This window comes from Carassius auratus, chromosome 3 (genome assembly GCF_003368295.1).
Source record: "Carassius auratus strain Wakin chromosome 3, ASM336829v1, whole genome shotgun sequence".
NCBI classification, from domain to species: domain Eukaryota; kingdom Metazoa; phylum Chordata; class Actinopteri; order Cypriniformes; family Cyprinidae; genus Carassius; species Carassius auratus.
The window spans coordinates 29,158,068-29,218,585 of record NC_039245.1 but is presented as its reverse complement, the minus strand read 5'-3'; the positions used below and the strand labels follow the sequence as shown (position 1 = coordinate 29,218,585).

The 60,518-nt window shown below is 38.7% G+C and overlaps 4 protein-coding genes and 1 long non-coding RNA gene across 7 annotated transcripts; 1 reads left to right on the top strand and 4 right to left on the bottom strand.

The window, feature by feature from the left end:
• Nucleotides 1-8,654: 8,654 nt before the first annotated feature.
• Nucleotides 8,655-12,692, bottom strand: LOC113042164 (protein FAM117A-like). Its single transcript, XM_026200776.1, has 2 exons — nt 12,197-12,692; nt 8,655-8,869 (listed from the first exon to the last, which is right to left on the bottom strand). Exons 1-2 carry the CDS (start codon nt 12,318-12,320, stop codon nt 8,691-8,693), a joined length of 303 nt encoding a protein of 100 aa, XP_026056561.1. The 5' UTR covers nt 12,321-12,692; the 3' UTR covers nt 8,655-8,690.
• A 1,505-nt stretch (nt 12,693-14,197) lies between these two features.
• On the bottom strand, nt 14,198-25,974 carry LOC113053512 (RUN domain-containing protein 3A-like). Its single transcript, XM_026218620.1, has 11 exons — nt 25,733-25,974; nt 17,278-17,393; nt 17,062-17,195; nt 16,800-16,885; nt 16,620-16,709; nt 16,348-16,428; nt 16,093-16,258; nt 15,723-15,880; nt 15,523-15,642; nt 15,278-15,372; nt 14,198-15,097 (listed from the first exon to the last, which is right to left on the bottom strand). Exons 1-11 carry the CDS (start codon nt 25,810-25,812, stop codon nt 14,955-14,957), a joined length of 1,269 nt encoding a protein of 422 aa, XP_026074405.1. The 5' UTR covers nt 25,813-25,974; the 3' UTR covers nt 14,198-14,954.
• Nucleotides 18,591-24,258, top strand: LOC113053516 (uncharacterized). 2 transcript variants are annotated; one of them, XR_003277236.1, is made up of 2 exons: nt 18,591-18,833; nt 22,872-24,258. It is a non-coding gene; the product is annotated as an uncharacterized LOC113053516 (long non-coding RNA). The 2 variants fall into 2 exon arrangements; XR_003277235.1 differs by lacking the exon at nt 18,591-18,833 and adding an exon at nt 20,882-21,146.
• Nucleotides 25,975-27,339: 1,365 nt separating the features above from the next.
• Nucleotides 27,340-43,971, bottom strand: LOC113053502 (protein FAM57B-like). Of its 2 annotated transcripts, none has more exons than XM_026218597.1 (8): nt 43,853-43,971; nt 43,005-43,174; nt 35,775-35,932; nt 35,087-35,170; nt 31,726-31,948; nt 30,632-30,727; nt 30,141-30,250; nt 27,340-29,489 (listed from the first exon to the last, which is right to left on the bottom strand). In XM_026218597.1, the coding sequence occupies exons 3-8, from the start codon at nt 35,897-35,899 to the stop codon at nt 29,249-29,251; spliced, it is 879 nt and encodes a 292-aa protein (XP_026074382.1). In that variant the 5' UTR covers nt 35,900-35,932; nt 43,005-43,174; nt 43,853-43,971; the 3' UTR covers nt 27,340-29,248. The 2 variants fall into 2 exon arrangements, with proteins under 2 accessions (XP_026074382.1, XP_026074391.1); XM_026218606.1 differs by having other exon boundaries at nt 43,005-43,171; nt 43,853-43,962.
• A 1,815-nt stretch (nt 43,972-45,786) lies between these two features.
• Nucleotides 45,787-51,331, bottom strand: LOC113053495 (serine/threonine-protein kinase NLK2-like). Its single transcript, XM_026218590.1, has 7 exons — nt 51,011-51,331; nt 49,960-50,169; nt 49,253-49,354; nt 49,054-49,140; nt 48,388-48,586; nt 48,204-48,297; nt 45,787-47,990 (listed from the first exon to the last, which is right to left on the bottom strand). Exons 1-7 carry the CDS (start codon nt 51,122-51,124, stop codon nt 47,942-47,944), a joined length of 855 nt encoding a protein of 284 aa, XP_026074375.1. The 5' UTR covers nt 51,125-51,331; the 3' UTR covers nt 45,787-47,941.
• Between the last annotated feature and the right edge of the window lie 9,187 nt (nt 51,332-60,518).

Here is a 60,518-nt window from a genome sequence, read left to right as displayed (position 1 = left end):
ATTCAGTGCTCAGTAACAATGATAGCAACTGTGGAAGAGTTCGATAGGGATAAGGCTTTGTGAATTATCAAAAATGTACTTTAACAGTAAAAATGTGTGCAATATTCCATGTTTTCAAAATGAAAAACTGTGAAGATGATGTAACTTTAAACGAATACATTTATTATTACTATTTTAAGTGTCATATGCATGCTTGTTGCATGTTTTCTTTTTGAAAAAAGTATTTTTCACTATTTAGTATTTTCAATAAGAAAAAAATAGCAAAGAAACTTTATTTCGAATCTTACAATATTCTAGCAGACAATTTATTAGCAAAATTAATGTACAGTACTTGTTGCATCTTATTTATGAAAAATGACAAATGGAAAAATGGAAACAAAAAATATTCGATAGAAATAAACTTTGTCGATATTTTTCAATATTCATACTTAATTCAGTAATATATTTCTAGTAATTATTTGAAAAATGTAATATGGGAAAAATATTTATTTTGTATATTTAAATGTTCATTTTTTGGTCAGTATTTTCCAAAATAAACATGGCAAAGAAATGTTTACCTTTGTAGAAAGTAATTAAATATAATTAAATAAAATGTGTATGTGATGCATGCTTGTTGCATATTTTGTTTTTAAAAATACAAATGAATTAAAAAAAACTTTATTTTTTTTTACTACAATTTATTAACATTTTTGTTTTAATTTGTCAATTTTTTTCTGTATTCAGCGTTTTTTTAAAGACAACTGCAGAGAAGTTCATAAATACATTTATATATCATATGCATGCTTGTTACATATTTTCATTTCATTTTTAAATCATAAGAAAGGTTTAGAACTTAAATCCTCTATAGTTGTCAATCTTAAGCTTGGGGAAACACTCTTGTCTCATTTATTGGCAGATACCACTTGATTTAACGGTTTATTTCCAATGCCAATTGAAACCATACATTTTAAAAATGTCTGAAAATGACCAAATACACCTTGGGGTCGCTTTATGTAGCAATCCAAGCATTTGACATCTGAGCTGCTTCAAACAGGGCCCTCTGATGCAAAGGAAGTTGTTCATATCAGCACAACAAATCATACGCCTCAAAAGAACCTCACTGGAAAGGAAATGGCTGCTTCCCATTGGTGCATGAATGGCTTACTATGAAGGTTTAAAGAAGTGGAGGTGAAAGAAGCCTTTCATGTCTCAGAGCAGCAGTCCGGCCGCGAGGTGGGTGTCCTCCTCAAGAGGATGAGCGTCCTATAGAGACCCATCATGCTCTGCTCTTCAGTACACCACTTCATTTTCTGAATAAGGGCAGAAAGCAAGGACGAGCAAGGATAGTTCAGCCAAGCGCCGAGTTATTTGACAGATGCAGTCCTCAGCAGGAAAGCCAAGGCAATCTGTTTCTCAGGGACCTCTGTCAGCCCAATATAGCACAGAGCCAGATTTTCACATCTCTATATGCTGGACGCGCAGTCTATTCTTGATTTTTATTTTGAGACTAATGCAGTATTTATAATGTAGTTTTCACTTAATGATATGGTCTGTTGCAATTCTGCCTGTGGGATCTAATCCATGTGCATTTATCTCCTGTGTTTCTATTTTTATGCCGAAATCTTGAGGCAGTACACCAATTTTAAAGTGTGCTGCTGTTTAGTGTGTGAAGGCCAGTGTTTTCCTTAATGTTTCATGTGCATGACTAAGTTGTACCAGATGTGTGCTGTTTTCTTATAAAAAATCTTTAATAAAGGTTTTATAGCAGAAATCTCTTACTTTGAAGAGTCCAGGGTTCTTGTAAACCAGAACGTTAGCACACAAGTGTCTGTTTTTGGTAAAAGTATAAAGTTCAGCCAAAATATTTATATTATATTATATTATATACTTAAGCCCCAAAATGAAATAATTTTATCATATACTCTTGTCATTTCAAAACCTTTCCAAAAGAGATGCAAAGCACCATATATGTAGTCCACATTTTATGTTATATTCCAAATTCTCTGAAAACTTTAAAAGCTGAAAGATTGAATTTAAAATCTTTAAAAAAAAAACATGATTTTCAAGTTTTCACATGTATTGAACATTTTCTTTAGGAACAAGATTCAAGTAAAAACAAAAACAAAAAAAGTTTCAGATGGTTTCTCTGCCAAAGCTATCATATGACTAAAGAAAATGTAGAATATAGCGTTATTATACTGCTTTTTTTGGCATCTTGAAATTCAAACTGCTTTTGAATTTTATTATATAGAAAAGGCTGGCCATTCCTCAGCATTTTATTTTGTGCTCCATAGAGAAAAACTACACAGGTTAAGAATGAATGAAGTAGAAGACACTTCTCACAAGTCTCTTTAATTCTGCATTTGCATGATTAAGTTGTGCCAGATGTGTGCTGTTGTCTTGCACAAAAACTCCATGAAGATTTTATAGCAGAAATCTCTTACTTTGAAGAGCCCAGTGTTCTCATATTAAGGCAGAATGTTAGCACAAAATTCTGTTTTTTGTCAAAGAAATAGGATTTCTTCCTTGAAAACAACCACATTTTAAGGCATAGGGAAGTTATCATTCTTTCACTCTCATGTCCTTTCACTAACTTTCAGGTGTCCTAATTCCAAGTCCTCTGAAAAACTGTCTGATGAGCATCAAAGTTGAATTCTAAATCTTGACAATTTTGCTATCCATCTTTCATATGCATGAACAATATAATGTGTTTAAGAAGACTAAAAGACTGTAGGTGAATGTGTTTCACACTGTTTCTATGACAAAGTTATCATACGACTTCAGAAAACCTTGACTATAGTGAACAAGTCAAATTATACCATTGCATATAGTGCACTTTTTTTCTTGGTGCTTGTTTTAGCACTTTGGAACTCAACAGATTTTGTTTCACAGAAGAAAGTTCCAATGCAGATTTGTAAAGACATGAAAGATGAGTAAATGATGACACGAATTTTATTTTCTGGTTACAAGTTTCTCTAAAAAATACGTCGTAGATTCATGGTTTCTCGAAGTGTTCTGGTGTCCATGATTGGATTTGTGGAAATGTGTCTGGTTCCTCTGCTGACTGTCTGAAAGCAGGTGCACTTTTATTCCTGTGTCAGCGAGTCGCTCAGTCCTGCTGAATCTCCGCAGACGTCCTTGCGTGTAATAAAGGATTAATAGTTTGAGTCATGGCCCCATCTGCCGCTCTGCAGCGCTCAAGACTGTTTATCCAGCACAGCGTGACCTCGTGCTCTTTCACTGCAAGTACACACATTCTGAGATGTCAGGGTCTACACGCTGTGTTCAAGTCGCTCAATAATGGACTTCACTGAGTATTTGGCCATCAAAAGTGTGATTCCAAGTCATAGTCATGCCCAGTCCAAAGGGCACTGCAAACGGCGTAGAGAACAGTATGACAACCTCACAGGAAATGGGAGAGGGAAAGCTACCTCTGTAGTACACAATTTGGCTAAAATAAATGCTGAACCTCAGATGTGATTTTTCATGCAGCTATTCACAGGTATAAATGGCAATATAATAACCATTAGTCACACAACAGTTAAATAATAAACCAAATGAATCAAAACCACATTTATTTTCATGTTAAACACTGCATCAGTTACTTATCACTAAACTGAAGTTTTTCTAAATTTGAGGATGTTGTAGTATTCTAATTTAATAATGATGATGATTAAATGAAATGTTATATTGTAGTTATGGTATTTAATAATATTTACAAAAAAAATTTTTTTGGCATGTATTATAGAAATTGAATATTTAAATTATTTATATTTTACCATATGTTATATTCATGTCATTATATATATATTATATATATATATATATATATAATAGACAAATGTATAATATATAATAAAGACAAATATTATAAAAATGTTCATATTAAACATTGCAGGAGTCACTCATCACTAAATTATAATGTATAATTAATTAATTTATATGTTAAATTATATTATTGTTGTATAATAATTAGAATACAATTTAATTAACCAAATCTAAACAAAAATCTAATTACTTACATTTTGTCAGAATTTCATCTTTAACGAAATGATCCACTGCTCAGTGTGCAGGGACCCTGTGATTCATCCAGTGAGTGTTTCTCGCTGTCATCTGGATCTGTGTCTCATGGGGAGGATTCGATATCGTCCTGAAGCCTGCGGTGCATGTGCTGGTCATGCTATACCTCATGTAGGTCAGTCATAAGCTGTGAGAGGTGAGCGATGACTGCTGGTGGACCACTTGCACCATACGGTGCTTTGTTCAGATGAGCTATTTAATATGATCTGTGATTATGTATAAGATCTGCTCGGGAACAGTTGGTGGATTAAGCTTTGAGCGTTTTGTTGCATAGGGTCTGAAACATGAAGATTCAGCACCAGAGAGCAGGACCACAGTGAACGTAACAAGTCCTGCATTTATCAGAAGACCTTGCATGATTAAATTCATTATCTCAGTTTCATCATGCATTAGCTTTTCTTTATTTAATTTTTTTTTAAATACATCCATATTTATTTTGATTTTTATGAAAAAAAAAGGTAAATTGACTTAAAATTGACTTTAAATCTGAGTCTATATCTCGCAATTTAGTTTATTCCGATTTATTTTTTCAGTGAGATATACACTTACAATTTTGAAAGATATAAAAATGCAGTTCTAAGGAGTGTCCACATTGTGAGAGATATGAAAAAAGTTGCAATTCTATTTTTATTTTATTTATGGCAGAAACGAACAAAAACATAACTGCGAGATGTAAACCGAATTAGGGGTGAAATCCCAAAATTGTGAGAAAAGCCATAATTACTTTTTTAATTCAGTGGTAGAAAATAAAAACAGAATTGGCAAAATGTAAGCTTGGAATTATTATTATTATTATTATTATTATTTTATTATTACAATGTAATTGCAAAATTAAACTAAAAGGTCAGGATTGTGAGATTTTTTTTTTTTTAATACTTTGTATTCCGAGGTGGAAACAAAGTTAGAATTGCAAGAAGTAATTTAAAGAAGCATTGCACATGCACAAAGAGATTCAGAATTGTAAGGTAAACAAGTGAGAATTACGAACGTAACCTTGCAATTACGAGTTTATAACTCGACATTGTGAGATAAACGCAGTTCTGAGGACAAAAGTCAGAATTATGAGAAACTCAGTTTTAAGGGAAACACATTTCAAAGATGTAGAGGAAAAACACAAGCGTGTCTGTCCTCAAGTGCACTGACACAGACAGACACATGCATACAGTCATGATACCCCCGTCCTACAGTCCCAGGCCTCACTGAGCCGACTCTGAAAAGAAGTGGGAGCCCAGCTAGTGCACACTATTTCGCCAAACACCAAACCATTATTTTCCAAGAGACCCAATCACGGAGCTCCATCTCAGAGCTTATCGTAACCCCAAAAGTGTCCTCTTGATGTGTCTTCCATCCCTGTCTCTGCCAGGGGTCACAAATATCTTGTGCAGTTGGGATGCTAATGCAACAACATGCAGTTGAAGAGAGCCATATTAAAAGATGTCATCACCTCCAGCCCCTGGAGAACAAGATCAGGACTAACAGTGTCTCTTTAGTGGCTACAGGTTTCACATGGCCCAGTGGGGGCAGGGTTGATTTAAATATAAATTCGGCCCTTATTCCTTTCTGCCTGGACACCCGTCTGCCCGCCCACCCACATCAGGCTGCCGTGGGATTAGGCCTATAAACGGACATCGAGTTTGAGGGTCTGTATGCGCAGCACACTAGATGCTGGCTAAAGTTTCAGAAGTCCCCCGTCTGCGCTCAAGTGGACCGGACGGGAGGTCAGATGGGGATGGGCAGACTGTTGAGAGTGTGTTGAGACTGTACAGATGTTAACTGTTGAATGTCCACTAGAAAATTGGGTTGCATTTGTTCATCAAGGAAGAAATGCATGATGTAACAAAGATAAAAAAGTAGGATGTGAGTGGGGGTTTGCTTGTGCATTGTGTGTGTGTGTGGTGTGTATGTGTTGCAGGGGTGGAGGGGGTCGGTCACTATGAAAGTCAAGTTAAACTAAACCTTTTTTGGGTGACCGGTTATCAGTGAAAGCATAGCAGATCACCTGCTGAGAGGCACAGTAGGCATGGATGTAGCATCTATAAGGAAGCGATTACCATCCAAACAAACTACTGCTCCCACAAATCAGCAAACCAACAAGGTGGTTTGATGCAGTTATAACTACATGTCTAGTCTAATAAATAAAACTACCATTTTCAAGAACAAATAACGGTAGTTTCCCAGTTGCATTGCTATGCACTTCCACAAAGACATGGCTCTTATGAAATAGCTCAATAGAACCGTTATTTTTTTTTCCAGTGGTGCAATTCACAGCATTACCAGAGAGAGAGAAATTCTTTTACGTGATCACAATGGATTGTAAATTAAATACACTAATGTTCAAGTCTTTTTATGCTCATTAAGGCTGCTTTTATTTGATCAAAATTCAATAGATTCAGTAGTAATGAGAAATATTTGTACAATTTAAAATATCTATTTGAATATAATTTAAATTTAAATTATTCCTGTGATGGCAAAGCTGAAGTTTCAGCAGTTTCAGCATCACACTGATCCTTCAGAAATCATTCTGTTGCAAACAGTTGTGCTGCTTAATATTTTTTGTGGAAACTGAAATAAAAAGAAAAATACTCATTTAATTGAATTCAAAATCTTTTGTGACATGATCCATGACTTTACTTCCACTTTTGATAAATGTAATACATCAGTGTAGAATAAAGATATTAATTTCTGGCAGAAAATCTTTTGAACCCCGAAAATTCTGAACAGTAGAACCAAATACCACAAAAAACAAAAAAACAACCAATCAAGAGCTTGCGTATCGGAATCAAATTGCGTTGGATGTCTAGGACTGGATGGGCTCAGAAACTCCTTCCTAAAAATCTTTGGGACTTTTTCATTATCCTTTCTGAGATATCCTCATGTCTGATTGCTTAGAAATAATAACTGCACAACTCTCATTAATAAGCAGCGCGGCACAAACAGTTGGGTGAAAAAAAAACAAAAGTACAACCATAGTATGACATTTTCTTACTAAATTAATTATTTTAACAGAGGAAAACCTTTAACAAATGAAGAAGCTAAATCAAAATGAACAGCCCCAGCAGAGAGACTTTCAACTTGTGTGTTTGACTGAATATAGCAAACCTCAGAAGGCATGTAGGAGCGGTGCTCCAGGAACTCATATGGAAACCATTTGGAAAAAACAATATGGCTGCCGTTCCAGGCTGACTTTTCCTAAACTCCTTCCATTACCTGCCAAACTCCTTCTCCCCAAAGCCAAGATCTTTCATTAGTAACTGCTTGATTTTAGATTTCCTAAACAAACACTATGTACTCTGACCATTTCAGAATTATGCTTTGCAAATAACACAAATGTTAAAACAGCTGTGTATAATTCTATGGTCAGAGTGATTTTGCCAAGTAAGAAAGACATGTTCCTGGATCAACATCTTTTGTTGATCCTGGATCAACATTACGGTCCAAAAATACAGACTTAATCCCTACCCCTAAACCTAACCCTAGCTAGGGCTGTGCAAAAAAATTTTAATGCGATTTTCATGCGCATCTCATCAGTAAAGACGCTCCTGTAATTAGAAGTATATCTCCAGCATGTGCGCTCAGATCAGGGTTGTTAGGTTTTAACAATAAATCCTGCCCAGTTGCTTCTCAAAACTAGTCCAGAACTAGCCCAATCGTGCTTCCAGGAGGTTTCCAAAAAATTGCTTCCCGGGGTTAAAATATATGCTTTTTGGCAGGGTTGCCTTGATAAAATTTGCATTTTAGGGGCTAAATATCACGTTATTGGAATTGTTGCTAAGACCCGCGGACATGAAAAACAACCATTTACTACACAGAGCCGTAATTCACTGACAATCTACACAATATCGATATTAAATCGCAGGCGATTCTTTGTCGATTTTGAAAGCGATTTTGTGTTAGTTGTCGGTACGGCTCTGTGTAGTAACTGCCACTCCACCTGAACCAGTGTTGCCAAGTCTGCGGTTGTGTTTCATGTCCATGGTTTGAAGCAACCCCAATACCAATAATGTGATATTTAGCCCCTAAAATGCAAATTTTATCAAGGCAACCCTGCCAAAAAACGTATATTTTAACCCCGAGAAGCAATTCTTTGGGGAAACTCCTGGAAGTGCGATTGGGCTAGTTTTGGACTAGTTTTGAGAAGCAACTGGGCAGGATTTGTTGTGAAAACCTGGCAACCCTGATCTGAATGCACATGCTGGAGATATACTTCTAATTACAGGAGCGTCTTTACTGATGAGATACGCATGAAAATCGCATTCGATTTTTTGCACAGCCCCAACCCTAGCCATAATTTATTCCTAAAATCAGAGGGAAATGATAGCTGATTAACAAAGGTGTAGAAGCACCTAACCCTGATTGTAAGCCTAAAACCGATATTTCCTGAAAAGTTATATCTCAACTCTTAATGGTTGATTGGAATGACATTCCTGATCAACAAGGATGTTGATCCAAGAACATGTTTTACTTGGTGAATTCACGCTCACCATAATATTATATATGTTTCATATAAGGCAGATCAAACCAATGGTTTGTTTAACTCCTCACTGAGTAGTAAAGTCTCCAGTCCCACATGGTCAGACAGGATCTCCTTTGTTTGCTATTGACACCTCAGTACCTGTGTTAAAAGGAATAGTTCACGAAAAATTGTGTGGGTAGGATCTCACCTGTGTGGCCTTGTCATTGACACAGGTAACAGGCTGATACTCTGGGTCTCTAGGCCAGTTTCCCTGAAGGTACGGTCCCACCAGTGTGTCCAGAGACAATGTCCGTCGTAAGGTTGGCTTCGGCGGCCGACCTTTCGTCTTGTACTCGGCTACAAAGAGAGGACAGAGTGAGAGAAGGAAAACTGTGAGATGTTTTTAAAATAATAAATGGATTCAACAATAAAAAAAACAAGATAAAATAAACACGTAGCATGCAATACTCTACTCCACAATGCATTTTGCTCATTTAGAGTGTGACCAATAAGCAAATAGTGAACTCTTTTAACTTTCTCCTTTTTGATTTGTTTGATTGCACTGACAAAAGATACAACATTTTAACATGGAACTGTGTTACAAAAATCTAATTTCTTCCTGTAAGAATAGTGGATGCCCCTCACATGAATTAGCATACTACTGTTGGAAATGTATGCAGTTTATAACATTTTTAGATAACATATTGCAATCTATAGTGAATATGACAGTAAAGGATAAGGATAAAGTAGTATTCCACTTCAGACAAAGCCAATTTAAAACCAAAAATAAAATCACAATAACGTAATTTATATATGAAAAAAATTATAATGATGTTTAAATACTTCAAATTTAAATAATGTAATAATTTATTTTGCATTACTTTTTCTCTATTCCAGTGATGAGAATCAGGAGAGAAGTGTGCTTAATTGAAATGAAAGTACCAATGGCTTAAAACGGCTCAAAAACAGTGTGATGAATGAGATGGAAGTGAACACCTTTGACCTCTGATCGTTGATTCAGTTGATTACACTGGAAACAGATACACTGAATTACCAAAACCTGCCAAAAAGAGAGAACGAGACCAGCGTCCCATGAGCATTTGCTCTAATCTATGTGCCTACATCTTTGACATTAACATATGTTTCTGATTATGTTTATGTATAATAATCTTTTCCGTGAGCTGGCATGCTGAAACACAGTCCATGCATGAAAGACTCGTTATAAATAGACGCTGTTGTCGTAACGGATGCTGAACATCCTGGTGCTTCATCAACACACAGCAGACAAGTTAGTTATCAGTCTCTTGCCAAAAAAATACTTCAGAGGATCATTTCCCACACGTACACGAGTTAATTACTTCAGTGCGTTGATAATGTCATAGGAACTAATAATGGTACACCTGATCTCCAACATTGTCAGGTCCTTCCTGGATTCATTCACCTCCTCCCAGCCCTGGGCTCTAAGGGTTTGGGACGGTGAACGTTTACTGGTGGGTGTTAAACAAGGCACACTTGTCTAGTACGGAGACTTTTTTGTCCGTTTTGTGACTGTGAAAGGGAGTGGTATCAAGCAGGTTGGGTGACTATGTGAATGAGATGGTGATATTGTAAGGGTTGAGGAATACGTATGGTTTTTGTCTGATATGGTGCAAGAGTGTTTATGTAAGGTAACCTCACAAAAACAAATCCAGGTCACATTTAACCCATTTATGTTAATGAGAATCAGGTGCAAATGTACTTAAATGTGCATGAATGCAAAACGTCTTAAAAGTCTGGATTTGCCCCCAAACAGGTTTTGTTTTTTTCGTGTAAATGGAATTTGGGTGGAAATGTGACATAGACGTGTTCTTGTCCTGATGAAAACAGCCAATGAGCTGCATAGTTCAAAATCATATCCTCCTCCTGCAAGCATAGTGGGAAGGATATAAAAATACGCATACTGGCAAAAGGACTAAAGTTAAACTCAGCCAAACCTCTGGCCACCGCTTGTGTGCTCCTTTGCACAACCACAGGACAGAAACGCATACCATGATATTGTGCCAAATTCAGTGATGGCTAAAGAAGCTCAAGCTCATTTATTTTTCTTTCATTAAACAGATCGCTCATGATCAGACCAGAAAAAATAAATATTAGAACTTTTTCAGTACTGATTTGAAGCTGCAAATACTATACTCATATGCTGCCAGTGAGTCTAAATGCTTAATCAACACCCAAAATGTGAGAAGGGGATGTGCAGAACTTCTTGTATGACTGGTGTTTCAGTTCTGTGGAAGTTTGTGGAGATTTCTGCCCCGTTTTGTGTGGGCTGCACACGTGACTTACTGAGCAACAGCACAAATGTTAAGAGACCAGAGGGATTTGCTGTTTACTGCCTTGGTTAATTTACAATAAAAAAAGTTATTTTGGTCAGTCTATCCTGTTTTTAGACTGCCATGTGGAAGACCTCCTCTACTTGTGAAGATCTAGTTGCACTCAGAATCAATGGGCCTTTGTGATCCACGTATTGTCCTAAAACTAAAGACAAGACTTTTCAAAGTATTCTCACTTAGTTGAGAAAACCTGACAATATGCCGATGGAAAATACCAGAGGCAGCCTGACACCTATGAAAAATGTCACACTAAGAGACAAAAAGTTGTAAATAAAACATATTGTAATGCGTTTTGTAAGAAACCATTAATTCAGTTTTTCACCTTCAAAATTTCATCTTGGTTAAAAAATTTAATTCTAAACCTTTTTTCTTTATTCCAGTGGAGCTGTTTTGCCAATAATACAAGGCAGAGGTTATCAATGTCAGTCTAAATACAAAAAAATTATCATAATAAACTGTATTAAATAAATAAAATGCAATGTGTAAGTGTACAACTCTGTCAATCAATAAGGATCAAATTAAAGGATTTGAAACATAACCAACATACAGTATGTAAATACATTAACATTGTACCATACACATTACTATTGACCACGTTTAATATGTAAAACTCAGATTTACAGATTATTTAACCGTGGGTCCCTGCTTTGTCTCTCTACCAACAAAAGGGGCCTGAAAAAGGTTAAAGACCCCTGCCCTGATCTACGATAGTAAACCTGCATTTATACCAGAGATCTCTGTGAGAAGCACAAAAACAATGCAAGAACTGTTTCCAAATTTGACATATTCGTGTACATCAACAGGTCGCAGTAATGTGACAGCTGTGATTTGTTTTTCCTGATGGTGCCTGCAGATTATTTGAGATGAAGCAAAGCAGACCCCTTGAGCACTGGACACACACTGTTTATGTGCTGACCATGCCAAGACAGTGATGAGAGTTTATAAAATAGTGCAGGCAAACAATAACATCTTAAAGAGACATCAAAAGTGACTTAATAGACAGACGTGCTATGTTTATTCACTTCCCATGCCATGCTTTGTGAGCACCAGGGCCATGAAACATGTAGGGAATGAGGTGGGGGTCGTTCAGTGCTGTGGGAACATTTCTTGAACACGGTTGCACCCAAGGCACGAAAAGAGCAGCTAAATAACAGGACTTCTGCAGATTATCCATTCAGAATATTAATATGATCAATATTATTATTATTACACCTAACTAAGAAGTAGCTTTAGAATGGACAGGACAGTTGGGTATACCAGTAAATGAACGCCATGGCTTTATAAAGTGCTTCTCCGTGTTTCTAGTGGTCTTTACCTGTCCTGGTGTCTTTGCAGCGCGGTGCTGGACGGTTCTGGAGCTGAAACGGGACCGTGGCTCGGAGGGGCTGCAGTCCTTGATTAACGTTAACCACCCGGGCCACTCCATTCCGACACGACATCCCCACCGTCGCTTTGTGCTTTCAAAAGTCTTTAAAAAGTTCACCAATCTCGCAAACTCCTAGAGCTGATACTCCAGCAGAGGTTTCCGTCCGATTAGCAGTCAAAAAATAAAGTTTGTGTGCAAATACTTTTGCTTTAGCACACTCGCTAGCTTGTGAGCTACTTTCTTTTGTGATGATAGTTAAGTTTTCCCAAACGAATTACTTTAATAAAATGCGTTATTTTATTTTATAATTGTTTTTCTGGCTGAAAAAACATATTAATTTCTATGAGCAGTCCTAAACGGCTAATTCCACTTAGCCTAGTAAAGAACTACATTGTATATGGGCTGCTGCCAATTCTTCAGTGCACAATCTGACAACAACCAACCTACACACTCGTGTCGGATAAAGAGCAGTGCACAGCGTCTAAACACATGTTTCCACTCTGATTGGCTGCTGAAAAATACTACTCACACCCCATTGGTCGTTAGCAGCATCGATCTGTTAGGGGCGGGTCTCAGTGCGACTCTACCCTCCCACTTAATTAAAATTCATACTTTCCAGAGTTCTCCCATCAGCGGTGAGCAGCACAATGCGTGCTGATTAGTATCCTAACTGAAGAAACGTGTTTGTTGAGGCAATCCTGGATTATATTACAATTAATTTTTAAGTAATTTAAAAAAATCACGTTTTAACCAAGGGTCTTTTTATTAGGATATTTAGGATGGCAAAGTGTTGGTAATTGGAATGTAAATATGATAGCATATGTCGAACAAAACACCCCCCATTTTCTTAGTCTCAAACGCATTTATACACTACTTAAAGGGTTAGTTCACCCAAAAATGAAAATTCGCCAATCTTCTACTCACCCTCGAAGCATCCTAGGTGTATGTGACTTTCTTCTTTCAGAATAATCCAATCGGAATTATATTAAAAACTGTCCTGGCTCTTCCAAGCCTTTCAGTGGGGGTAAGCGTGTGTTTGTTGTCAACAGTTCAGAAGACATGAAATAAAGTGTGTGTATCTGTAATAAAATGTCCCTCACATGTCTCCGGGGGGTGAATAAAGGCCCCCTGTGGCGAATCCATGCATTTTTGTAAGATACATATAACATATCCAGATTTCAAACATAATAAACATGGAAGACATGCAAGGATGTTGTGGTTCGTCAGTGCTCTGTGGTTAGCAACGAGTGCGGAGAGAGAAGAAAACAAACCACTGGTCATGAATTAATAGCACAAAACTCCGATTGGATTATTCTGAAAGAAAAAAAGTCATATACACCTTGCTTCGAGGGTGAGTAGAAGATGGACAAATTTTTATTTTTGGGTGAACTAACCCTTTAACTTCCTTCCCATATATCAGTATGGGTTTTCCAATGATTTAAGTTGTACATTTCTTCCCTCTTATCTAGGATATTACAGGTTGGGGGTTCAAATCCCAGGGAACACATGTTAGGAGAAAATTGTTAACCTGAATGCAATGTAAGTCGCTTTTGGATAAAAGCATCTGCTAAATGCATTAATTTAATTTTAATTTAATATACAGTACTGTTCTGCATTCCTGCTATGTATATAGACATGTACTCATGCAAGTGCATACTTGATATGTATATGCATTTCTTCGTTTGTCTTTTTCATATCAGATCATTAATCTTCCTTCCTTACATAGAAAACCAGTCAAACTCTGTATGTAGCACAGGCCAGTATTGAGTAGATATACTGTGTCTTTCTGTTTTATAGTCCCCTGCTTAGCAAAGCCGTTACAAGCAATAGCCACTAGATGTCGAGTTCTCCCAGGAAGTGCTGCCACTGTTATGACTCTGCTGTTTGCCCTAAAGCATTCTGGGAAAAGAATGTTAGATTTATAGGCTTTGAAATATGTATACAAATAAGTGTGAGTTGAGATAAAAGAATCGTTTATTACCACTCAAAACCGCAGGGCGCTGCCACCACATTAAAAAATAGACAATTATGTATACATACAGAAACTGAAGAAATGAAGCAACATCAATAAGATAAATATGACAAAAGATTTGAATTTAGCTGACAACACTTGCAGTTACTTCCAGTCGCATGACATAACTGTCAAAGAAGCAAGTACATAAAGTCTTCTGAGGCATTTGCAGCCTCAATAAAGCGCATTTGACATGCAGATACAGACAACAGATCTTTCCTGTCTCTCTTTTATTCCCTCATATCATTTATTAGTAAGTATGGGAAAGGTAATATGTCTAAATTAGAGATTCAACTGTGGGTAGCCTGAACAGATGTGCCACTCTGTATGTTCATATTCATTAAGATGAATTTATGTATAATAAATAACTGAGAAGTCTTGAGTTTTTGTGTTCAAGGACTAATGAGTTCAAAACTAACAGAGATAAGCTGCTGTGCCTTTGGGCTGTAATATCAGGCTTGGGGAATGTTACGGACACAAACATGCTGAAGAAGACTGCACTAAAGGGTGGAAGACAAGAGTGAATAATAAATTGGCAAGATTGGCAGGTAAAGACAGGAAAATAAGAGAGTGCTGGAGGGGTTGTCATTCATGGATTTTTAAGCTCACTGGGATCTTTGCTTTGAAGGATGTTGCTAGGCCAGAGGTGATGTTTCTTGGAGGAAAGTACAGCTGAGACTGAGAAGTTGGCGCCCCCTAGCTAGGAGACAAGGCAGGACTAGGCTCTGTGCTGATGTTGACCAAATACTCACTGGATTTGAGACTTGCCAGTGATTTACAGCTGGGTAGAGAAGCCAAAGAACCACATAGACCGAGCATAGAGGGAGTGTTGTCTTTAGCTGAAGAGAAGAGAAGAGAAGAGAAGAGAAGAGAAGAGAAGAGAAGAGAAGAGAAGAGAAGAGAAGAGAAGAGAAGAGAAGAGAAGAGAAGAGAAGAGAAGAGAAGAGAAGAGAAGAAACATTAATTAATATTCAGCATTCAGACATGATTGTATTGTGTGTTAATCTGCATGTTTTTACCTGCTGACCAGACCGTGTCTCCATTCGGATTGTCGTCTTCCTTCTGAGAGTCCAAACTCACATCAGCTGAGAGGTCCAAACTGTGAAAACTTCTCCTAAACCCAAAAACATAGTTTCGTGACTAGACTGAATAGTGCTTTCCTGTGATACAGGTGATTTCCGGGATGTAGTTGCTAAGGCTGAGCGACTGCCAAGGTGTTAAACAAGGTGTGGTGAGGGTCTTCAAATTTAGAGTCAGCACTCACCGACGGAACAGCTTTACATTTCCTTTGCTGTTGCTGGGTTGTGCAGTTGTGCACTGGTTAATGAATGGAATAGACAGTCCTTTTACCAAATGAGAGGACTCGCGAGGAATTATTCCAGTGCTGCAAAACATACCAGAATAAAGCCATTAGAGACTTCCAGTTGACACAAATGCAGAAGGTGTGTTAGTGTGTGTGCATACAGTTGTGCTTGTAGCTCCAGTACAATGGCCTCCAGCTCTTTCTTCTCTTGTCGACTCTGGACCTGTAGTTCCTCTAGTTTAGCATCTAGCCTCTTGTTCTCAGTTTCTACATTTTTCAGCTGGGATTCCCTCAAGCGGACCAGTTCCTCTAAATAACCCTACAATCACAGGGATTTATGGATTAGTATTTGAATGCACTATTTCTGCTTTAATTAGCTGTTTCAAAACATAGTAGCTGGTTTCAGTCTGATCCAAATTGGTCATTAGTTGCTAGACGATCTTGGACCAGCAAGAAACCAGCTACCAAGCTGGATTATTCAGCAGGCAACATGGACAACCAAATCACCCATTGGCTGGAAGTCCAAAATACCTTTTGGGCATAGACAATCTTGAATCTTTGCTCCATCTTTCGGCATTTGTTGCTCCAGGTCTCTTCGTCTGTGACCAAAGGAATGTAAGGATGCTCAGCTACACTCTCATCACTGGCACTGCTGTCCACACTGCGGCGGTCTTCTTCATCACTCAGGTAGTCATAGCTGCAGAGGCACATCAAATAGCAGCAATGGCATTTTAAAGGCTTCTATAAGGTTTAGGATTTGGGTTTGGTCAGGAAATGCAAACTTACCTCTGGGTGAACTTCAGGTAAGGTGTGTAGTCGATCACTGCAGGTGTCTTTCCATCCAAAACTTCTCCTTTTAGACAGAAACTAATGTTTGCAAAAAAAAACAAAAAAAAAACAAACAAACAAAACAGTCATATCACATTAATTTGGTGGGAACGCATTCTAACTGGTGCCACTAGTGGCTTATAAATGACACATTGCTGAAAATAAATAAAAAACACATTCACGCTGAAGTACGTGTCATTTGTGAGTTGTCATGAATACAATGTTTTTACCTGAAGTCAATGGCACTGAGTCCAATTAGCATCCCCGTCAGAACGGTAGCCTCCTCCCTTAGCATTATGGCACCATCATCATAAAATCGTCTGCAGCGCAAATACAGTTTTTTTTATTAATTAATTTTGAAATGATAAAGACAGCTCTCAAACTCATTGGAAAGAGTGCTGAGTTATAACCTTGTAGTCCGAGTGTCTCTTAACGCAGTTGCTACATATTCAGACAAACGCTTCTCCATCAAAGCTACACGAATCCAGGCTCGTCCCTGTAGGACAACCAGAGAGTAAACAGTCACAGATAAAGCTTTGCTAGTGAACCAAAATAGAATAAATCAGTACAACAGCATCCCATGGTAGGGACCAGCAACCAAAACAAAACATATGCTATGCTAATAATCTCAAGAGGGTAAAGATAGAGTGCTTGAGGATGAAAGTGTCTCGCCTTTGCTCGCGACGTGCTAATGTTCTCAATGCTCTCAATGCTACAGATGCAGTTGTTGTGGACTTTACTGCAGGCCAGACGGATATAGTCCCAGAAACTCCTCTGGCCATCTGAACTGAACCAACCACCCGGACCTGATAAAATAAAAATCACCACAGATTATTCATGAGTGCCACCAGACATTGGGAACTGACAGGAAGTTGTTTAAATATATACCTTTGAAACGATGACTGAGGATGTGCTCCAAAATTGCCGCAAAGTTGATGAACTCCTCTGATGAGTCATCAATAGGCTCTGCAGTGTACTTTTCCAACAATGTCTTTACAGAAAACCTGAGAGAGTAGTAGAGAGGCAATATGTAGTAGAATTTAGTTACACTAGATATACTACATAATATATCTCATTGGGAAACTCAAAATTTAATAAAAAAAAAACATGCATTGATGAAATACTACACTTCGCTTGGCTAGTTCAGAAACAAGTTGTGTCACTGACAAGGAATTGTCAACCATTCCCTCCACAACTTGATTTTCTTCTTGAGACAATGTCGCTATCATGCTCGCTAATTTACTAGCCACGCTAGCCTTTTTAGACTGCAATGCAGCGTTTTCTTGTTTATCGTTACTCATTGTGCACAGGTTAATTTTGAAACTCTTCTTTATTTGTTTAATCTTATTTACACCGTCTTATAACATAAAATACCCTCAAAATGTGTATATAATGTGAAATGATCGGGAGACTACCCATCCTGCTGCCTATCCCTTAAATGGTCACATCGTCACCACTAACAGTATGATTAGCATCTTACAGGCAGACGCAAACGCTAGTATCGGTGCAGGCCCCACTCAACGCTGCCATTCTGACTGATGTAACGGCTTTTTCGAGAGCGGTGCCAAGGCAGACTGCTGAGGTCAATTCCAATTGTCCTGTGTGTTAGACAATGCCCTTTTGATGCCGTATTCACGTTACCACTCCTGCCATCACAATTGGAGTCCTTGTGCCCCAGTCCTTTTTTTTAAGGCAACAGTATAGTGAGCAAATCTCCCTCGTATCCCAACACACTCACGCTCATTTTCTCCACCCACCCACTTGCTGAATTGGTGGTGTGATCTATTTAGGGCTGTCCTGATACTGTGTACAGTTTTCTCCCAGAACAGTCAAACCTGCAAGGTGCTGGTATGCTAAGACTCTAGCCCACTCAAAGGGTAGGGGAAACAGAGAGAGAACTGAGAGTCTAAAGACCTGACGACCTACATGCCTTCATGGGGAACACCAGTATTACGGAAGGGAAGACTGCTCTGTCTGTGGGCGGCTCTTCAATAGCCCGGGGCAAGACTTCCATCACCATGGGCAAGTCCTCAATCACCCGTGGGGTCACCACTACCTCTATGGGTGACTCTACCATAACCAGAGGCAAGACCACCATCTCCCTTGGCACAGCCAGTTTCAGCCGAGGCAAAACTACAACTTCCTTCCGCAAGGCCCTCATGCCCAAGCGCCGGACCATGTAGATGGAAAAGAGATCTATAAACACTGAAACAAACACCAAGACTTCAAAAGCAAGAAAGAGAACTGAGAAGGATGAGACAACAGATATACAGCAAGAGTACGACTCCAAAGCATCAAAAAGAAAGGCTTATCTTTTATTGAGAAAGACCTGCTTTACAAAAGGGAAAATCAAACTGATGAAAAGCAAGAAGGCCATGTCATGGGGGAAGGCAGTTCTTTCAAGGAGCAAGACCAAACTGAGGAAGGGAGAGACTGCATTTGTGGTGGGTACAACTACTATCACTCATGGGGAGACTACTAGTTCTTTGAGCAAGGCCACTTTAAGTCAAGGGGAGAAGTCTGTCACTGTAGTTAAGACTTCCCTCAAAAGAGGCAACGAAACGCAATGGAATCTCTACTGGGATTTTCATCTGTGACTTAAAGACACCAATATAACTGCAAACAGTATATGTACAGTATATGTATATGTGTGTCCACGAATATGTACTTTATAGAGAGTGCTTAAGCAGGTTGGATGTCTTGTAAGATGCAAGTGTTTGCCAGCTTGCTCTAGAATTGCACACCAATGTATTCTAGATGCAAAATGAAATGTAAGTGTATCTTAAATTAGCTTGGAATGGAGCATGACATCTTTGTCACTGAAAGAGAATACAGTTGATTTTAAGATAAAGATTTGTCTGAGAAAACACCAATCTGGTTTTCATGAAGAGAACATGCATGCATGTGTGAGGGTGTGCACTGCCACAACTAGAATGGCTGCTATTGTTGTTCACATGCAGAAGGGTCTAAGTTGGATAACGTTCGGAATCCAGATCTGAGATTCTGTTTTGCAAGTGGAATTGTGTCATTTAAGTGGACTAACCAAGTCTTAGCAAAACGTTCTAACTTTAACCATTGCCTTAAACTTGAAATGAGCTGTGTAAATTTTTTTGACTTCTTAATCTTATTAAGTGTAGCATAATTCAACCAGTATAACAATGAATTAAATAAGAATGGTCAATAAATAGATCTTTGAAATGGTTAAAACATTGTTTAATGTGTCTAACTCTAAAATATTTCAGAGAGTTTATTTCATTATACCTTAAGATGAGCACACACTGCTTGTCAAAATATACAATGTGATCCAAATCAGATCTAGGTAAAAGCCACAGCACACTTTAACGTTTCTTTTATGTCAGACTACATGATCTTAGCCAAGACGTTGATCCCAATCATCTCATCTACAGTTAGTAGAAGCAGTCAGACTGCACAACTGTTATGCTAAATTTCTTACGCTGCCAGAACTTTGTCAGTTTCAGTTTTAATAACAAGAATCCAAAATTTTACAGTGTGAACCTGGCTTTACCTTGTAGCCTGCACAACAAGCAAGAATCTCAATAATTGGCAGTATAGAAAATGTTTTCATTGTCACAATTGGACAAAACAAAACGTTTCGATAACTAATTTGACTATACATTTTGTGGGTCTGACATAACATAAACTCATGAAAGCAAACCACGCTCTTGAATCTCAGCAATCAACCGTGTACAGTATAACATTGGATAGCGGTTCTAGGGAGGCACATTGCCATGGAACTGAGTGATGTCACCATCAACTGTGTCCCACAACAATGTGTTCTTCAGTGCTTTGCTTTAGTGACGGGACAATGCAGTCTACTGTCCGCTCTTCCCCAGATAGAACTAAGGCCTCCTACGGCAGCCTCTGTCCATTCACGGCACACAGGGGAGGTATGTGGCCTTGCGGAGCCCACGTTATACTGCTCAACAAGGGCTTTATGCTGCATGGGGGTCGTTCTCACCACGCTTAGCATTCTGGTCCCATCCCGACACTAGCTGTTTGGACTGTCACACCCAACCAGACACATTCTGTGTGCGTTGGGATGCTTTGCTGCCAAGGCACGCGATGAGCCATCATCACCTCATCCTGTAGAATCAGGAGAGCAGAAGCTTCCCAAGGGACAGTTGAGAAAATTTAACCCTGAAAGTGCTCCCGGTCAGGTTAACTAGGCTGGCTGCTGGAGGAGACCTCCTGGAGCTTCAACGCTACCACCTTTGGTTCCGCCATGGGTAACACCAGTATCACAGAAGGCAAGACGGCCCTCAACCTGGGGAGCACATCGATCAAGAGAGACAAGACCAAGATCATGATGGGAAACTCATCTATCTCTCGTGGGAAGAGTACAACTTCCCTGGGCTCTTCCACCATCACCAGTGGCAAGACAAAGATCTCCATGGGAGCTGCTTCCTTCAGCCGAGGTACCAAGACTACATCCTTCCGAAAGGCTTTTATGCCCAAGAGGAAGAATGTTTAATGGGGAGCAAGGCCAAATCTTTGGGGAGGGTGTAGGGTGCTGGGAGTGTGATGGGCGGACAAATTCACCAAGCTGGGAACCAATAAAATTTTGGCAAATATCACCAACAGCTGAGGAAACATCATTGTCATCAAAGCCTACCTTCTGTGGAGAAACGATACTGCATCTTGAATCATTGTTGCCATTCAAAACACAAACTTTACCTTTTGGACCAAGTCTCTTTTTTGTTTACCTAAGATTTCTCTGGAATACATCCTGGATACAGGTTAGTACTTAATGAATCCAACTCCAAAGGATGGTGTTTAAGCCATGGACCATTATTTGTAGCAATAATAGAATTACTTATGAAACACATGATTTAATGGTGCTAATTAAAATATTTCATTGTTACATTGATATTCCAAGGTTCTACAAGGATCACTGATCTTGCCAGATCAGTTTAGTCACCTGTAGTTGTTTGATTGTGCCCGTTTCATTGCTTCATCATTTGGCCAGAGCAAAATTTGGGCAACAGTAAGGACCAACCAGTTAGATTTGGATACTTTATACAACAAAGATTTTTGAGTCTTGATTTTCTCTTTGGCTCTATACCTAAAGCAAGAGGTGTTTTCCAAGAGTGTAGGGCATTCCCACATCCCATGAACTATGCTCATCACTGCAGGAAGGTTTACTACCAACACCAGCCAACCAAATACCTTGATGGCACACTTTGTCTGGTCACAAGAGCAGCTGAAAACACAAAATTTGACAACTGTACAATGCGTAAATGTAAAGTGTAGTGAAAATATAAAGATGCAAGTTTCTGAAGGTCAGCAGGATGAGGGCTAAAATGCTAATATAGACATGTGGAAGCAAGACTGTCTTGGTACGATTTGACACTGGAAAAACAAATGTGCAGCCACTTAACAAATGGCTTTTGTGTCCTTGGTCTCGCCCACATTGATAACAGGCCAAAAAGCCAAACCCTTCTAAGAATATTACTTCACAGCACTTGCTCTCAAGATTTTAATTTTTTTTTCAAGGCACCTTTGACAATACGCTTTAACCTTTCAGAATAACCTCCCAGTTCGGGTTTGTTCTCAGCTTTTAAAACCTACAGATTACCGATTATAACTCCAGATTGTTCTTGAGCATCCTTCTTACAGGTTATGCCTTGGTTCCTCTCTTCTATACCCTTTCCATCAGTCATCACTTTTTCTCTGTTTGGCCCTCCTTGCCCAAGCCTGAACAATCATCCTTTCTCTACATCTCCCTCCCACACTCTGTTTTTAGCTTTTTAATATACTTCTTTCTCCCCCCTACCCTCACCCTTCTTGTAGGCAGTACCAGCATTATCTGCTAATTCTGGATAAGCTTTCCCACCCAAAAACTGCTCAGTAAAAATCCCCCAGAGTGAATGCAGATTGAAAATACAAACTTTTATCAGATTCAAATGCAATTATATTGTGGCACATATTAGAGACAACAAAATACATTTCTTACTATAACTGGAGGATAGTTCAATGAGTTAGGTATGTGCTGAGAAGATGATTGAACATGATTGTTTGTGCATTTAGCCTCATTGCTCTGAGTTAGAAGTTAAAGTTGATCATGGAAGAACCAGTCAGAGGTCGGTGAGCTGGTGCCAAGACATGTTTGGTAAAATAAATATGATTTTGATATGTTCCTAGGAAATCAGATGGTCAAAGAACTAGATCTCAAGGATGAAAATGAAAATACAGCAATTGATAACTAATTCCATCCCATTTAAATATGTCTGAAAGACATTGATCTCCAGAACCTTCAAGAGAAATCGAAAAAATCTAATTGAAGGTAGTTGAATGAATCAAGACAACTATGAACCCCCCACCCCCTTTTTTTAAAGTCCCATAAGACATCATCTACAGTGACTTCTGTGTATCATTTTAGATTAAAAGTCATACACAAAACTAAAGCTGTTGATTGTATAGTACGAAAAACTGATAATGAATTCAAATGCTCATCCTTGCAGAGTCCTACATTACAAGCTTCAGCTGTCTGGAAACCTTTATCAAGGAGATGAGCAAAACTGGCCATTCCATTATATCGGAAAGTCAAGACATGGGGACATCAACAAGAGCCTTTCTTTGACCGCTGGAACTCTTACCTCTCGACTTTGACCTGGGAGGCATTCATCATGCCCTGTTTTATACTTCATTATGTCTTAAACCTCTTAAACTTGCCATTCATTTTTACAGATTTATTGGTTCAAAGTACTGAGCTCTTGCCTTGTTACATGAAAACAATGTTTGGAATATTCTTTCATCCAAAAAAAACTTATTGCGTTCAAGGTTTTCCTTTGGTAAAAACCGACCGACAAACATGTGATGAGTGCAACTAATACAAAACCTTTATTTATCGCCTCTGAAAATGACATTTGTTTAGTCTGAGTGTAAAAACTGAAACTGTGTAAACTGTGTGACTGTCTTTTGTTATAGTATGTCAGTGATCCAGACTGTATGTGTAACCAAAAAAAAAAAAAAAAAAAAGCTAATGTTTCGATCTTAGCGCAGAACAAACTTGGCTTTGCGATAAGTGAGTAGGTTATGGAGAGTGAAACTAACCATGTTTCTGTTGGTCAGAACCCTTCTCCACAATGTTAACAGCTCTCAGTTTTAGCAAAGACGCTTTAGATAAATATATTTGTTAGATTTGCTCATGATTTCCAGCTTAGATCAGCTACCATGCCCAAGAGTACACTGCCCAGTGTGATTTAGAGGCCAAATTCATGCATCCCAGCTTTTCAACCTGGTTTAAAGGTCTCTAAAGACTGAACAACCACTTTCATTGATGTGCATCTCACTGTGGACTGAGAGACGATGGGGTTCGATGATTGAGAGTGAAGGAAACAAACGCAATGGTCTCCTGATCTCAATGTACTAGAGAAATACAGAGACATTCAGAAGCATGGGAGGTTTTAGTGACTCTGAGCAATGTGTCTCTCAGAGCACCAAGTCATCTGAGCTAATCACGATCCAATTTAATTAAGCAGGGTTTGAGATTTCTTTGCTAGCAGCCATTAATTAAGTCAATTTTTTTTCTTGTCAAGTCCTTTGTCCTGTGTAATTTGTTGTTTAATGTAACAAACCGCTGTGGCATGGCCATACAAAAGATGTGGGTAGCGAAGAAGGGCCTCTGCCCTTTTCAACAAAAGCGTCTTTGTGTTTATAATAATCTGTGAAGTTTGAAGTCCATTTTTGTCATTCTTTCTTGTTCATTTTTCCACACTGCATTAGCAAAGCATGTGTTTCATGTGTTTAACAAGTCCTGCATTATGCCGTCCAGACAGTAGAACCTTGGAAAGTTTGGTTCTAACCATGGTGCTGTATACTTAATAAATATGTGCTGACATTAATGAAGATATATTTCCATGTTGTTCTCCATATATCATTCAAAATGTTGGGAACTAAAAATATGTGGGTTTTTTATCCATTAGTAATAACCCCTCTAGAAACCAATTTCCTTTTTACTGCAGGCAAAGAGATGGGGATGATGATGTCACAACAGCTTGCCACATCACAATCATCTCTTTGACTGCACAATGGTGCTGCTGTCCCAACAGGAGTGACAGTGTTTTGTGTACATTCGGCAACTGTACATGGCCTATGCCTGGGGCGCCCCCAAACATGAATTATTTAACACCCACTTGCTGCTCTGTACCAACCGACCGGTAAACTGCAGCCTGGTGCAGTCCCACACAGCCCGGCAGAACAGAATGCAGTGATGGAATTCGGTGTTCCCCATATGCTTCAACCATGACTCACCAATGCACAGTGTGTTGGGACAAAATGGGCACATAGTAGGCTATTGCAAGCGTACAATGAGTGGATTTGGGCTGAGACACTGCAGTCTTAGCAACGACTGGTGTGCCATAAAGTCAAGATCCTTATGATGTGGATCTCCTGATAAGAGCTAGAAAAACATAATAGCTTTCAATTTCTTATTGCATGAAACATCCGTAAACTACTATGACTGTAAAGGCTAATTACTGGGGTTCAAACTAGATTTATTTAGTAAGTATGCTCATTGTATGATGCAAATGAAAAGAAAAAGATGACAATTCATTCTAGTGTGATTTGGTGATCAATAAAATAATACAGTGGTAAATTAATGCTTATACAGTTTGTTTAAAATATGATGTGCATTTTACATTTTTACATTATTATTTGCAGTAAATTCAAGGGGCATCAACATTATATCTATTTGGTTATTGGTCAGCATCATCCAGTAGCCTGTATGGACTAAGTGACATCAGGGAAAAAAAGTTAAGGTGAAAAGATAACATTCCATGCACTGAGGATGAATCATTCAAATAAGACAAGGAACGTGTATATATATATAATTTTTTTTTTATTTTTTATTTTTTTTTACCAAATCCATCAGGAATTATTTTTTTATTTTTATTTTTTTTGGTGAAAGGTTCTGTTTGGGTGAAGGTCATGTGGTTTTAGCCTGTCGAGTGCACAGCAGTGAAAATGGTCGGGTGGATGTAATGACGTCATGGATGCTGGTATGAAATAAGGGGTCGACGTCTTTAAAGGGCCTCGTCTTCAATATTAAGCGTTTACGCAAAAATGTAAATCAGAAAAGATGCTATATCCTGTGATCCATGTTCTAGTTAATAAAATATATAAACGTTTTAAATCTATCTATCTATACATACATACATACATACATACATACATACATACATACATGTATATATATATATATATATATATATATATATATATACACATTTTGACAGTTTTAATTACCCAGGTATTCCAAGCTAACTGAAAGTACGCTTCGTGATGTGGACAGCGGGTCGGTGTGTGTCATGCAATGAACTACCTGCAGACGGTGATGAGATTCTTGCGTTCCACGCCGCTGTTTCTAGAAGAGGATTTTTTCGACGTTAGACCCATAGCCATCGCGGTCTGGAGACAGCCTGACTGGACTCGGCGGAGGCTGCATCAAGCCTCTGGTTTCCCGGAGCAGCTCAGACCCCTCCCTCCCTCCTTCCGCCGCTCTGCGCTCCGAGACTGCTGGGCGACAGGGGTACAGAGAAGACCTCTGGATTCTTGTACCTCTAATCATCAATGTGTGTGTGTGTGTGTGTGTGTGTATATATATATATATACATATATATAGAGAGAGAGAGAGAGAGAGAGAGAGAGACTATATATGTAGGCCTGTGTGTGTGTTTAGATACAAAAAAAAAAAAAAAAAAAAAACTGATAAATAATAACCCAGCGGTCACATACATAGATGTGGAGAACTTCCTACTCATTAAGGAATCGAAGATTTAAAACAATTCTAAAATGTTATGCAAAGGTTCAAATTAATCATTAATCATATTTAGGCTATACAAATTAGTGTCAGGTCAATTAAGTGATGTCAATTTGGAATAATAATAATAATATTTCGATTCTGTTGCTTTGCTAACTAAAGCAAATAAAGCCTATAAACTCTGTACCAACCAGTTTGTTTGGCATAGTTTTAACATAACTGCATTCACAATAACAGAATGTGTTCGTTATTGATTCAGTCTTGAGGGGGAAAACAGCATGAATAAGCACATATCCACGTAATTACTTGTTAGATCAGCTGGTGCTGTGAAAAATATTGCGACACGGGCGTAAAGAGACGATTCAGCCAAGATATCCTCGAGCTGGCTTTATTGCGCTAGATGGAGTAAGTGTAAAGATTGGCCACCAGGGGGCACCGCTTACATTTGTTCTCCCAGACTTTCGAACCAGACGCTCCCTCAAGATGTGAGAAGAGATTCAGCCCGCTGAAAAACGTGTTGGAATTTATCCATAAGTCTAGATTTTATTTTATTAGTCGAGTAATGGAAATGCACTACAAGGTAAAAGCATCTTTGGTGTTTCTCTTACCGGGAATTGGTCATTCTGTGAACTGATGTATGAATATATTGTGCTGGATTTAGGTTTGATAGGGTTCATTTAAATTATACTACAATACATTATCATCATTAACGTGAGAACACAGTGACGACGTGACCATCTGAGTTTACTTCTCTCTCTTTTTTTGTTTTTACAAAACCTCTTAACACTTCAAACTGTATTCTCTGATTGGCTACACAAGAGCGAGCGACTCTTTTGATCTGTGGTTTACACATAGACAGAGCCTCGGTCCGTTGCAGAGACAAGTGTGAGATCTAAGGACACGTTTCTCTCTCTCTCTCTCTCTCTCTCTTTTATTTTGTAAAAACTATCGGTTGATGAGGCATTTTTACTGCACTTTTAACATAACTAAAATAATTTGGGAATAAAGAAACCTTGAGTAATTGGCATGGTGTTTCAATATACTGAACAAACACATACAGGCAAATTTCATTGAACTAATTATTATTTCCTCTCTCACACAATCACACAATCAGCAAGTGGCACAGAACCTTTGTTTCAGTGTAAAAGAAGGTCACACAAAGCATCAGAGCACAGCAGGAGAGAGCAAGAGTATATTTCAGCTGAGAAAACCAGAATTACAGAACAGTTTTCAGACAACTAGATAAACAGAAGCCTACACAGAAGAACATCTAGATGTGAAGTCATATCTACATTCAGACTTGGCCAAATAAATACATAAATTAAAAGAATAAGTTAACAATAAGCATAATTACAGTCAGAAGAGTCGTCATTCCTAGCTCAAAATATAATTTTTAACCTATGCCCAAACCAGTACACTTTGCTATAGTTGAAAATACTTGCCCTTATCCATGGCCAGCACTGGGCAGTCCCTTTGAGCGTTGATGACCCAGTGTAAAACAATCCAGCAGTACTTTGTGTAAAGAGCATGTACTTTTAAGGCTACATGGATGCCTTTTGGCATACGGGCTAACTGTAAAGCAGCAAAACAAAAATGTTCTAGTGCATAACAGAAACATTACTAATCTGTAAGAATCCAATTATAGTGGTCCAGAACTAAATCCGAGACGTTGATCTAAAATGATCTATGCAGTGCTTTTAAAAGTATTACAGTATCTCACAGACTTGGATGTTGTGAGAATTCAGCGCAAGATTCACTTCTAGAATCCACCTTGTGCGCCATCCTCTCACCTCCTCCCCTAATAATACTGTTTAACGTCAGACTGCCATCCCTGTTTGAGAGCATAGCAGAATCAGGCCTAAGGGAGGTATGTGATGACACCGTTACACCAATGACACTTTTACAATAAAAGTGCGGACTAATTGGTGACAAAACACATCGTCATTGTTTCTGTCTGGATATATAGGAGGTCCAAAGTCTGACTACTTGAGGAGATGCAGTTAAGAAAGACCTTGTCTGTGTGGAGAAACCCATTCAATGTGCAGATTACAATCAGTGAATCCATATTATGGTGTGGGTCTACTAAGAGGTTAGCGAGGGCTATAATGCTGGCATTCTCCTCACATAAAACTGTATGAAAAGTAAAAACCGATTGGCTCAGGTTCGTCTGAGAGCCTTGGCTGCTCTGTCCCTTCCCCCTCCGTCCAATGTCTGGATCTTAAAAGGATTGGAGTACTGCAGCAGAGATATGTGAATGTATTACGTCAGCCTCATCCAAATCCTTTAAATGACTCCCCTTCTACCTTATAGCTGCTGATTCACTTACTAACTGGTTGCAGCCCCAGCCATCTTGTTTTCAGCTGCCATGAAAACCAGGAAAGGGAAAAAAACAGAGAGATGGACAGCTGGAAGGAGGCCATGCACCACCCACAATGAGGATTCGAGGGGTTGTTCTGAATCCAACAGCTTCGGTTTTATCGAAGTGAGCGGTTTTGTTTTCAACTAATCCTCCCATAATTAGGAATAGACCTGAATAAATAATAAATAAAACAGAATCTACAAAAACCTAAACGTAAATATTATTAAAAACCTATGTACAAATCAACATACATTTATGCTTCCTTTTTCGTATCCTCTCTGCAACTGTAACAAACACAGAGAAAGAAATTCACAGAGAGGAGAACAGGAGGCATCTATCAGTCCTTCCATCCATCACTCATTAGAAATACTGTTCCTGTTGCATCCACATCAGTCCCTTTTTCTGAAGCTTACGACCGTGGTAATCTACAAATGATGCACTAACCCTGTAAAGCAGCAGACATACTGCTCCGACACAGAGAACATGCATGTTAGGGAGAAAACTATCAGTTTGGTTTGCTCTGCAGTCTTATTTTTCTTCTCAAAGAGAGGATGATGGTGAATAGTGAGGGTACAGACCTTCAGTTTGTTTTTGCTTGCTAACCCACAGCGCTTGATCTAAGGTAGATCCATCCATTGTAATAAGATGACCTGCCTTCAGTCTCCTGTTTGGTCTAAACCCAACTACCTTGTACCTACATCTCTATCTCTACTCCTCTCTCAGTGCGAGTCGGTCTCTCTGGGGATGTATCCGTTGGCAGGGGGCAGGGGTGAGGTTTTCGGTTCAGAGTCTGTGGTGCTAGGGGTCGCTTTGTGCTTTGAGGCTCCAGTGAAGAGACGGAAGGCACGCCTGCAGATGAGGGAAAACCAGTAGACCTGCGGGGCCATGAGAAAAGCTGCTCCTGCGTTACACTGCCAGGGCACAGACAGCGGCACCATGTAGAAGGGGATGGATGCGTACCTGTGATAGGAGCGCAAACGAAAATATGCATAGAGTCAGCATAAAGTAAAGGAGTAAAAAGAGATATTTGGTATAATCCCATAAGTAAAGTCATTTCACTCAACAGCCATATTTGCAATAGGGTAAGATAGGACCAACCCCTATCTACTTGAATGGGGAAATCTAGAAATCACAATAAAACAATGCACATTTCAGGTTGGTCCAGCCAATGCACATGTGCAGTCCCAAGGATGCGTCTCTGGAAACTGACTGTTTTCATGTAACGCAGAAGTAATGCAAAGTTTTTACCAACTGGCACATGGCTCTTTTATTTAGGACGGGACTCCTTTCACAAGAAGGAGAATTATAACAATAACGATTACTATAAAGTTTTCCACTAGAAAATTTAACTGGCACCACAATTGTTGAGTCTAAGGATGCTCAAATTTCCAATCTTATGAATAATACATCAAGATTGCCATTTTTAAATTAGAACATGACTGAGTGAGAATTATGATGTTCATGTTATGATTCATTAAGAATCCATGTTAATATCAGAGGCAGTGTGACTCAGTGGAGACGAGAATATAAAAAAAAAAAGACTAAATGAGCAATAGAAATAAAAGACATGATAAAAGATTAAAAGACTGAGAGGGTTAAAGTGATGGTTACCTGCCGTAGGCGTAGTAGAGGTAGGGGAAGAGGAGAACTCTACAGATGAAGAAAGTGACCAGCATAAGAGCTCCATTGACTTTATGTAGGAGAGTGTGCTGTTGTTTATACTGAGTGAAGGAAACAAAAGGAGAGAGCCAGGAGTAGAGAAAGAGAGTGTTTAACAGATAGAGAAATATTAATAGGCAGAGCAATGAACCCTGACAACCATGATTCAATATTCCCCACTACACATTTAACACGGATGCTGTGAAGAAGACTTGTAACAAGAAAGAGTTGTTACAGTACAAGTCTGTGAAAGATTGTCAATCAATTAGAGGTTTTATGATTAGTTAGAAAATTAGGTAGAAATTTCCCATACATTTCCAAGAAAAGAAATGGTGCAAAAATCTGCTTAACCAAGTTGTTAAAAAAGAAAGAAGCTTTCACTAAACAAAAGAAAGTCTGAGGGAGTTGGAATGACTGTGTGACTGTGTGTTTGTGTTTAGTACCTGGATGAGTATCTTTCCCAGACAGACAGACGGGGTGCTGAGTTCTGCCAGGAACATCACACCCTGGAAATAATCCCCTTTGCCCCGTCTCCAGAACTATGAAAAGAGAGGAGAGGAAAAGAAAAGAAAATAGGGAAGGGAAAGGAAGAGAAGGGAGGGTGGAAAAGGACAGTAGGAGAAAATGGATGGGTGGGAAAGAAAGAGGAATTGGAAATACATATAAAAAATAAAACAGAAATAGAAAGCAGCAGAAGAGCAAGAGGAAAATGGAAGGTTAAGGGAAATCAAAGGGATAGAAGAGAGAGAAAAATTAAGAGATGGATGGAAAGGAGAGCAGGAAAGAAAAGAAAAAGATGAAATGTATATATATAGGAATAAAAGGAAAAGAGGAAGTGGAAGAGCAATAGGAAAGCAAAAGGGAGAGTGGAATGAGAAAAGTAAATGGGAAACAGAAAGTAATAGAAGATGAAAGAAATGAAAGAAATAAACGGAACGGAACGGAATTGAAGGGAGAGGAAAAGGTAGGAAATGGAAAAGGAAAGGGGAAGGAGGTGAGAGAAAGTAAAGAAGGGGGGTGGATGGAAAAAAAAAGGAAAGGGAAAGGGATGAGGAAAGGGAAATGAGAGGGAAATAAAAAGGAAAATGAGCAAAAAAGAAAAGAAAAGAGAAAAAGTCATACTTGTGTGGATGTAGGAAAGCTTCGAGTGGTTTTATGGAGGAAAGTGCTGTAGAGGCTCTGTCTTATCAGGCCTGAACACTCATTGGCAGTTAAGTGCAGCTAATGCCAGGGTGCTGGCTGCTCAACGGCTGCCGACAGCAACAGTCTCCATGGATACAGATGGAGAGTGATGGAGGGCATAATTACAGGGTGAAAGTACACAGGCCCGTTCAGGACAAGTTTGACTCAGCCACACTTCAAGCCACCCACAAATCATGATCCCGTCAAATCACTCTTAAACAGTCATGAAGCCCAAGCCATGTTACTACATGCTCTGATGGGCCTCCAGAATCAGAACTTTATTATGTCTGTGTTTGTGCAAAAGAGAAAAAGAATGAAACGTTTAGTAATGTCACTCAACCCTCATTCCACTCACCACAGAGACAGGGAAACAGACAGTAACCATCACGACATGGTGCAAGACCATAAGGACCTCTCGCCGCAGATAGCCGCTGATGGCTGACCTCATCGATTTGGCCTTGCTCTCCTCCTCATGGTCTTTGACCTGAAGTTTGTACCAGTAGCACAAGAACATGGCATAGATGTCATAGACGAAGTAGGGGACAGCAAAGAGGATATAGCTGCTGGTAAGCCAATGCCTGGACAGAGGGAGGAGAAAGAGAGAGAAGGAATGAAAAAACAATAGTTAGAAACCCCGAGATTATTTTTAGGGTTACTCTGCAACAATTAGCCTTGTTTATATACAGTACTCTGCAAAAGCCTCTTTAAACATTGTTTTTTTGTAAAAAAAAAAATACAAATGGCCTAAGACTTTTGCACAGTACTGGACTGTAATATATAAATTACCATAACATTTCCCATTATTGTTTTCAGTCATTATTAAATATTTATATATATTGAATATTATGGATATAATGCTCTGAAAGGCAACTTTTACTTGACATTTTTAACCTGTGCAGATCTAATTCACTTTTAATGAATTTTCCAAATTAGTTTTAAAATCCTTTGAGAACCAAAACAAGTCCAAGGTTTTCACTAATACTGGAGGTTACAGGCAAGTCTGATAAATGTGTCAGTTTGTGTCACATGTTAGACAAGCATTCATATACTGTAGGTTTACAACAACAACAACAACAACAACATGAAAGGAAGTAAACTATAACATTTTCATTTTGGGGTGACATATTCCCTTAAAATTTGACTAGCAAATCAAGCACCAGTCAGACTGTAGAGGCAGTGAAACGATTATCTACGTGATGTTATTTGTAAAGATAAATGTGCGTCTATTTCTGAAAATTTAGCACACACACTACCCTCCACAGGTTTGGTGTCAGTAAAAGATATCAATACTTTTATCAATCAAAGATGCATGAAATTGACCAGTTACAGTAAAGAATTTTACTTGGTTATAAAAACTCTGTTTTAAAATAAATGGTTCTTTTGAACTTACTATTCATCAATAAACCTGACAAAAAAAAAAAAACGTTTCAACAAACATCATAAGCAGTGCAGCTATTTTCAAAACTAATATATATATATATATATATATATATATATGAAAAATACCCCATGATTTTTTTTCACCCTCAACCCATCCTAGGTGTAGATGACTTTATTCTTTCAGACAAATACAATCAGAGTTATATTTAAAAGTGTCCTGGCTCTTTATAATGGCAGTAAATGGGTGTTTTTTTCAACAGACCAAAAGAAGTCCAATCAAGCACATCCATCACTCATTAAAAAAAGTTTCCCAAACCGCTTTGTAGGGTTTATAAAGGCCTACTGAAGTGTCACGATGCGTTTTTGTAGGAAAAATATCCATATTTAAAACTTAATAAATGGCAATGCACGTATATGAGAGGGTGGCAGCCCAGCCAGATGACTTGTTTTGTACTTGTAATTCGTGACCAGTGTTTTGTTTTGCTCTCTCATTCAATTTAAATAAATGTAATTGCACAAACTATAAGCTACAATTTCAATTTGTTTATTGTGAAATTACTCAAACATATGATTGTGTACTCTGATAAGAATTGTTCTTGACTGCGTTTCCTAAAAGTATTAATGGTTTCTTAAGTTAATTTTGAGAAAAGCAGACCTATTTGAATGAGTGAAAACTCTCTGTGATTGATTGGTTATGTCTGGCAGCATTTCCGAATGCTAAGCAAGAAAATAGTTAACCGGTAATTCGTCCAATTCAGTGCATACTGTATGCATAACATTTATTGTTAAATGAACACAATCACAGAAAAAAAAAAAAAAAAAAAACACAGTAGCATCTGTATATTTTTTTGAGTATCAATACTTCAGTATTGATACGCCAATCTCTAGGCCGCTCCCACATTCGTCACTTCTCACTGAAGCTTATGCTATGGCCATGTCATCAGCTGGAACTGTGTTTTATTGTGAATGCGCATACAACAGTTAGCAGAAGCTAGAGATCAATGTTTATAAAGTTTTAAATATGGATCTAGCATTTGACTTAGCCCTTGTCTAATTCCCAGCCCTCTGCACCTTGACTGATGCATTTACTACAGATACAGAGAGTAACTGAGTTTACCTGGTTTAAATCATTTATAAAACATGGTGCTGGTTTTACAGACAGGGCTTAGATTAAACCAGGATTAAGCCATAGTTCAATTAGGACATTAAGTCGTGGCCTAATGGTTAGAGAGTCTCGCAATCGAAGGGTTGTGAGTTCGAGTCCCGGGCCGGCAGTAATTGTAGGTGGGGGTAGTGCATGTACATTTCTCTCTCCACCTTCAATACCACGACTTAGGTGCCCTGAGCAAGGCATCGAACCCCCAACTGCTCCCCTGGCACCGCAGCATAAATGGCTGCCCACTGCTCCGGGTGTGTGTTCACTGCTGTGTGTGTGCACTTCGGATGGGTTAAATGCAGAGCATAAATTCTGAGTATGGGTCACCATACTTGGCTGAATGTCACTTCACTTCACTTCAAGTAGTTTTTAGAAACTTGCCATATAAAAAAAAAAATTATTGGTGTGTGTATCTTGAGACAAGTCAATGACAGTTACATTATTTTAAGATATATCAGTGCATAGCTTTTTCAGGTAAAACAGATCAGAAATGCACTTTAGTCTGGGACTAGGTTTAAGCCTTGTCTTTGAAACCAGGGGATGACTGTTCTGAGCTATCCGAGCTGCTGTTCTTAATTCACCTGTGTGCCTTCGGGTTAAGGCAAAATTTAACAAGATAGGCAGTTCAAAACAAGATATACAATTCGATTAGGTGAGGAAAATCATTTTCCACCATCCTCCTAATGGGTTTCACAGGGTGTGAAAACGCAGCTTTCAAGCATTAAATGAAACCGCTGACTAAAGCCGTCATGAAAAGTCCCGTCAAGTTTTTCCAGATTATTTTGCCAGTCTACTCTCTTTCGCTCCTTGTCCCCCCAGCTTGGTGCGCCACAGTGGATTTACAGAGAGGCTCACAACCTAATTAGTTTCTAATTAGATTACAGTGACATAAGGTGCACATTGGAGGAAAAGCACATTCTTAGAAACACTCAAGAGTGAAGGGAATACTTTCACATCTGGGAACAATTCCATAGAGAATGAGAGATTTCTCAGCTATATATGCAAACACAACAAGTGAAAGAGGTGAGAGAGACACATGCACGTAGGAAAACAAACAAACACTAAGTAAAACAGTGTAGAGTAAAACAGAGAGCCCTACATAAACAATCAATCTTAATTGACAAAAAAAAAAAGTATGTTCATTGTTATATTTTGCCATATATCTTCATCTGATACTCACTGGTCATCAATAATGTCTTTACAAGAACAGGCGATGATGTACCCAGCAGAGGATGCCATAATGGCCTGAACGGAGGACACCAGTCTAAATAGGGTGAGAGAAAAAACATGCATGAAAGACAGCAAGGAGACCAAAACAGACTGCAAAAACCCTAAGACAGGAGATATTTGAAACCATTAATAGCAGATATTGAGGACACCAGTTAAAGGAAGGGTCATTTAAGCAGGAGATTACATTGTAATTTTCCTAGCAAAGCAGAAAAACACAGCAGCACATCAGATATGCACTGCAACCAAATGCAACCCTACATGCAACTTCTTTGCTCAGAAGATTTTAATCAGACACATTTCACACAAACAAGATAAAAATCTCTGCCATAAACTTACAGCGACATATTTAGTAACAGCCCAGTAACCAGACTACAGATGTGTAGTGTGTGTGTGTGTGTGTGTATATAATTTATTTGCAAATTAATGTTTTATCTCAGCAAGTGCTCATTCTATTAATGCATATTTTATTTATATCATTCAAAGTCACATTGACTGATGCAGTTCAACAACTGGTTTGTCAATTATCCTTTTTAACCTAACCTTAATAAACACACAAAAAGAGCACAGTAAACAAAACCAGGTAGCTTGAGGCTGACAGCATCTTTCAACACATCTCACTTTCTCTTCCCTTTATTTACCTGGATGAGACGATGACAGCATCCTTCTCGCTCCATTTGATCCCAGGAGCATGTTTCAGGAATCGTTTGGACAGCAGGAACAGGCCTGGGAAGAATATGGAGCCAGCTGCAAGGATGCTCAGCATAATCTCAAGCAATGTTGCTCAACGTCACTGTGTCTAAAGAGGATAAATGCAATGTTTTGTTTTAAATGGCATCTTAAAAAGTCAATATATTTTTAATGATAGAAATGTATATAAAAACAATTTTGCCATTCATGAAAACTCAAACTTGAAAAACTATTTGAATAGACAAGCAAGAAATAAAAGTATTTCAATTCATAATAAAATCTTGTTTAGTTAGTGGCAGACATGTTGCTTGATCATAGGCATTGCGTTCACAACTTGCTTATTCTCACCAAAATCTGTTCACTGAAAAAAAAAGTTAAGAGAAGGGCAAGGCAAAGGCAGAATGATAAAACAAATGGGGAGAGTTAAGAAGCAAAATTGGACCACAAAATCCACATTAGCACTCGACAAACAAGACATATCACACGGTGTCAGATTACACAAATACACAGAGATGTATAGTAACGAAGTAGAACTACTTCACTACTGTACTTAAGTACTAAAAGGCGGTATCTGTACTTTACTAGAGTATTATTTTTTTCTCCTACTTCCACTTTTACTTCGGTACATATTTTCGCTGAGTTTAATACTTTTACTCCGATATTTTTTTTATGTGCTGCATCGTTACTCGTTACAATTATAAAAATGTTACGAATCATTCCATTACAAACCACTGCCAGAACTGTAGATGGCAGGTTTGATGAAGCTGGCACATCATCGAGCGAATCAAGCGAGACTGCGCATGCTGACTGAACTGCTGTGAAGAGAGAGATGAACACCGAGCCGAGCCAGATAATGACTCCTTCACGAGTCAAGAACCGGTTGCATCAGTTCTCGGATGACCAGTAACGTTAGTTCTTTCTGACAGTTCGATTCAATAAACCAGTTGAAGAAAACAGTTCACCAATTCTTTTGCGCTCGATGCAATGGCGTCATTGGCGTTGACTGCACATGGGCTCATAACATTAACACAGAATTAGTTCAGAATCAATCACCAAAAGAATCAGTTCGGTTCCAGACGCTCTGTGTGTCGGTTTGCTTCACGCTAAATCAAACATGCGCAGTATCATCAGCTCCTCGGTTCACGAATCGGACGCGTCTGACAGAAACGGTTCTTGACTCGTGAACGAGTCGTTATCTGGCTCGGCTCGGTGTTCATCTTCAGTTCTCTCTTCACATCAGTTCAGTCAGTGTACTGTTTGAGTCAATTAATTACTCCGGGATATTGGTTTGTTTTAACTCAGAGGGAGTGTAAGCCACATTAAACAAGTTAACAGCTTAATTCATCTGTGGATTAATGCGTATTGGAGACGCGAACTGTTTAAAACGATTCAGTTCGATTTGGTGGACTGTTTCAAAAAGATACGGTTACATATCCGCGAACCAGATATCACAAACTGCTTTGTTTTTAACTGTCTTACAACAGACACGGAAGAGAAGACAATGCTGAATAAAGTCGTAGTTTTTGCTATTTTTGGACCAAAATGTATTTTCAATGCTTCAAAAAATTCTAAATGACCCTCTGATGTCTTATGGGTTTGAAACAACATGAGGGTAAGTTATTAATGACATCATTTTGCAAATTGGGCTAACTAACCCTAGTAACCCTTTTTTGTTTACAAGAAGTTACAGTCAAAGGAATTGTTATTGTCCTTTAGGTTAATCATTTGAAATAGTAAAAACAATCTGTTCCAACTTTTGACTATTTTCTTTATTAGCTACATAACACAATACTTTTACTTTTACTTTCAGTACTTGAGTAGTAAATTTTAAAATAGACTACTTGCAATACTTAAGTACAAAAAATTTTGAATACTTTAGTACTTCTACTTAAGTGTGGTGCTTAAAGAGCACTTCTACTTCTACTCAAGTCACTTTTTTGATAGAGCACTTGTACTTTTACTCAAGTATGGTTCTCTAGTACTTTATACATCTCTGCAAATACATGAACTTAAAGTTCCACTAAACTCACAAGCCATATTCAAATGACTACAAAGGTATGCATTGTGATAGCACGGCACAGACAGATTTCACCAATATCTTTTAACTGCATACCTTCATTGGTCTCATTATTACTTTGCTCTTAAATTATTTTGGACAGCTGCCATATTTAGATTCAAAAACAGCCATGGAAAGGATTAGAAAGCGAGAGATTTAGAAAGATTACAGCAGGGAGCAAGACAAGGGGAGGCCATGAAGAAAGAATGTGTGTGTGTGTGGGGGGGGGGGGTGAAAGGCAGTGTATTATTCCTGTTATTGCTACAGTGGGACTATGAGCGTGTCTGCAGCAAGCCAATAACAAAAACTGCAAAAAAAAAAAAGACTTCACATAGTTTCCATCCAAATCTGAACACACAGCAAAACCAAGAAGTGCATTACAGACGTGACAGCCAATGTGCTAGTTATTCATTATTCTGAAGCTTGTAAGAATGAATCGGTTCATGCAGCATGCCAATAATTCAAGAGAATTCGGTTACGAAAACACATCACAGATGTGAAATGTGATGCGCTTAGGTTTCAAACGAACGGTTATCTTGCATAGGCTATATTATAAAACCGTCCGCTGATCCTTACAGTCATGGCCAGTTTTGGCAGTGACATAAATTCTTTGGTGTCCATTCCCATTGTTTCTAGATTATTGTGTGGATTGATCAGATGCATTTTAAATAATTGCTAAAAGCTTCATTGGCCAAAAAAAAAAAAAAAAAAAAAAACTTCACATAAAAATATAAAAAAAACAAATTCACTGTTTTTTGATCCTGACACAAAATGAGCAGCTAACATTAATTGACTAATCATATCAGCAGCACATGTGAAAGTGTGAATGAGCACTAGTCAGGTGAAACTTTCATACTAGTTAGATTGTAAGAGCAGACTGATTGCTATAAAATGAGGGAAGAAACGCTTCTAATCATTGTGTTCTTGTTAGCAATGATTACCTCCAAAGAAACACGTGCAGCCATCACCACTGTGCATCAAAATAGCCAACACAGAATATTGCACCTGAAACAACCATTTACTGGATCATCAAGAGAGAGGTTCGACTGCAGTGAAGAAGTCTTCAGGACGTCCCAGAGTGTCCAGCAAGCACCAGGACCATCTCCTCCTGAGGAATCATGTCTCCAGTGGTGCAGAGCTTGCTCAGGAACGGCAGCAGGTTTGTGTGAGAGCATCTGCACACACCGTGAGGACAAGACTTTTGGACAACAGCCTGATGTCAAGAAGGGGAGCAAATAAACCACTTCACTACAAGAAAAATGTCAAAGACAGACTGAAATTCAGCAGGAAGTACAATGGTTGTACTGCAGAAGACTGGTGCAAAGTAATTTTCTCTGAAGCTCCCTTCTGACTGTTTGGGGCATCTGGAAAATCCATTGTTGGAAGAAGAAAAGGTGAATGCTGCCATGAGTTCTGTGAAGTATCCTGAGATCATCCATGTGTGGGGTTGCTTTTCAACCAAAGGAGTGGGCTCTAGGGGTGCTCCGATCACGATCGGCCGATCGTTAATGCGCATTTCGTCAGTAAAGCCAGTTTTCTAATCAGCGGTTAATTCCATCAGGTGGGTGATTTCACATAGAGCAGCTGTTACTACACAGAGCCGTTGTTAACTGAGAAGATGGGCCAATAAACGCTGAAAATTAACGTGATTTGCGCATCTTCTCTATTAACAACGGCTCTGTGTAGTAACAGCTGCTCTATGTGAAATCACGCACCTGATGGAATTAACCGCTGATTAGAAAACCGGCTTTACTGACGAGATACGCATAACGATCGGCCGATCGTGATCGGAGCACCTCTAGTGGGCTCTCTCATAATTCTGCCCAAAACACAGCCATGAATAAAGAGTGGTATCAAAACGTCCTGCAAGAGCGACTTCTTCTTCCAACGATCCATGCTGATGATCTGTGCACCATGTCACAAATAAAGAGTGATAAAGAAGTAGCTCGAAGATCATTACAAATTTTGGATCTGTGGCCAGCCAACTCTCCGAATCTCAGTCCCATAGAGAACCTGTGATCAGTCCTCAAAAAGGCGAGTGGTCAAGCAGAAGAACACAAATTGTGATCAACTCTGAGGAGTAATAGAAAAGGCAAGAATGGATCGCCATCAGTCAGGATTTGGCCTACTAACTAATATCCAGCATGCCAGAGCGAACTGCAGAGGTTATGAAGAACAAGGGTCAAACCTGTAAATACTGACCTTTTTTGCCAATAAAAGCCTTTAAAGCTTCTAATATGCTTATTGTATTATTGTTTTTCAGTATAGCATAGAAATATGTGGAAAAATAATCAACAAATACTGAAGCAGCAGACTTTGCAAAACACAATTTATGTCAATGCCAAACGTTTGGCCATGACTGTAGAAGGATTAGAAATATTAGATAAGTTTGAATGGGTTAGAAATGGTACATAGAAGGGAAGCTTGACTGAACCTCAAGCATTCTGGGAGTTTAAGTTTGAATTTTGACAGTTGGATTTTGAATAGTCTTGGCTCATTTGAACATTCCGTCCGTGTATATTAAATCTATGGGATTTTTAATCTTTTATGAAAACCGAAAGTCTGATCAGTTAGAAAAGATATAGCTATGGAGTGAGTTTTGGTTCTTTATTACATGCGAGAAAATAAAAGATCTGAGAGAAAAAAAAAGTTTGAGAGAAAAAGTTATCACACTGATAGCAAAAAAACATTTCATGAGAGAAAAAAGAATATTTGAGAGAAAAAGTTTTCATGCCAATAGCAAAAAATAATTTTATTTGAGACTAAAAAAAGGTTTGAGAGAAAGTATTTTCTCATAGAACATAAAAAAATATACATTTGAATTTTTTTTTTTTTTCTGAGAAAAAAAATCTCTCTCAAAATACTTTGAAAAAAACTCTCAAATATATATTTTTTGCTATCAGTGTGAAAATATTTTCTCTAAAAAAAAAAAGTGTTTCTCTCGAAACGCTTTTCTTTGCTCTTGATGCAATTTCTTGCTCTGGTGTCAGGATTTTGCTTTCACTGTGAGAATTGTGTCATGGGCGGGGCCACGTTCCTATTGGCCAGTCGGGTGAGCATCGTCTTGTCTTGGGAGTCGAACTGAATCATTACACCATTGTTCGGTTCACCTGCATAGATGCCGCCTCTGCCTTATGGCTAGTTAAGTTGAGCACGGACACTCCAATGTTTGGGCAAGATGATGACACACAGCTGGCTGAGCAAGTTCAGTATCACTGAAGATTAAACATTAAAAATTAGCAATCATATTCATGAATGAATGTGTATTATATTATTTGCTTGCTAATCGCTAGTAAAGCTAACCAGCCATCATGCTAGGTAAACTTGCAAACTCACCTGGTTTATACTGTTTAAATCAAATGCCAAATTAATGTTTTGATTTAGATAGTTTCACGCCTTATTTAGTGAGTAGTGAGCTAGTTTCTACCTTTGCACTTGCTAGCCTCAAAGCACCTGAAGAGTAACTGCTTGTTCATACAACCTCCCGCACAACTTTCAACTAACGCTAGTATGCATGGAAGGTGGCAACCCTACAACTAGCTAACGTTAGACAAAGATTGACATACCGTTTGAAAGATTTAAAAGAAAAAATAATTACCATGACAGTACAGGCACAAACATATTTGTGGGTTGCTAATGTAAGAGTTAGTCCTAGACCTGCAATTTACCTTGTCAGCTTTAGACCTCGGCTAGATGGTAAAAAATATTTAGAATAAGCCCCGTGTAGCTGAGTTTGTGAACTATACATTTAGTGTAGCTAAACATGTAGTGCAACAACCATACAAAGACTATTTTAAACAAAACTAGGTGGGACACTTTCAAACGGTATATCAATCACTGCTCACTACTCACTAAATAAGGCGTGAAACTATCTAAATCAAAACATTAATTTGGCATTTGATTTAAACAGTATAAACCAGTTGAGTTTGCAAGTTTACCTAGCATGATGGCTGGTTAGCTTTACTAGCGATTAGCAAGCAAATAATATAATACACATTCATTCATGAATATGAGTGCTAATTTTTAATGTTTAATCTTCAGTGATACTGAACTTGCTCAGCCAGCTGTGTGTCATCATCTTGCCCAAACATTGGAGTGTCCGTGCTCAACTTAACTAGCCATAAGGCAGAGGCGGCATCTATGCAGGTGAACCGAACAATGGTGTAATGATTCAGTTCGACTCCCAAGACAAGACGATGCTCACCCGACTGGCCAATAGGAACGTGGCCCCGCCCATGACACAATTCTCACAGTGAAAGCAAAATCCTGACACCAGAGCAAGAAATTGCATCAAGAGCAAAGAAAAGCATTTCGAGAGAAACACTTTTTTTTTTGAGAAAATATTTTCACACTGATAGCAAAAAATATATATTTGAGAGTTTTTTTCAAAGTATTTTGAGAGAGATTTTTTTCTCAGAAATAATAAAAAAAAATTCAAATGTATATTTTTTATGTTCTTTGAGAAAATATTTTCTCTCAAAACTTTTTTTAGTCTCAAATATTATTATTTTTTTGCTATTGGCATGAAAACTTTTTCTCTCAAATATTCTTTTTTCTCTCATGAAATGTTTTTTTGCTATCAGTGTGATAACTTTTTCTCTCAAACTTTTTTTTCTCTCTCAGATCTTTTATTTTCTCGCATGTAATAAAGAACCAAAACTCACTCCATATATAGCACACTCAGTCAGATCAGTCTGAAGATCTAGGCTGAGTTTGTAGAGTTAAAGCTTTAGAAGTAAGAGTCAATGTTTTTAGTAAGAAGAATAATAAGTTTGAATAGCATTCCAGTAAATTGGCTTTCTCAAGCCAACCTAAATAGCTACACTTCAACAAGGCCACCTTTGAATTAAGTGTTACCTAACTGTGCGCAGATTATGAATTTCATTGCTGTACGAATATTAATCTAAAAATCTGAAACCATGTCAAGCAGTTTTGCATAACAGATAAAAACACCAGTGTTATAAAGTAAGTTAGAACTAAGTTACACTGGATCTGAACAGCGTATTTTACATTTGAACATCTTACATCTGAACATTTATAAATGATGCTAGAGAAAAGCAGCAGGAGGACATGGTCATACTGGACAAGAGCAAAAGCCAAACAACAACGAAAGGCATATGTTTACATTAAAGTTGAGCAGGGTTGGTTATGGGGAAGGAAAATCCTGTCACTGTCTTCCAGAAATCGGATCACAAGGTCCAGGAGGCATCTGTGAGACGGTCCACATGATGTTGTCAATTTATCCTAAGCACTTGATCCCGGAAAGCAGCACAGGTTTTGGATTGCTCGCACCTGCTGGGAAAATAAACGTGTTAATATAGCAACCAAAAAGGTGATCAAGGACCGACAATAGCGTAGCAGTATTGCAAAGTCTGTCTCTTGAGCTGTCTGTCCACATCCACACGTCCAGGATCCCTAACGTTAAATATTAGTGATCCAATCCGCGTCGACCTGGTCTTCACAAAGCTCTTTACTCAAGCCTAGAAATGCTGCAGTGGTCAGACACGGCCACACTCAAACAAATGACTTGCAAATGACTTATTTAAATGGAAATGTAGGCTAGCCGTGGCGGAGAGCCGATGCCTGCACCAGATGGATGGATGGAGGGAAGCAGGTATCCAGGCAACCACTTGGGTCCTCGGTTCTGCCTTTCCGACCACTTCACTAGGATTAGACAAAACAAGTGGGGGCCGGGGAAGGCAGGGAGGGTGGATGGCTCAAATTTGACTACAAAACATGTGCAAATCCTGAACCAAATGCCGAGAGTTATCTAAATAATGGCGTTATGCTGTATGCAAAGTAACTTAGAGGAAGAGAGTCACGCTAGCTTTCAGGCTAGCGCTGTGCTAACATGACTCAGAGCCTCGCTGAGCGGTTAAATACAGCCACTGTCTCTTCAAATAACCTTTACCTGTTATCATCGGATAAATAAGTAAATATTATAAGGAAACGGGAAAAGCCGGTTTAACTTACTGGTCATAGCTCTCGGTTCAGAAACCACGTCTTTTCGACGAGACCCAGTCCTAAATGTGTTGACAAGAGATTAATTTTACTTTTAAATCTGCACCGCGACTCTTAGTAACTAAATGCTGATTGGCCGAACGTGAACGACTCGACAGATTTGCCCTTCACTGATTGGTTTAAGGTTTGATTGATGGTAAAACCAACCAAAGGTGACCAATGGCGAGTAAAAACAAAGTGACCTGATAGCGCGAGACCGCATTTACCATTTATGGTCCGACGTCTTTTTTGTCATCTTTCATTGTCTCAATGTCCGTGCTAAACATACAGAATTACTAAGTTTTTATTAAATAAAGCGTATTATTTACCCAGTAAACGTAGGCAGAAAGTAAGTTTGTTTGCACATTTTTAGAAAACGGAGGCAATATGAACAGCGAATAGAGTTAAGTCACCATGAATTGAAAATAGACAGTTATTGTTCTTTTATGAAATGTTGCGTTTATATCCATTTGCCCTCCTAATCTTTAAACACGATTATTTAATAACTTATTTAATAAATCCATTACATACATTACTGTTGCTAAAAGTTTAAGTCCCTGACGTGACAGAATGTTGTTGTACAACAAAAAAATTGTATCAGATCATGTTTTACATAATAGATGTTAGTATATTATGATTTTTTTATATGCAATATTCGTATTATCAGACATGAGAGGAAAAGATTAATCCTATGTTCTCACGAGTAAGCGTGCATGTGGCAAGTTTAATATAATTGTTGATAAATACCAGTGTGATTGGTGAATTTTACGATATACATCAGGCCCCAGGAGCCTAAAAAAATCCATAAAATATATTTAATGGATGTGCTATTTTTGAGCACAAAGAAACCATGTTTTTAATGACTGTAATGATTTCTTGGTTTGGTGCTTGTTATACAACATTGCACAAAGAAATGGGTTACTACTTAACCTCAACCAGTTCATAATGATAACTCTGTCTTTGCACTGTATGAGGACCAGAGTGGTTACTGGTTAGCTTTCACTGTATGGACAGAGGGCCCTGGTGTTCATCCTCGTTTAACGGTCTCAATAATTTGTATTATAAAATATACATCTGCAGTTGTGATTAAATGTGATGTGATCCACTGAATTTTACTATGAAGATAGTCCACAAAATAAATACTTTGTACACGTGGGGTAAGAATACATTTGTTGTATGTTCAAAACACATTATGTGAAAACTTAGGACCTCATGCAATTTAGTGTACATGTGTCTGTTTTTTTTTCTGATTTTAGCTGCACAATCTCTCTTATATCAGTGCAGGCGATCCCTGCAATCTGTATCAGCTACTGTTTTGTGTCTGGAAGGCAATACGCATATGGAAATTGTATGCAAATGCAGTCATAAAAAAAGTATACTAGGTTCCAATCCCATACTAGGATTTGATTTATTGTAGGAGTCTAGTCCTTTGTGACCAATTTTGTATATTTAAGATTGTCATGTGAATTAGAAATAACCCATGAATGATAGTACTTATATTTATAGTCATTAATAGATCATGAAAATATTGGAGTTCCTTTACTAAAATAACCAAAAGTCAAGATTAGAAGTTCTTGTTTTTTAAGGAAACTTTTAAAATCACATAACTTTAAATACATGAAACGAAGTAGCGACGGTTCAGCAAAAGCGACAGTCTGATGTTTTCACCGGCAGGTCCAGATATGACATTTTGATGAAACACTATGGAGTGTAGTTCAAAGAAAGAAAGAAACATGCATAGATAAGTTGTTCACAATAGGAGGAATTAATTTCATGCTGATTTTAAACACCCAATAGCTGCAAACATAACAAAAGCTTTTTAAATCTTTGTAATTGAAATTCCATTGTCCTGTTCAATGGCGGCAATGCAATTGTGATGACAAACCAATAAGATGCAGAGACAAGGATTCCAGTGTCTGTCTCTTTAATGTCTATTTTACCCAAACCCACATCTCTCTTTTTTTTTTTCTTTCTTAAAAACTTCAAGTATTTGTTGGGAACACAAATCCAAAAACATGTTTTCTTTTAAAATGCAAAGACAAAAAAGAAAAAGAAAAAAAGAATTAAAATAAAAACAAAAACAGATAACAAGAAAGCAATAACCATCTTAAAACAACTGTTCAATCATTTTTTCAGAATAATAGTCATTGACACGAATATCAAGTTTTGAGATTCATCTTAAAAATGTCTAACATCTATTATCTTACGACTGAAAGAAATTCACCATTTACGTAAAATGTCTACTTTCAGCTTGGCAGTCAGTAAGACTAAACCAAGCCACCGATCTTCATTCCTTCACTATTTAGCAAGCTTCTCTACCAAGACAATAGCAAAAGTGGTCATAAAAACATCATCTACTTAAACTAAACATTTCATCCAAAAGCTAAAAAAAAAAAAAATTGGTCACAATACATGGGGGTGGGGGGAGGATGCATTTTCCTATAATAAAATTAAATAACACATAAAAAAAGAAAAAGTTTCTAAATTAAACCCTTAATTCACTGCAATTGCCAATCCAAGTGAAGTCCATACACACAAGCATTGAGAGACTTTACTGATGAGCAACATCTGCCTTGATGCATCCAAACGTGCCGTGCTTTTGTTGCCATCTGGTGGTAAGACGCAAACCTTTACAGTACTGGGCATTTTTGAGTATTCAGCTCTCTGCAATAATCCCAGAGAGCACCAGCTACTGCCTGGATCTACGGTCTACTACAGTGTCTACAGTCTAGTTCATATTGTAGAATATGAAACCTGAGCTCTAGACGTGTTACTTTTACAAATGAGTCAGGGAGGTTTTAGAGGTATTACACGAACAGCAGCATTTCCCCCACAACTATCTAAAATTAACCATAAGCCACTGTCCCAACAATCTGCTCTGAAGCAAAAGGAAAAGCAGACGGATTCAGGGATCGACTGCGGCCCAGTGGAGAAGCTCCACACACACGCACACACACACACACTTGACGTCATTCGACTACATTACAGTACATTTTTTGATAAACGATTGGGTTCAGTCTATATACACCAGCCCTGTAAACTGAGGGCCAGTTGAGGTAATGACATATTGAAAAAAGCACAACACTGCACATTCCCTAAATTCTCCGAAACGCACAGTTTTTCAAAAACAGACCAGACGGCTCGCTCATGCCATTATGAAACCCAAGAAACTGGTCCGCCAACCACAGTTGGACAAGACAACAATAAATTAAAAAGAGAAAATAAATAATATTCAATCTATCTTCTCTGCCTACAGAGCCTCGCCCAATCAGAGAGCAGGATACTGACATCAATCTTGTTTGGTCCTAGGAGGGGGGCGGGACATTTGGGAAGATGCTTCAGCTGGGAATGGAACAAAATATAAATCCCACAGATAAACGTACGTACGTCTGTTGGCACGAAACACTGTCACTTCTATACAGCGTTCTGATACAACTCTAAAGCATCTGCTGAAGGATCGTTTGAACAGGATGTTTCATAATGTTGAGAGGCTATAGAAGAAACTGCAGAATAACCCCCAGCCCCCCTAAAAAAAAATGAGTAGAAAATTGAACAGAAAGCATTAAATTGAATGAGGAAGCATTAATAAAGAAAGATGACTTTGGATCTTTTGGTTATCAGAAGTTTAAGAATAAAACCTAAGAACCCGCAAAAAGAACACAGTGATAGAAGTCTAGACAGAGTTTGGAGATGCACTCGGAGTAAAGATGGCTGCACAGGCGATGCTATGGGCTCATGGGCACGGTCATCTCATCCCTTAGTGAAATCATGGTCAGCGCGGTCTTGTAATTTGCATTATTCCAGATATCTGTATTGCACAACTTTGACGTTGGCTCATTTAGTCAAAATTCAACAATCCATGAGATTTTCCTTTTTTTTTTTTGTGGGAAATTCTAGTTCCCGTAATCCTCGAGTGGAGTCGATATAAAAGTGTTCTCAGCAGCATCAGAAGCATTATTCATCAGTGGTGTGGAACTGGAACGAGTGCTGAGAATCCATTAAGAACCATTTTCATCTCCAACGCATGCTTGCTCCTATGATCCACATTTCCCAGAATCCCCCTCATCTCTCTTCTTTCCTTGACACTTTTGAAGAATGCCAGGCTGTGGATCTGATACAGAAATAAAGAAAAAGAATGGCTTAACAAGATGGCAAAAGAAATATTGTAATAAATAAGTAATCTGTGACAGGACAGGATATACATACATATTTTTTATATACATTATAATGCAGATTTATACATAAAGTATGTCATTTTTAATTTTGAGCACATTTACTGGAAAAAGAGTTGAGTGGTCAGAAAACTCTTATTTCTTATAGTCACCTAATGAAGGTTTTGAAGGCTGCACTCTGGGGATTGATGCACAAAGGCACTCGTTTGCCTTGCTGGTGCTCGGTTATAAAACGATGGATGAGCTCTGAGATAAAGAGAGAAAACAGGTCATCATGGGCCCTTCATGTCAAAGATGATCAAGTTTTAATCATAATGAAGGGCCAGAGTGAGTCACCTTTGCCCTGCCAGACGGAGTGCATGCTCTGCTCATAGTTGTGACTGAAAGGTCGCTCCGCAGGCGGCTCAAAGTCTCGGGTGTACACCCTCCCGCTGGGCACAGAGTAACAGCACTTACACATGCAGGTGTGGTACCGCAGACGACCCTCGTCCAAGTACGGATGAGACAGAGCGTCACTGCCCGAGATGCGCTTGGCCTATAGACGGAGACACACAGAGACTATTATTATTATTACCTGAGGAATAATAATAACTTAAGTCATTTTCTTTCCATAATAATAATAATAACACCACTATAACTTCTATAAAATATCTTAAAAAAAAAAAAAAAAGATACACTACCATTCAATTATAAAAGGTCAGTAAAGACACGTTTTCACGTTATCACAGTTTGCATAAAAATATTAAGCAGCAAAACTATTTAATTTAAAATTTAAATAAGACATTCAGAATATTTTTGCCATTGTATTTTCTCCTAGTATCGGGAGATTCAACCAATTATGGAAGAATGGGCTTTAAATATAAATGTTATGAAATACAGGCACTCAGAAGTGTGTATATGGCCTCAAATTAACTATTAGGTATATGCCATCAATACATAACCACAAAATATTTAACCAAAATGTAGAAAGTTATCATTGTGATCTAAAAATGTAATACTCACTGGATCAAAAACTAGCATGCGGCACAAAAGATGAACAGCTTCATGTGTTGCCCCATCTGACAACATGTACAGAACAGAAAGCGAGGGCTAATAGAGGGGAAGCACAAATAAAAGTTCAAATATTTTGTTTGATTTGAGGACAGATTTATTCATAATGTCTTTATGGAGTGATAAATTATAGTAAAGGAGGGTACTGAACTGGTTTGTGGGGTCCTCTAAGAATATGCGCTCGCGCCCCTTCACACGCAGACGCCATGGCAGAAAGAGGAGGAGTCCCGAGGAGATCAGTGATCAGATCCAACTGAGAGAAAAAGAGTGAGAAACAAGACACTGTAATTCACTATTTCTCAAAATCAAATTCATTAAATTTTCAGCAAGATTAAAGTTTATTTATAAATAAAAAAAGATCCTTTAAAGGAAAACGCCACAAGTTTTTCCATATTCCACTATGTTCTTCCACTATGAGTTTTCAGGAGCGATGATATTACTGCGCCGAGGCCGAAGTGCTGTGAAGTGCTCTTTTGTTTTTGTTTTTTAATGTTGACACAGCGCAATAATGCAATAAAAAGACAGTATAAATACAAAGTATAATAAAAGTCATTATAATCAATAATTATGTCCCTACTGGATACAACAAATGCCTCGTTTATAATGGGTTTTTTTCGTTTTTTTCTCGTCTCTCCAGGACACAGCCTCACAGTATGGTAAGGGGTGTAACATTTCTTTCACACACTTGAGGAATTCAGCCAATCACAACACACTGGATAGCTGGCCAATCAGAGCACACATCGCTTTTCAGAACGATCAGCTTTGTAAAATAATTATTATGCATTTCAACAAGGCAGGGCACCTCAAATGGCATAAACACATTTCATTACATCAAATACACAAAATAACCATCATTACCTGTTGTATGGGGCTCTGAGCCTGGAAAAGAATACGTCTGCCTAGCAACTCTGCGAAGATGCAGCCTACAGACCAGACATCTATCGATGAAGTGTAATGCTGGCATCCCATCAGAACCTCCGGAGCACGGTAATACTGTGTCACCACCTCCTGTGTCATGTGACGAGAAGGATCTGGCTCCTCTACTCGTGCTAGGCCAAAGTCACAAATCTAAATGAGAAAGAAAAGTGACATTTCTCACCAGGGGCAGGCTGGGGCTAAAAAGTGGCCACCAATAACCAATAAATAATTTTTAACACCACTTACTAACATACAAATATAACACAATACGGAAATATTTATAATTTTAATCATTATCATTAACATTAATGAATGACCGTCATACTTTACATAATCATTTGTCATTCCTGGTGTATATGGCAATTTGTCAATAATATTTTTTACACATCTCTTAGAGGGACAGTTTAATATCTCTAAAGTTAAATGCCTACCATAATGTCAGTCCATATAATAATGCTCTGCTCTAGAAGACTCGGAATGTAGTGCAGAATGTGGACTGTTTTTAATGTACCTTTTAATTCCTTGACAAAGAGTTTATTTTTTTATATTTTGTTTTATGAAGAATTTTATGATGATGAAAAATACAGTAAACTGTAATATGTGAAATATATAGAGTTTCAATTTAGAATAGCTGTTTTCTACGGAAATATAGAGTAAACTATTTATTTCTGTGATCAAAGCTGAATTTTCAGCATCATTACTCCAGTCTTCAGGGTCACATGATCCTTTACAAATCGTTCTGATATACTGATTTGTTTGAAAAACATTTCTGATTATTATCACTGCTTCATATTTTTGTGGAAAATGAAATACATCACCATTCAGTCTAGAGTAAGATTTATAACACATTGTACAGCGGGCCACCAGGAAAACTCTGGTGCTCCAGATGACCAGTCTGCCACGGATTCTCACTTTGCCATATTTGAAAGTTCTATTGCCCATTTTATTATTAGGTTGAGCACATTTGATGTATACATGTGTGGTATCGTACCTTAAGCAGACAGTTGCTGTTGACCAGCAGGTTCCCTGGTTTGATGTCTCTGTGCAGAATGCCTGCAGAATGCAGGTATTTCAGCCCTGAGTGGAAGAGAGAAGGACATCTCATTAAAGACACTGACAGGAAAAGCAATAAAAAACAAAATCACACAACAAAACACCATTTTTTCCGATTAGGAAATTAATACTTCCTGCACTGCTAATACCAACACCTGTGTTGTTAGAGGCGCTTTCCACTACTGCAAAATGAGCGCAAACAGTGCAAAACAAAATGACCGGTAATATTTCTACCAGATCTGTTTTTTTTGTCATGAGAACGTACTGTTTTTCTAAACAAACTGAATAATCTATATCCATCTATACACACACACACACATATACACTCACCTTAAAGGATTATTATTAGGAACACCATACTAATACTGTGTTTGACCCCCTTTCGCCTTCAGAACTTAATTCTACGTGGCATTGATTCAACAAGGTGCTGAAAGCATTCTTTAGAAATGTTGGCCCATAATGATAGGATAGCATCTTGCAGTTGATGGAGATTTGTGGGATGCACATACAGGGCACGAAGCTCCCATTCCACCACATCCCAAAGATGCTCTAATGGGTTGAGATCTGGTGACTGTGGGGGCCATTTTAGTACAGTGAACTCATTGTAATGTTCCAGAAACCAACCTGAAATGATTCGAGCTTTGTGACATGGTGCATTATCCTGCTGGAAGTAGCCATCAGAGGATGGGTACATGGTGGTCATAAAGGGATGGACATGGTCAGAAACAATGCTCAGGTAGGCCGTGGCATTTAAACGATGCCCATTTGGCACTAAGGGGCCTAAAGTGTGCCAAGAAAACATCCCCCACACCATTAGTCAGAATTCGGCTTAAAATCGGTTGAAAAATCACACAGTGTATGCCCAGCTTTAACGGATCACATCCACTATCCAGTGGGAAATACTTGGTTTAAAAACAGTATTCAATTGTATATTCAATTGTCATTCGCATCTCATCAGTAAAGCCGGTCCCATGATAACTGGTAAATCACCATCACCTGCTATCAGATTGAGCAGCTTTCAATACACTGAGCTGACAATTAAGCAAAACGCCCTTATAATCGCAGATGAATCGCATTCGATTTCAAACGCAATATCATCTAGCTTGTCAGTGAACTACGGATCTGTGTATTAAAAGCTGCTCAATCTGAAAGCAGGTGATAGTGAATTACTACTAATCACCGGACCGGCTTTTCTGACGGGATGTGCATAACAATCGAATGTTATTATTTGCACAGCCCTGAAGGTTACCACCTTATCTCTAAAAGAAGTGGTGGGAGCCTTGGGCACATATTCAGGCCGGGATCTCAGGACAACGTGAGAGTCTGCCAGCACGAATTTCAGGAATGATTTGTCAATAAAGAGGGCTTGAAGATCCCCCACCCTCTTGATAGAAGTGAGCGCAGTCAGGAAGGTCATCTTCATTGAGAAGGCACAAAGTCCAACTGTTCTGAAGGGCGCCAGAGGACGGCAGTTCAGTCGTACCATCAGCTTCTGATGGTTCTAGGCTGTCCTCTGATCTTGCAATCACCAGCTCCTTCTCTTAATGAGCCTTGATTGAGAAATTGAGACAAGCTCTCAAACTCATCTGGAAGTTCAACCGGAGGACACAAAGTGTGAGAGGTTGGCGGGAATTCACCCAGTGGAACTACTCTCGCCTTCCCTGTGTCCTCATACTCGGAAATAGAAGGGCTAAATGGGAAACAGTCTTCTTTTAGAAAATGTAATCTTTTAGAAGGAAATTTGCTCTTAAAGATCGCCATTAAAGCACCCCAAGGTACTCTCACAACACTTAGCCCAGTGTGGGGAAGGGAATGGTCGCAATCTGTGCTGTAGATCCAACAACAAGGAGCTCGAAAGCACAATGATATGTCGCTACTAACGGAGAGATGCTGCACTCGGCTCCGAAAAACAGAATGAGTAAGCAAATGCCATGCTGGCCTATTTATATCAGGATGTCTGGGGTGTGGCCAGCTATGCAAATCTTGCTTAATAATTTCATTGGCCTTGTCTCAATGATTTCAGAGGAGTCTGGGCTCCCAAAAGTGATCCCTAATGTCGGAACTTTTACACAACGTAGAAGTAACTGATTGAAAGGGAACTTCCATTTCCATTTCAAATACATGCTGCTATTATCACATAATCCTAAAAAAGGTATCAGTTATCACAAAAAGATAATAATATTATATATTATTATTAAAATAATTAATTAGAAAGGTTTCAGTATATCAATATTTTAGAATAATTGAATATAATTAAATTAATATGAAGGCTCACATGACACTGAAGGAATGAGTAATGACTACTGAAAATTCAGCTTTGCCACCACAGAAATTATAAGAAAGTATTAATACTGTAATAATAAATTGCAGTAATACTTCACATTATTACAGTTTTACTGTATTTTTGAGCATAGAAATGCCGCTTGGATGAGACAAATAGACTTCTTTCAAAAACATCTTACAAAACCTTTCCGAACAGTAGACTATAAAATAAAGTCTTATCTAAAATAATAATAAAAACAATTAAAGCTGCAAGCAGCGATGAACGGGCCCTCGCACCCGGGCTCACCGCCATCGTGTGGCTTTAGTAAAAAAGGTGAACGTTGAGAAATATGCATTTAATGTCCTAAATATTAGTGGAATATATCAAAGTATATCCCATATATGTGCCAATCTTACCGTTGCCAGCAGGTGGCGCTATCATTATAATGGAATAATGGCCTTCAGATGTGTTCAGGCCAGGACTCTTATCAAACATGTGAAGTTTGGGGAAGATTGAACATTTTATGCTTGAGTTACAACAACTACTCTTGCTGTGGCAAGACATCAAATTTTGTCATGGCGCCATGGAAACGCCCTTTAACAAAAACTCAAGATCTCCAAAAGTTAACATTGCACAGGCCTTTAGATTAGACTGACCACAAAATATATATTAATCTCAAAAAAATTATGGGAGTAGTTTGTCGCAGCGTAAAACATGTCACTTCCTGTTGCCAATAGGTGGCGCTATGACTATAACTGAATGTGGGCATGTAGATCTGTTAAGGGCAGAAGTTTTATCTAACATGTGAAGTTTGGGGCAGATTGGACATTGTATGTCTGAGTTACAGCAACTTCCTTTTTCATGGCGAAACATCGAAATTTGCCAGGCCGCCATGGACACGCCCTTTAACGAAATCTAAAGATCTTCGCAATTTAACATCGCAAAAGGCTTAAGATTACACTGACCAGGTTTGGTGTTGATCTGAATAAATCTCTAGGAGGAGTTCGTTAAAGTACAACCCCTGAAAATGGCAAAAACAATGCCAATTTTGCAGAGAAAATTCTAAATAACTGACTTCCTGTTTGGATTAGGATTTCGTACCAAGAGACTTTTTTGTAGGTATTGCTGTGTTACATGTGTATACCGATTTTTGTACATGTACGTGAAACATAGCTCGAGGCGCACTCTGTTGAATGTGTATAGGTGGCGCTATCGAGCCATTTTGCCACATCTGATGGAATTTTGGCCTTCAGATGTGTTCAGGCCAGGACTCTTATCACACATGTGCAGTTTGGGGAACATCGGACATTTTATGCCTGAGTTATAATATATTTTATTCCCATGGCGAGACATCGAACTTCGTGACGGCGCCATGGACACGCCTTTTAACGAAAACTCAAGATCTTCACAACTTAACATCGCACAGGCCTTTAGATTACACTGACCACAAAAAATACATTGATGTCATAAAATTTCTAGGAGTAGTTCATCGCAGTGTAAAATATCTCACTTCCTGTTGCCAATAGGTGGCGCTATTACTCTAACTGTATATGGGCATGTCAATCTGTTCAGGTCAGGAGTCTCATCAAACATGTGAAGTTTGGGGCAGATTGGTCATTGTATGTCTGAGTTATAGCAACTTCCTGTTTCATGGCGAATCATCGAAATTCGCCAGGCCACCACGGACACGCCCATTAACGAAAACTCAAAAGCTTCGCAATTTAACATCGCAAAGGCCTTCAGATTAGGCATACCAAATTTGGTGTTGATCTGAATGAATCTCTAGGAGGAGTTCGTTAAAATACAACGCATGGAAATGACAAAAATGACACAAAATTTGCTCATAATATTAGTAATAACCGACTTCCTGTTGGGTTTCGGATTTTGCTCCAAGAGACTTTTTTGTAGGTATTGGAGAGTTACATGTGTGTACCGATTTTCATACATGTACATGAAACGTAGCTCGAGGCGCACACCGTTGAACGTGTATAGGTGGCGCTGTTGAGCCATTTTGCCACACCCACTTCTGAAACCCATATCAGACGTAAATTTTCGCCAGTTCTGAGGTGTGTGCAAAGTTTCATGACTTTTCAAGCATGTTTAGGCCCTCAAAAATGCGATTCATTTTGGAGAAGAAGAATAATAATAATAATTAAAGCTGCAAGCAGCGATGAACGGGCCCTCGCACCCGGGCTCACCGGCAGCGAGTGGCTTTAGTTAATAGGTGAACGGTGAGAAATATGCGTTTAAACTCAAAAAATATAAGTAGAATATATCAAAGATTATTCCATATATGTGCCAATCTTCCTGTTGCCAGCAGGTGGCGCTATCATTATAATGGAATATTGGCCTTCAGATGTGTTCAGGCCAGGACTTTTATCGAACTTGTGAGGTTTGGGGAGGATTGGACATTTTATGCCTGAGTTACAACAACATCCTATTTCATGTCGAAACATCGAAATTTGTCAGGCCGCCATGGACATGCCCTTTAACGACACCTCAAGATCTTCGCAATTTGAGATCGCAAAAGGCTTTAGATTACACTGACCAAGTTTGGTGTTGATCTGTATAAATCTCTAGGAGGAGTTTGTTAAAGTCCAACCCCTGAAAATGGCCAAAACAACACTAATTTTGCAGAGAAAATTCTAAATAACTGACTTCCTGTTGGGATTCGGATTTCGTACCAAGAGACTTTTTCGTAGATATTGGTGTGTTACATGTGTGTACCGATTTTTGTACATGTACGTGAAACATAGCTCGAGGCGCACTCCGTTTAAAGTGTATACGCACTCCGTTGAAAGTGTATAGGTGGCGCTATCGAGCCATTTTGCCACACTCTATGGAATATTGGCCTTCAGATCTGTTTAGGCCAGGACCCTTATCACACATGTGAAGTTTGGGCAAGAACGGACATTTTATACCTGAGTTATAACATCTTTTATTCCCGTGGCGAGACATCGAACTTCATCACGGCGCCATGGACACGCCTTTTAACAAAAATTCAAGATCTTCACAACTAAACATCACACAGGTCTTTAGATTAGACTGACCACAAAAAAGACATTGATGTCATAACATTTCTAGGAGTAGTTTGTCGCAGTGTAAAATATTTAACTTCCTGTTGCCAATAGGTGGCGCTATGACTATAACTGAATATTGGCATGTACATCTGTTCAGGTCAAGAGTCTTATCCAACATTTGAAGTTTGGGGCAGATTGGACATTGTATGTCTGAGTTACAGTAACTTCCTTTTTCATGGCGAAACATCGAAATTTGTCAGGCCGCCATGGACCCGCCCTTTAACGAAACCTCAAGTCCTTCGCAATTTATTATTGCAAAGGGCTTTAGATTACACTGACCAAGTTTGGTATTGATCTGAATAAATCTCTAGGAGTAGTTCGTTAAAGTACAACCCCTGAAAATGGCAAAAACAACACGAATTTTGAAGGGAAAATTCAAAATAACCGACTTCCTGTTGGGATCCGGATTTCGTACCAAGAGACTTTTTTGTAGATATTGGTGAGTTACATGTGTTTACCAGTTTTTGTACATGTACGTGAAACATAGCTCGAGGCGCACTCCGTTGAAAGTGTATAGGTGGCGCTATAGAGCCATTCTGCCAGACCCCGGTGGAATATTGGCCTTCATATCTGTTCAGGCCAGGACTCTTATCACACGTGTGAAGTTTGGGGAAGATCGAACATTTTATACCTGAGTTATAACATCTTTTATTCCCATGACGAGACATCGAACTTCGTCGCGGCGCCATGAACACGCCTTTTAACGAAAACTCAAGATCTTCACAACTGAACATCGCACAGGCCTTTAGATTAGACTGACCACAAAAAAGACATTGATGTCATAGAATTCCTAGGAGTAGTTCGTCGCAGCGTAAAATATGTCACTTCCTGTTGCCAATAGGTGGCGCTATGACTATAACTGAATATGGGCATGTCAATCTGTTGAGGTTCGGAGTCTCATCAAACATGTGAAGTTTGGGGCAGATTGGAAATTGTATGTCTGAGTTATAGCAACTTCATTTTTCATGGCGAATCATCGAAATTCGCCAGGCCGCCACGGACACGCCCTTCAACGAAAACTCAAGATCTTCGCAATTTAACATCGCAAAGGCCTTTAGATTAGGCATACCAAATTTGGTGTTGATTTGAAGAAATCTCTAGGAGGAGTTCGTTAAAATACAACATATGGAAATGACCCAAATTACACAAAATTTGCTCATAATATTACAAATAACCGACTTACTGTTGGTTTTAGAATTTTGCTCCAAGAGTCTTTTTTGTAGGTATTGGTGTGTTACATATGTGTGCCAATTTTCGTGCATGTACGGGAAACATAGCTCGAAGGCTGTTGATTTTCTTGGTATAGGTGGCGCTGTCGAGTCAATTTGCCACACCCTCTTCTGAATCCTATATCAGACGAAAATTTTCACCTGGTTTTACGCGTGTGCAAAGTTTCATGACTTTTTGAGCATGTTTAAGCCCTCAAAAATGCAATTCATTTTGGAGAAGCGGAAGAATAAGAATAATAATAATAAACAGAGCAGATACAATAGGGTCCTCACACCATCGGTGCTCGGGCCCTAATTAAAGCTGCAAGCAGCGATGAACGGGCCCTCGCACCCGGGCTCACCGCCATCGTGTGGCTTTAGTAAAAAGGTGAACGTTGAGAAATATGCATTTAATGTCCTAAATATAAGTGGAATATATCAAAGTATATCCCATATATGTGCCAATCTTACCGTTGCCAGCAGGTGGCGCTATCGTTATAATGGAATATTGGCCTTCAGATGTGTTCAAGCCAGGACCCTTATCACACATGTGAAGTTTGGGCAAGATCAGACATTTTATGCCTGAGTTATAACATCTTTTATTCCCATGGCGAGACATCAAACTTCGTCATGGCGACATGGACATGCCTTTTAACAAAAACTCAAGATCTTCACAACTTAACATCACACAGGTCTTTAGATTAGACTGACCACAAAAAAGACATTGATGTCATAAAATTTCTAGGAGTAGTTTGTCACAGTGTAAAATATGTCACTTCCAGTTGCCAATAGGTGGCGCTATGACTATAACTGAATATTGGCATGTAGATCTGTTCAGGTGAAGAGTTTTATCAAAAATGTGAAGTTTGGGGCGGATTGGACATTGTATGTGTGAGTTATAGCACCATCATTTTTCATGGCGAATCATCGAAATTTGTCAGGCCGCCATGGACACGCCCTATAACGAAACCTCAATTCCTTCGCAATTTACCATGGCAAAGGGCTTAAGATTACACTGACCAAGTTTGGTGTTGATCTGAATAAATCTCTTGGAGGAGTTCGTTAAAGTACAACCCCTGAAAATGGCAAAAACAACACCAATTTTGCAGGGAAAATTCAAAATAACCAACTTCCTGTTGGGATTCGGATTTCGTACCAAGAGACTTTTTTGTAGATGTTGGTGAGTTACATGTGTGTACCAATTTTTGTACATGTACGTGAAACATAGCTCGAGGCACACTCCGTTGAATGTGTATAGGTGGCGCTATCGAGCCATTCTGCCACACCCGGTGGAATATTGGCCTGCAGATCTGTTCAGGTCAGGACTCTTATCATACATGTGAAGTTTGGGGAAGATCGGACATTTTATGCCTGAGTTATAACATCTTTTATTCCCATGGCGAGACATCGAACTTCGTCGCGGTGCCATGAACAAGCCTTATAACGAAAACTCAAGATCTTCACAACTGAACATCGCACAGGCCTTTAGATTAGACTGACCACAAAAAAGACATTGATGTCATAAAATTTCTAGGAGTAGTTAGTCGCAGCGTAAAATATGTCACTTCCTGTTTCCAATAGGTGGCGCTATGACTAAAACTGAATATGGGCATGTCAATCTGTTCAGGACAGGAGTCTCATCAAACATGTGAAGTTTGGGGCAGATTGGACATTGTATGTCTGAGTTATAGCAACTTCATTTTTCATGGCGAATCATCGAAATTCGCCAGGCCGCCACGGACACGCCCTTCAACGAAAACTCAAGATCTTCGCAATTTAACATCGCAAAGGCCTTTAGATTAGGCACACCAAATTTGGTGTTGATTTGAAGAAATCTCTAGGAGGAGTTCGTTAAAATACAACGTATGGAAATGACCAAAATTACACAAAATTTGCTCATAATATTACAAATAACCGACTTCCTGTTGGTTTTAGAATTTTGCTCCAAGAGTCTTTTTTGTAGGTATTGGTGTGTTACATGTGTGTACCGATTTTCATACATGTACGTGAAATTTAGCTCGAGGCGCACACCGCTGAACGTGCATAGGTGGCGCTGTCGAGCCATTTTACCACGCCCACTTCTGAAACCCATATCAGACGTAAATTTTCGCCAGTTCGGAGGCGTGTGCAAAATTTGGTGACTTTTTGAGCATGTTTAGGCCCTCAAAAATGCGATTCATTTTGGAGAAGCGGAATAATAATAATAATAAACGGAGCAATTCCAATAGGGTCCTCACACCATCGGTGCTCGGGCCCTAATTAAAGCTGCAAGCAGCGATGAACGGGCCCTCGCACCCGGGCTCACCGCCATCGTGTGGCTTTAGTAAAAAGGTGAACATTGAGAAATATGCATTTAATGTCCTAAATATAAGTGGAATATATTGAAGTATATCCCATATATGTGCCAATCTTACCGTTGCCAGCAGGTTGGCGCTATCATTATAATGGAATATTGGCCTTCAGATGTGTTCAGGCCAGGACTCTTATCAAACATGTGAAGTTTGGGGAAGATTGAACATTTTATGCTTGAGTTACAACAACTTCTCTTGCTGTGGCAAGACATCAAATTTTGTCATGGCGCCATGGAAACGCCCTTTAACAAAAAACTCAAGATCTCCAAAAGTTAACATTGCACAGGCCTTTAGATTAGACTGACCACAAAATATATGTTAATCTCAAAAAAATTATAGGAGTAGTTTGTCGCAGCGTAAAACATGTCACTTCCTGTTGCCAATAGGTGGCGCTATGACTATAACTGAATGGTGGGCGATGCAGATCTCTGTAGGGCAGAGTTTATCTAACATGTGAAGTTTGGGCAGATTGGACGCATTGTATGCTCTGCAGTTACAGGCAAATTCCTTTTTCATGGCGAAAACATCGAAATTTGTCAGGCAC

What these genes read in the sequence shown, in the direction of transcription:
- LOC113042164 (XM_026200776.1), bottom strand. Translation starts at nt 12,320, where the DNA reads ATGTCGTGTCGGAATGGAGTGGCCCGGGTGGTTAACGTTAATCAAGGA. An exon ending in CTGCAAAGACACCAGGACAG is followed by an intron (nt 8,870 to 12,196) that starts GTAAAGACCACT and finishes CTCTCTTTGTAG; the next exon opens with CCGAGTACAAGACGAAAGGT.
- LOC113053512 (XM_026218620.1), bottom strand. Translation starts at nt 25,812, where the DNA reads ATGGCTATGGGTCTAACGTCGAAAAAATCCTCTTCTAGAAACAGCGGC. An exon ending in CCTCAGTCATCGTTTCAAAG is followed by an intron (nt 17,196 to 17,277) that starts GTATATATTTAA and finishes TTATTTTATCAG; the next exon opens with GTCCGGGTGGTTGGTTCAGT. An exon ending in AGAGACACTCGGACTACAAG is followed by an intron (nt 16,710 to 16,799) that starts GTTATAACTCAG and finishes TTTGCGCTGCAG; the next exon opens with ACGATTTTATGATGATGGTG.
- LOC113053502 (XM_026218597.1), bottom strand. Translation starts at nt 35,899, where the DNA reads ATGCTGAGCATCCTTGCAGCTGGCTCCATATTCTTCCCAGGCCTGTTC. An exon ending in AAAGACATTATTGATGACCA is followed by an intron (nt 31,949 to 35,086) that starts GTGAGTATCAGA and finishes CCCTCTGTCCAG; the next exon opens with GCATTGGCTTACCAGCAGCT. An exon ending in TGGGAAAGATACTCATCCAG is followed by an intron (nt 30,251 to 30,631) that starts GTACTAAACACA and finishes TCCTTCACTCAG; the next exon opens with TATAAACAACAGCACACTCT.
- LOC113053495 (XM_026218590.1), bottom strand. Translation starts at nt 51,124, where the DNA reads ATGAGATGTCCTTCTCTCTTCCACTCAGGGCTGAAATACCTGCATTCT. An exon ending in ACAGCAACTGTCTGCTTAAG is followed by an intron (nt 50,170 to 51,010) that starts GTACGATACCAC and finishes TTTCTCATTTAG; the next exon opens with ATTTGTGACTTTGGCCTAGC. An exon ending in GCCTTCAAAACCTTCATTAG is followed by an intron (nt 47,991 to 48,203) that starts GTGACTATAAGA and finishes TTTCTGTATCAG; the next exon opens with ATCCACAGCCTGGCATTCTT.